This window comes from Trachypithecus francoisi, unplaced genomic scaffold (genome assembly GCF_009764315.1).
Source record: "Trachypithecus francoisi isolate TF-2019V2 unplaced genomic scaffold, Tfra_2.0 Lachesis_group0, whole genome shotgun sequence".
Taxonomy (NCBI): Eukaryota; Metazoa; Chordata; class Mammalia; order Primates; family Cercopithecidae; genus Trachypithecus; species Trachypithecus francoisi.
In genome coordinates, this window is record NW_022681453.1 from 87,542,434 (window position 1) to 87,607,494 (window position 65,061).

At 42.5% G+C, this 65,061-nt stretch overlaps 2 protein-coding genes and 1 long non-coding RNA gene across 3 annotated transcripts; 2 read left to right on the forward strand and 1 right to left on the reverse strand.

The window, feature by feature from the left end:
* Window positions 1–4,093: 4,093 nt before the first annotated feature.
* Window positions 4,094–9,880, forward strand: RPL24 (ribosomal protein L24). Its single transcript, XM_033211420.1, has 6 exons — window positions 4,094–4,249; window positions 4,364–4,439; window positions 4,998–5,108; window positions 8,071–8,207; window positions 8,478–8,541; window positions 9,756–9,880. Exons 1-6 carry the CDS (start codon window positions 4,245–4,247, stop codon window positions 9,834–9,836), a joined length of 474 nt encoding a protein of 157 aa, XP_033067311.1. The 5' UTR covers window positions 4,094–4,244; the 3' UTR covers window positions 9,837–9,880.
* LOC117083586 lies at window positions 4,608–13,554 on the reverse strand. The gene is made up of 2 exons (XR_004437132.1): window positions 13,421–13,554; window positions 4,608–6,007 (listed from the first exon to the last, which is right to left on the reverse strand). It is a non-coding gene; the product is annotated as an uncharacterized LOC117083586 (long non-coding RNA).
* On the forward strand, window positions 12,126–43,894 carry ZBTB11 (zinc finger and BTB domain containing 11). Its single transcript, XM_033211419.1, has 11 exons — window positions 12,126–14,088; window positions 18,499–18,734; window positions 19,354–19,585; window positions 27,189–28,033; window positions 28,278–28,454; window positions 32,530–32,775; window positions 37,094–37,238; window positions 38,525–38,642; window positions 40,410–40,568; window positions 40,678–40,853; window positions 41,657–43,894. Exons 1-11 carry the CDS (start codon window positions 13,779–13,781, stop codon window positions 42,172–42,174), a joined length of 3,162 nt encoding a protein of 1,053 aa, XP_033067310.1. The 5' UTR covers window positions 12,126–13,778; the 3' UTR covers window positions 42,175–43,894.
* Window positions 43,895–65,061: the final 21,167 nt, after the last annotated feature.

A 65,061-nucleotide genomic window follows, 5' to 3' on the forward strand; every position in this document is an offset into this window, starting at 1 on the left:
AGAAGTATAAAGAGGCTTCACCATTTAGCCCAACACAGAACACTCCAACAAACAATAATTGTTCCATAGCTCCTGGCAGGGTTGACTGAGGTTTATTGATTGATTGCAGTGGCACAATCATAGCTCACTTCAGCCTCAAACTCCTGTGCTCAAGCAATCCTCCCGCCTCGGCCTCCCAAAGTGCTGGAATTACAGGCATAAGCCAGCACACATGGCCTGACTGAGGTTTAGTTGGATCTATAACCTATGCGACTTCTTTCTCTGCCTAACACTGTTTTCTCCCCCTTCCTTTCACAAGACTTGATCTGCAACAAGTATCTTGAACCCCAAAGTCAGTCTCAGTAATTGTTTCCAGAGAAGCCAGCTTGTGACAGTAGGTGATATTATCCCACATATTATGTCACCATAAGTTCATTACTACTAAAATATATCCTTGGCTGGGCATGGTGGCTCATGCTTGTAGTCCCAGCACTTTGGAAGACTGAGGTAGGCTGCTTGCTTGAGTCCAGTTCAAGACCTGCCTGGGCAACATGGTGAAACCCCATCTCCACTAAAAATACAAAAAATTAGCTGGCCATGGTGGCAGACGCCTACAGTACCAGCTATTCACGGGGCTGAGATGGGATGATCACTTAAGCCCAGGAGGTAGAGACTGCAGTGAACCCTGATCGTGCCACTGCACTTCAGCCTGGGAGCCAAAGTGAGACCCTATCTCAAAAAAATAAAAAATAAAATAAAATAAATCATATTACAAACACTCTTCTGAACATGTTTAACTTCCCACTACACAGTTGTACCTTAATATCCCTATCAGCAGCTTGAACCCAGCCTTTTCAAAATTAACCCTTTCAGGCTGGGCGCAGCGGTTCATGCCTGTAATCCCAGCACTTTGGGAGGCCGAGGCAGGTGGATCACCTGAGGTCAGGAGTTCGAGACCAGCCTGACCAACATAGAAAAACCCCATTTCTACTAAAAATACAAAATTAGCTGGGCATGGTAGAGCATGCCTGTAATCCCAGCTACTTGGGAGGCTGAGGCAGGAGAATCACTTAAACCCAGGAGGCAGAAATTGTGGTGAGCCAAGATCACACCATTGCACTCCAGCCTGGGCAACAGGTCTCAAAAAAAAAAAAAAAAAAATTAACCCTTTCGCTGACAAACCTACTTCTTTCCTCTTATCTATCCTTCTCTTGACAAATGATACCACCGTTCACCAAGTCCTCATTGTCAATTTTTCCTTACCTCCTATATTACCTATTTCTATGTTAACAAATTACTCCCCAAAACATAGCTTAAAACAACAAATGTTTATAATCTAACAGTTTCTATGGGTTAGGAATTCAAGAGTGGTTTAGATGAGTGGAACTTGGAAGAGCAAGGAACAGGTTCTCCCTTAGATCCTTGATCCTGAGAGCACATAGATACCTTGATTTCAGCCTAGGGATACTAAGTTTGAACTTACTGCCTCCAAAACTGTGAGAAAAAATGTATCTGTGTTGTTACCAAGTCCATAGTAATTTGTTACAGCAACTACAGGAAACTAATATATCAGGGAAATATGTACAAATGGGTGAAGAAACTGTGAAGGGAAGCACACACTGTTCTTAGAGGGACAGAGGCTGAAAAGGGCACCAAGTTTGGTTCAGTATTGCTCCATAAATGAATACAAAGAGAACAGAGTGTAGCTAAACCTTTTGCCTATGATAAAAGAGAAAGCATGGATCAAGTCAGCAATAATTTATGTATAATGTCAGAAGCTCTACTTTATGACACTGTATAATATAAATTCATTTAGGCGTCTCTCTCTGCAAAATTTCTCCCTATTCTAAGAGCATTTTGAGCACAATTTGTTTGTTATGGGAGTGTGTTACAAGGAACCCTGGCATACCAACTCAAGAAGGCCTTCCAGTAAAGAGTAAAATACAGCCCAAATCCCTAAGGCCCAGTTTCCTGCATTTCTTCCACACAACCAGTCAGGCCAAACGTAATTTCAAAGAACAATAAAACAAAATCTTTCTAAAATATTGGGAAGGGACTATAAATTCTGAGGTTCTGTGGAGCAAAAAGGACTGCATTCCTTCAGATGGATCTTAGTTCCACCGGCTACCTAAACTCAGCTGTGCCTTGGATCTTGTAGAAGCCAGGACTATTTCTGAAAGATGTTTTGTTTTGGGGTTTTTTGTTGTTGTTGTTGTTTGTTTGTTTCGAGACGGAGTCTCGCTCTGTCGCCCGGGCTGGAATGCAGTGGTGTGATCTTGGCTCACTGCAACCTCTGCTTCCGGGGTTCAAGCGATTCTCCTGACTCACCAAAGTGCTGGGATTACAGGCGTGAGTCGCTGTGCCCGACCTCCTTTTTTTTTTTTTTTTGAGATGGAGTTTTGCTCTTCTTGCCCAGGCTGGCGTGCAGTGGCGCGATTTTGGCTAAATGCAACCTCCGCCTCCCCGGTTCAAGTGATTCTCCTGCCTCAGCCTCCCAAGGAGCTGGGATTACAGGCACACACCAACACGCCCGGCTAATTTTTGTATTTTTAGTAGAGACGGGGTTTCACCATTTTGGCCAGGCTGGTCTGGAACTCCTGACCCCAGCTAATCCACTCACCTCGGTCTCCCAAAGTACCGGGATTACAGGCATGAGTCGCCGCATCTGGCCACCTAACTCATTCTTAATACTGGTTCCAGGCGGGGCGCGGTGGCTCACGCCTGTAATCCTAGCACTTTGGGAGACCCAGGCGGGTGGATCAGCTGAGGTCAAGAGTTCAGACCAGCCTGGCCAACATGGTGAAATCCCATCTCTACTAAAAATACAAAAATTAGCCGAGCATGGTGGTGGGTGCCTGTAATCCCAGCTACTCGGGAGGCTGAGGCAGGAGAATCGTTTGAACCCGGGGGACGGAGTTTGCAGTGAGCCGAGACCGCGCCACTTCACTCCAGCCTGGGTCAAAGAGCGACACTCCGTCTCAAGGAAAAAAAAAAAAAAAAAAAGACTGGCTCCAACACAATTGTACAGTTTGCGTAACATTAGTCAGCCAACTTGTTAGACATTCCAAATCTCTTCAACCAGCTATCTTACAAAACCTTTTTAGCGTGACTTGCATACATAGACAGCAGAAATCAATCATTACATTTGTTTCCTAGTCATATACTGCAGCCTCCCACAGAATTCAAGAATTGCCTCTGGCCACTCCTTGTCATAGGATGAAATACGTAACAGATTGAGCTCTTGGCCTCCAAGCGGGGCTCCACCGACCCACTCAGCTTCACTAGGCACCAGCTGCGAATTGTAGTTCTTAGGCGGGTACTTAATAGGAATTCTGGAAACTGAATGAGCTCATGTTTGCAAAGCCTTTGGCGTAATTCCCGGCACAGAGAAAGCGCTCAATGAATGTTAATTATAATTATTGCAAAGCGCCAACGTGCACTGTTTGATTCGCACAGCCTGGGAAACGATTGGGTTGTCATTACTTTCTTAAAGTATTCAAATGGTTAAACTATTAATTTGTTTGGTTGAGGAAATGGGCCAACAGGGAAGGCAAAATGTGACTTGTTTTACCTGCGGGACATTCGTCTTTGGGTCTCTTTATGATAAAAAAGAGGACACCTTTCTCTTCAGTTCACATTCCCTGCAGCCGGAAGATGGCTCTAGAATACTTGGCAGTAAGACAGAATAGGCCGGGCGCGGTGGCTCACGCCTGTAATCGCAGCACTTTGGGAGGCCGAAGAGGGGGATCACCTGAGGTCAGGAGTTCGAGACCAGCCTGACCAACACGGAGAAACCACGTCTCTACTAAAAATACAAAATTAGCCGGGCGTGGTGGCACACGCCAATCCCAGCTACTAGGGAGGCTGGGGCAGGAGAATCGCTTGAACCTGGGAGGCGGAGGTTGCGGTAAGCCGAGATCGCGCCATTGCACTCCAGCCTGGGCAATAAGAGCGAAACTCCGTCTCAAAAAAAAAAGAGCTAGAATGACTCAGAAACCAACTGTCTGACTGCCTTTTTGGCAGGCCCTCTGGGCCCGAGAATCCTCCAGCAGCCTCTGGAGGAATTCCGCCAGAGGAAGTCAGTTGTCACGGAAAACGAGATCGTCTGCCTCGCGATGATTACGTCATCAAGGAGCGCCGGGAACAGCGAAGGATATTGGGGGAGGAGATTTCCGGCCCCCAGCCCCTCCACGACCTTATAAGGTCTCTTCCCATGATTCTCTCTTTCTCTTCGCCATCTCTTTTCTTCCCCTGAATCCGTCGCCATGAAGTAAGCACGACCCGTGGTTCCCAATCCGCTTACATCTTCGGGCAGAACGCCTCTCTGTCGTCCCTGGCATGGCTGTAGACACCCTCCCTGATGGACTTTCACTTTTTGTTGCAGGGTGGAGCTGTGCAGTTTTAGCGGGTACAAGATCTACCCCGGACACGGGAGGCGCTACGCCAGGACCGACGGGAAGGTAAAAAGCCGCGTCGGGTTAACCTAGCTTTTTGTACTCCGAGAAGGAAAGGCTGGTCTAATTCGGTTTGGACGGGTTCATTCCCCACATCACCATTGACCTCTGGAATGCTTCGTGGACGCTCTGTGGACTGGTCGTTAGGACCAGACATCTCTTAAGTGAACCAGCGTTGATTACTTACTGTGAGCCAAGTCGGACATCCGGAGGGGTTTATGTAACTGATGTTCCTGTGTAAGGGAAATAACTGAGGTACCGAGATAATTGGTAGTTTCCCTTGGAATCCCGGGATAGACAAAAGCAGAATGCTTCCTAGAAGGATGCACCACCCTGTCCTTTGCTATGAGTTTAGATTTCCTGCTCTCGAGAAAAGATTAAACGCAAGGACCTTCATAGTGTCACACAGTTACCTGCCAGTTACGTGACAGCCTTTTGGTTCTTGTGGGCTTCAGTTTTGTAAAATAAGCCAGAACTAGCATATTGATCTTCTAAAGATTACAAGCTCATTCAGCCTCTTGTACTTTGTATAAATAGGTAATTCCTTTGAATTTGTCACTCCAGGTTTTCCAGTTTCTTAATGCAAAATGCGAGTCGGCGTTCCTTTCCAAGAGGAATCCTCGGCAGATAAACTGGACTGTCCTCTACAGAAGGAAGCACAAAAAGGGACAGTCGGTAAGTGGAATACGCCTTGATATTGGGAGCTATCTCTTAAGTTGTCTGAGCTCTCTGAACGTTGGTTTTCTGCTGTAAAATTAAATCAGACTGTATGCGAAAGAGTTCTTAAACTGTAAAGCATCAGCGAAATGAAAAAGATATTATAAACTGTCTCTATACTTCTTAGGCTAGCAGCAACACCTAGTTGAAATTTTAAAGTCACATAAATTACATTAAGCACATTTGGGTTATAGGGCAGGGTGGAAAGGTTTAGTTTTCCAGTGGGAGGAAATTGAGAACTTACCATAATTTGGTTTTGATTGCAGTATTTACAGGATTAGTCCTAACGTAGCCATCAGTGGACTGTGAACCAGTCTACCATACTGGTTCATTCTCAAGACAGTGGTTTTTCTGGTCCTTGTTAAGTGTCCTTTTAGCTGGGTTATACATGAGAAAAAGTTTGAGTGCCATGGTAGGACTAGTATTTAGTAGGCTTGGGAATACTTAGCACCTTCTGTATGAAGGACTTTTCTAGGTATTGTGAGAAATAAATGCCATCAGACATAAAATATGTTGAAAGTTCAGAGGAAGGAGAAACTTAAAAGTGGATATGACACATCTGTTAGGGTGACTATTAAAAAGCAGGAATTACAGGTGTTGATGAGGATGGGGATAAATTGGAACCTTTGTGCACTGCTAAATACGTAGCAGCTGTGAAAAACCATTTGGTGTTTTCTCAAAAGGGTAAACAATTATCCCAGCAGTTCGACTTCTAAGTTATATCCCAAAACAGTTGAAAGCAGGGACTCATAACTTGTACATCAATGTCATAGCAAATCCGGGCTTGGTGGCAGCAGCTGTACTCTAGCTGCTCCCGAGGCCAAGGTGGGAGGATTGTTTGAGGCAACATAGGAGACCTTTAAAAAAAAAAAAAAAAAGTTATTTAGATGGATAATGGTGATAACTACACAGCGCTATGAATGTACATAAGGCCACTATACTTTTTTATTGAGACAGGTTCTCTGTTGCCCAGGCTGGAGAGCAGTGGCAGGATCACAGCTCACTCCACCTCAACCGGGGCTTAAGTGATCCTCCCACCTCAGCCTACCCAGTGGTTCACAGGCACATGCCACCATGGCCCAGCTATTTTTTAAATATATTTTGAGGAGACAGAAATCTTGGCGATGTTGCCCAGTTTTGTCTCAAATTCTTGGGCTCAAGTAATCCTCCTGCCTTGGCCGCCAAAAGTACTGGCATTACAGGTGCGAGCCATCCTGCACGGCTAAATTATACATTAAGAAGTTAAAATGAGGCCGGCATGGTGGCTGACATGCCTGTAATCCCAGCACTTTGGGAGGCCGAGATGGGCGGATCACGAGGTCAGGAGTTTTAAGACCAGCCTGGCCCACAGAGTGAAACCCCATCTCTACTAAAAATACCAAAAAAAATTAGCCGGGTTTGGTGGCAGGTGCCTGTAGTCCCAGCTACTTGGGAGGCTGAGGCAGGAGAATAGTTTGAACCTGGGAGGCAGAGGTTGCAGTGAGCTGGGATCGCACCACTGCACTCCAGCCTGGGTGATGAAGTGAGGCTCCATCTCAAAAAAAAAGTTAAAATGGGCCTAATGCAGTGCCTCACGCCTGTAATTCCAGCACTTTGGGAGGCCCAGGCAAGAGGATCCCTTGAGCCTGAGCCCAGGAGTTTGAAACAAACCTGGGCAGCGTAGTAGCAAAAACCCCAGTTTCTATTTAAAAAGATAGAAAACAGGCCAGGGATGGTAGCTTACGCCTGTAATTCTAGCACTTGGGGAGGCTAAGGCAAGAGGATCCCTTGAGCTTGAGCCCAGGAGTTTGAAACCAACCTGGGCAACATAGTAGCGAAGACCCAGTTTCTATTTTAAAAAATAGAAAACAGGCCGGGATGGTGGCTCACGCCTGTAATTCTAGCACTTGGGGAGGCCAAGGCGGACGGATTGCCTGAGCTCAGGAGGTCAAGACCAGCCTGGGCAACATGGTGAAACCCGGTTTCTACTAAAAATAAAAAAATTAGCCAGGCGTGGTGGCAGGTGCCTGTGATCTCAGCTACTTGGGAGGCTGAGGCAGAACCCCAGAGGTGGAGGCTGCTGTGAGCCAAGATAATGCCACTGCACTCCAGCTTGGGCAACAGAGCAAGGCTTGGTCTTAAAAAAAAAAAATAGGAAAACCAAAAAAAGGTTAAAATTGTCAACTTTACATTTTTACCACAATAAGAAAAATGTTTATGTGTTGGTTTGAGACAAAAATATTAAACAGGTAAATACTGCCATTTACTGTAGAAAAACTGCCATTTTACTGTAGAAATAAGATTTCATCTTTCTAAAAAGTTTAAAATTAGGATGTCTGTAAACCACCAATGTGCTTTATTTTTGTTAAAAGTTTTTAAGGTAATTTTGCATTTCTGTGCCTTAATAAACAACTTTTCAAATATACTTTGTTCTTGGACTTAAAGGTGCACTGCAAGATCTTTTTCTCATAAATACTGTAGTACAGATTTCCAATATAGAACGTACAGAAAATGTTAGATTCCACAATGCCTTCTTAGACATATCCTACCTAACATTTGGTGGCTCTCCTAACTTGAGTATTTCTCCTAGTGACAGTCCTTTGAGTTAAAACAGCTGAATTTGATAATTTTTTTCAATAAGTAAATTATTAAAAGTATAAACAGTCTTCATTTATACTATACAGTTCATGGAATAACCATTTTCCTTAGAGTTCAATTTTTTGTGTGTCTCTTTAAGGTAAAAAATGGCTAGGATTTGTAATAGAGAGCTTAATCCATAAGTGGAAAACATGTTTTATTTTCAAATAATTGTATGAATTATTTTTTGTTGAATATGAATATTAAAAGACTTCATTTGCCCTGTCTCAAAAGACTTAATTTTTCCTCCCTCTAAATTCTTGAAGGAAGGTTCCTTAGCGTGCCCCTCATCTTTGTTTTGCAGGAAGAAATTCAAAAGAAAAGAACCCGCCGTGCAGTCAAATTCCAGAGGGCCATTACTGGTGCATCTCTTGCTGATATAATGGCCAAGAGGAATCAGAAACCTGAAGTTAGAAAGGCTCAACGAGAACAAGCTATCAGGTGAGGAATGCTTTCATTATGAGCGTTTCACCTATTGGGATGGATTTTAGGTTTGGGTCTTCAGTAATTAAAGTTACCATATAGTGTAATATATTTTAAGCTGATTTGGTGGTTAATGAAAATTATTCACAAACTCTTTGGATTTAGCCTACAAATAAATGCAGGTGGGGAAGGAAGGAATATGGTCATTGTACTTGTCCAGTACAGTCTAATAATAAGTTGTACCACTAAGGAGTAAAGTGCTTTTGCCTTGTTATTTTTACCCCACAGGGCTGCTAAGGAAGCAAAAAAGGCTAAGCAAGCATCTAAAAAGACTGCAATGGCTGCTGCTAAGGTAATTATGGAGTTTCTTGACTTTCTTGAACAATACAACAGGAAAATTTTTTTCTTTTTTTTTTTTCCCTCTCTCTCTTTTTTTTGAGACGGAGTCTTGCTCTGTTGCCCAGGATATGGAGTGCAGTGGCATGATCTGATCTCAGCTCACTGCAGCCTCTGCCTCCTGGGTTCAAGCAATACTCCTGCCTCAGCCTCCCGAGTAGCTGGGAGTACAGGTGCACGCCATCACACCTGGCTAATTTTTTTTTTTTTTTTAGTAGAGACAGGGTTTCACCATGTTGGACAGGCTGGTCTTGAACTCTTGACGTCAGGTGATCTGCCCACTTCACCCTCCCAAAGTGCTGGGATTATAAGTGTGCGCCACTGCGCCCAGCTGGAAAATTTATTTTCAATCTAAATTGTGATAATGAAAGTTTCACCGTTTTAAGGTATTGATTGCAAGGCTCAATTGGAAATGATGTTGGTAACCAATTAATTGGTTCAGGTCTCCAGAGGCCTGGTCCTCTCCATAAGCCAAAGTATCTGTTACTGTTAGGAATTGGGAAAAATAAAGGTTGGCTTTTGTTTTTTTTTCCCTTCAACACAGGGTCTCACTCTGTAGCCCAGCTGGAGTGCAGTGGCACAGTCACGGCTTACTGCAGCGTCAACCTCCCGGGCTCAAGTGATCCTCCTGACTCAGCCCCCTAAGTAGCTGGGACTACAGGCAAGCGCTACTTATACACGCCCAACTAATATGTATTTTAGTTGAGATGGTTTCGCCATGTTGCCCAGGCTGGCCTCAAACTCCTGAGCTCAAGCGATCCACCTGCTTTAGCGCCCCAAAGTGTGGGGATGAGCCCCTGCACCCTGCCTGGTTTTGAAAGTTACTATGGTTATCTACATTGATAACATTGAGAAAAGTTGAGTAAACACTGTACTGTTACTGAGAACTTTTCTGTGAGGTTCTGTTAGGATGCGTTTCAGGATCCTACACTGCACTTGGTTGTGTCTTCTTACTTTCCTCCAATCTGTGATGGTATCTTAGTCTTTGTCTTTTCATTGTAAAGATGGCTTTAAATATTTAAGGGGAGTCACATTAAAAGATTGTCATTAGGAATGCAATTAAATTACTAAGAAAGTTATCTAAGCTACATAAACAATCTGGATGTGAGAGATGGGTAATAATAGGGTAACAAAAGGTTTGTGGAGTAATATCACGTTACCTTTTTACAGGCACCTACAAAGGCAGCACCTAAGCAAAAGATTGTGAAGCCTGTGAAAGTTTCAGCTCCCCGGGTTGGTGGAAAACGCTAAACTGGCAGATTCGATTTTTAAATAAAGATTGGATTATAACTCTAGGTTGTGCTGGATTTTTTTTTTCTTGTAACAGGCATGTTGGACTTTACATGGTCATAGGTGAACTAGTAAAGAATGTAAGACATAGGTATTTTATTAAAAAGTCTATTGCTCAGGAATAATGCATCCTATGAAGTAAGTCTCTTCCTTGGAGAGAGGTTAAGCAAAATGATGTAAGAAGATGGGTATGGTCAGATGCTACCTTTGCTTGGCTGGGGTGTATAGGGCACATTACAAAAACTTCATTGCCTTAACTCTGGTTACAATGCTGTAAGTATTAGGATGTTGCTGGTGCAGGGGCTCACGCCTGTAATCCCAGCATTTGTAAGACCAAAGCCAGGTGATCACTTGAGCTCAGGAGTTAAAGACCAGCCTGAGTGACATGGCAAAACCCCATCTCTACAAAAACATACAAAAGTGAGCCAGGTATGGTGGAGAGTGCATGTAGTTCCAACTGGGAAGCAGGGAGTGTGGAAAGTGGAAGGATCACTTGAGCCAGGGTGGTCAAGGCTGCAGTGAGCTGAAATCGTGCCACTATACTCTAGCCTGGGTGACAACAAGAGCCTGTATCAAAAAACCAAAATATGTACTTTAAAAATGATTCTCTTGTTAAACTACCTTTTCCCATGATAGACAAATTTAGTTTATATTGGTTTGCTTATAGTCATTGTTATCTCGCCTACCATTTGCTGATAGCTGAGTTGAAGGTGCTAAAAACTATCAGCTATATTAATCTGCTATTGCTTTCAGAAAGTAATGTCTAAATGAAAAGCACTGCTGCTTGAATAAAGAGTATCCTTAGCTAAATTCCCAGAGTAGTTTGTTGAACAGGGGGCTTGCCAGAGCCGTGTTAAATTACAAAAATGTCTGAATAAGCTGATATTCAAGAGATTTATTTACTTATTTTGAGATGGAGTCTCTCCTGTTGCCCAGGCTGGAGTGCAATGGCATGATCTCAGCTCACCGCAACCTCCGTCTCCTGGGTTCAAGCGATTCTCCTGCCTCAGCCTCCTGAGTAGCTGGGATTACAGGCACGTGCCACCATGCCTGGCTAATTCTATTTTTAGTAGAGACGGGGTTTCTTCATATTGGTCAGGCTGGTCTCGGACTCCTGACCTCAGGTGATCCTCCTGCCTCAGCTTCCCAGAGTGCTGGGATTACAGGTGTGCGCCACCACGCACAGCCCGAGATTTACATATTTAAGATGTGATAAAATAGTAATCACAGCTTACATGTGAATAATAGGCTTCTACAGAAAGTAGGTCATTTTTACCTGCCAACCTGTGCCAACTTGCAAGGATACAACAGTGGACAAATCAGTCCTCTTTAGGGAAACATGATTTTACACATATACTAGGTGAGGGTATATAGTGAATGTCAATGTTTTCCTCCATCCCTATCCTATCCAAGGTGATAGAACTTTTGTTTTTCTAGTGCATGTTAGCATTCAGACGTCCAAGTGTTACGGGTAAAATGAGTAAGTCCTTTTGAGAACCCGAAAATGTAAACTAAAATCAATATAAGAAATGTAAAATACAGGCTTTTGCTCATAAAAGCAAAATGTTAAGATTTTGCATGGTTAAGAGTCTTTTTTTGTAATAATGTTATGTTTTATTTAGGGAAATACTGGGAATATAAAGTCATACCCAACTTGAATGTAAAGCTATGCTTGCTAATATTTGGAGAATAAAATGGCCCCTTAAAGTACTGCTTTTCTGGGCTAAATGTTGGCTTTTAATGAAGTGGAGCTGCCCATTCTCATTACCCTTGAGTCTTAGGTAACCTGGGACCCAGAAGAAGCTAGAAAATAAACACTACCTGTTCTCACTATAGCAAGTTTAGCTTTTTATTCAGGAAGGCAACTTGGCCACTGGGAAAGCATTTTATTAAAACGTTTGTTTCTATTGGCTGAAGGGATAATGCCTGCATCAGCAGACTTCTCAGTGCTTACAGGTGGTGGTTTGGCAAAAAAGAGGGATTTTTTTTAACTCTTCTACATCCTATCTGTATTGTTTACAGATTTGAATGTATTCACTTAATAAATTTAATATCAATTAACTTAAAATGTTTATTTTTTTTGAGACGGAGTCTCCCTCTGTTACCCAGGCTGGAATGTAGTGGCACAATCTCGGCTCATTACAACCTCCACTTCCCGGGTTCAAGCGATTCTCCTGCCTCAGCCTCCCCAGTAGCTGGCACCACAGATGTGTGCCACCATACCCAGCTAATTTTCGTATTTTTAGTAGAGACAGGGTTTCACCATGTTGGCCAAGGATGGTCTCCATCTCCTGACCTCGTGATCGGCCCGCCTCGGCCTCCCAAAGTGCTGGGATTACAGGCGTGAGTCACCACGCCGGACCAAAATATTTAAAGACAGTCAATATGACAGGAGACTAGGGCTGGCCCAACACGTAGACCAGCTTCCTGGGTGCACAGAGGGTGCATTTGGTCTTCTGCTCTCACTGCCCCACCCCATGGGGGAAGAGGTGCATCTCCATTTTTAAATTCCTCCTTTGAGCTATAGTGGCAAACTCAGCAACTAAGTAGGTCCCAGGTCTGGTAGTTCCTTTTTCTTTCGGGACTTGATGGCTCATGTCCCTGCACCTGGAATCTTTTTCAAGGATGTCCAGGCCATCTGGGAATTGCTGCGTGTACACACACACAAAACACGCCCCTAACACCAGAGGTTGGGTGTATCATTCTGTTTTCGAGCCTACTGTATTCACCTGTCTGCCCGTCAGCTACTTCTACAAGGGTCAAAGGGCCTCACCCAGAGACTACAGACCCCCTGGTGGAGAAGTGTACTGGCCATTTCTGCAGCTGGAGCCCTCGGCCTAAAATGTTCTGGCTTTAACAAAGAGGCGACAGTGTCCAACCCCAGTCCCCGAGGAGAGATGTCAGCCCTGGGCTCCTGTGAGCGCTGCAGATTCGTTTCAGAGAAGAGTGACCGGGGTCGCTGCTCCGGGAATACCAGCTAAATATCTGAATTAGCATCCTCAGCACGCACTGGGAGACGCAGTTCAAGTCTGCTCCCCTTCTCGTGTCCTTATATATATTTGGTGCAAAATGGAGAACATTTTCCCCTACGTTTGTGTAAAAATATATGTAAATAAAGCTTTATAATAGTGTTACTGACGCCCTTTTCCACTCGCAATAAGATTGACTATATATGCTGATCATTCCAGAAAAATCTCGACTGTTCCTTGAGTACTCTGGAGCTAGCAGGTGCACTGAAAATGTTACAACTGTTAACTGAAATCTAAATGTCCATATGAATGGGCTATCTCTGGTCCCCTGTCCAGAGACTAATATTTTTCCAAAAGCCTGAAAATATGCTTTTATGATATCGGGAGTCTCAAGGTAAACGTTAAAAACGGACTCCTTTACCCCTTCGGATGTCTCCGATAAACTCACAACTGTCCACCAGCTCCCCCTTCACGTGGCTCCTTAGAAAGCGTGGAAAAGGGAAAAATGAAAAGAGAAACTGCCAGGACTTAAGATGTCTGCTTTAAAAATCCTTCGAGTTGCAATGAAGGGCCTACCCGCTTCCAAAATGTCCACCCGCAGTCCTGACGTCACTGGATCGGCTCCATCAAGCCAGAAAACGAGAGTGCGCTCCAATCAGGGCTCAGTCCCCGCCCTTGGCTTGCGTCACTTCCGGTGGTGCAGCAGCCATTTTGTCAGTCGCCAGAGGATCCCGCGCGCTGGGGAAGTGCAGTTCCCCCTGGTTACCAACTCGTCCCCTTTTCCTTCGGACTAAGGGAGCCGTCGAAGAGTGCTCGCCAAAGGCGCAGCCGTTTCTCCCTACAGTGCCGCCGCTCCTGCTGCAGCCGCCCGTAGGTAGTGGGCCGTTTTTCTCACCTGTCCCTGACAGGCGCCCTCAGGGAGCCGCGGTCCGCGATGTCAAGCGAGGAGAGCTACCGGGCCATTCTACGTTACCTGACGAACGAGCGCGAGCCGTACGCGCCGGGCACCGAAGGCAATGTCAAGCGTAAAATCCGAAAAGCTGCCGCCTGCTACGTGGTGCGCGGCGGGACTCTGTATTACCAGCGGCGGCAGCGACACCGCAAGACCTTTGCGGAGCTGGAGGTGGTGCTGCAGCCGGAGCGACGCCGGGACCTCATCGAAGCGGCGCACCTGGGTCCCGGCGGCACTCACCACACCCGGCATCAGACCTGGCACTACCTGTCCAAGACGTACTGGTGGCGAGGTGAGACCTGGCCCGCGGTAAGGGGGCGGGCTGACGACTCGTTGTCTGGGCAAGGCTCGCTGGCTAGGCCTGTTTGCGCACCCACGGGTCGGAGGGTCTCGGACGCCTTTGGGCGTCGGAGCTGCTGCCAGGCGGAGCCGAGAGGGTGGGGGACGCGAAAGGAGCCGCACTTCCCACAGGAAGGAGGCCGGCGAAGCTGGGGGCGGGTCCTGGCCCAGGGTGGGACCAAGGGGGCTTCCCCGGAGGCCGGGCCTGCCGCGGGGAGGGGCCGGACGCCTGGGCTGCGCCAGGTCCGCCTCCTTGGGCGGCCCGTGGAGGCTGAGGTCCCGGCCCTTCGGAGGTGGCGTTTGGCCCGCGGCAGTGAAGGCTGCGGGGTGCACGTTTTCAACTCGGCTGACGTTTAGAGGGAGGGACGAGTCACCCGAGGCCGGGTCTCCCGTTTCTTTAGTGCTACGCTTGGGTTTTGGCGAGCAGTTATGAGCTTCTCTGGACACATTCGGTAGTGTTCCTCAAATTTCGCCGCTGCCGCGTAAATAAGGCATAATGCATTTACTTGCAGAAGTGATAAAGCGTGATTGGGAAATCGCCTTGAGCGTTTTTTTAAGAACAAGAATTAAGTGTAAAAGATATCAGATACTCTTTTTTTGGTTGGTTGGTTGGTTGGTTGGTTTTGCGGTGGGGGGAGGTTGGTTGGTTGAGTGGACACGGGTTGCCACGTTCCCCAGGTTGGTCTCCATCTGGCCTCAAACGATCCTCCCGCGTCGGCCTCCCAAAGTGTTGGGATTTCAGGCATGAGCCACGGCGCCCAGCTTGATATTCGTAACTCTGAATGTTTTAATAATCTTTCCCCTAATAACGTGAAAAACGCGTTTGGAATTGTGTATCAATGTATATACGCAGAAAAGATACGATTACTGTGACTTTTTGATTGTCAAAAAATAGAGCTCTAAAGTTACTTGACTCTTTGGGAACCTGTTGTAGGGGAGGAGAGCAAGTGTCCTTGGCTTCTCAACCATCTTCCCTCTCCACAGTTGATGAATATTCAAACTGTCAGAATTAGTAACAGTTTACAGTCCCATTTAAGAAAGTTTTTTAGGAACAGTTCTGTCACTCTCCATATGGCTACGGAAAAGTTAATTCATAAGTCTTGGTTACTTCGTCTGTGAATAAGGAAATTACTGAATAGTTTCTAAATTATTTTCGATTTATAAACGTCAAGTTTATTCGTTTACGAACTACTGGATAATCAAATTCTTCCATTTATTTTCCATTTTAAACCAATATCTGAATTAAATTCCTATAAGGACAGACAAACGCGAAGAGTAAATTTGAGGTAATGAAGTAATCACTGCATTTTGTTTGGATGGGTTTGGGTAGACATTTGTTGAACAAATGTCTCACACTGAATACTTCAGGATTTGTTAAAGATGATCATTTTAACTATAGGTAATACTGCAAGCTTGTATATGCAGGATATAGTCGTTAGCGCTTGGCATTTATTTAACCTTCATAAAACCTTAATACTTAACTCCCGGAGAGAGAGTGTAGGGGGGCTTCTTGCTGCAGTGACACGATAACAGCTCACTGTAGCCTTGACTTCCTAGGCTCAGATGATCCTCCCGTTTCAGCCTCTATCTGTTTTACAGATGAAAAAACTAAAAGCACTAGGATGTGAAATAACACAACAAAAGTCACACAGCTGACCTTTATGATCTTACACTTTTCTTAACCCAGTGTTATGTGGTATTTTGTGTTCAGAATTTTCTTTTTCTAAGTTGATTATCTGTGAGTGATTCCAATCCCGTTTTTTGTTGTTGTTGTTGTTTTTATTTTTAGTGTGCGGTGTCTTAAAAGACAAAAACCTGAGACGATGTTTTATTTATTTATTGAGAGAGAGTCACTCTCTCGCCCAGGCTGGAGTGCAGTGGCGCGATCTCGGCTCACTGCAAACTCCGCCTCCCAGGTTCAAGCGATTCTCCAAAGTAGCTGGGATTACAGGTACATGCCACCACGCCCAGTAGCTGGGATTACAGGTGCCCGCCACCACGCCCGGCTAATTTTTCTATTTTTAGTAGTGACGGGGTTTCACCATGTTGTCCAGACTGGACTCGAACTCCTGACCTCAGGTGATCTGCTCACCTCGGCCTCCCAAAGTGCTGGGATTATAGGTGTAAGCCATAGCGCCTGGCCAGTACAACCTCTTTTGGTCTCTAAATCTTCACTCATATAACTGCTTTTTGGAGGAAACATATTTAATTCGAACCCATTGTTCCTTTCTTCCTTTTTTCTTTTTTCTTTTTTTTTTTTTTTGAGACAGTCTTGTTCTGTCACCCAGGCTGGAGCGCAGTGGCGTGATCTCGGCTCACTGCAGCCTTCGCCTCCCAGGCTCATGTGATTCTGGTGCCTCAGCCTCCGCAGTCGCTGGGGCTACAGGGGCGCGCCACCACACCTAGCTAATTTTTGTATTTTTAGTAGAGACGGGGTTTTGCTATGTTGGCCACGCTTGTTGTCTGGAGCTTCTTATCTCAAATGATCCGCCCACCTCAGCCTCTCGAGCGTGAGCCACGCCCCAAGCCCCATTGTTTCTTTATGTTCTACAAAAACAAAAAGTCTCTGTGAACCAATAAATTTGGCAAATTCCTAGGTTAAACAGGTTTCCTCGCCTTAGAAGTCAGAGGTTCTAATATGACAATGTCGATTGTATATAGCTAAAATTTTTCTGAATTTATGACTTCAATGTATACTTATAATCAGTGTGGGACATAATACAATTTGGAAAATATTGCTTGAATACTATATGAAGATTGAAAGTGTAAGGAACTTGGTGGCTGGGCAAGATGGCTCATGCCGGTAATCCCAGCACTGTAGGAGGCCAAGTCGGGCAGATCACTTAAGATCAGGAGTTCGAGACCAGCCTGGCCAAAATAGTGAAACCCCATCTCTACTAAAAATACAAAAAATTAGCCGAGTGTGATGGCGGAGTCCTGTAATCCCAGCTACTCGGGAGGCTGAGGCAGGAGAGTCACTTGAACCCGGGAGGTGGAGGTTGCAGTGAGCTGAGATTCCCACCATTGCACTCCAGCCTGGGCGACAGAGAGAGACTCCATCTCAAAAAAAAAAAAAATGTATAAGGAGCTTTGTATAATTCGGCATTTTAAAACACTTCTCAGGAATATAGTGTATACCTATATCATTTTAGCTAATAACCTTTTCATTTGTACCTCTTTGAAGATTTGAGGGTAATTTTCTGCCCTAGGTGTGGACAAGCATGTCTTGTATAAGTAGAATAATATACAGAAAATCCCATGACTTCTGGAGGCCTAGCTCTGCCATTTTACTAGATGTGACTTTGGACAAGTTACGTTCCTCTTAGGGCTTTAGTTTCCTCTTGTATAGAATGGAAATGAATTGTCTGTCTTACAAGGATGATAGTGGGGTGTGTGTATATGTGTATATATATATAAACTTTATTCCTGCCCCATCACCCCTGCCCCAGCATGCCGGGAGCTAGAAGTTGAAATTCAAAACCATCTTTTGTGAGTGCTTGTATACAGTCAGCTTTTGTTAGGTTGCATATGCTATTGTTTCACACAACCCTAAAATCTCATAGCTTTAAAAAAAAAAAGATTTAAACTTTCATTACAAGTTTTGGTTGTAGTCCTGTTCCAGGCTACAGATTGATTTCAGCTTTTTTCATCTGAAATTCAGGTTTAAGAGCAACATCCCTCTGGGACATGCTGTTCCTTGTGAGAGGGGACAAAGATCAGAGAACTGGTGCAAAATACTCAGTACCTCTTAAGGTTCTGTTCAGATATGGTACACATCATGTGTGCAAATCAAATCATATGGTCAAGCCTAATGTCACTGGGGTGGAGAAGTATTAGCTTGAGCCATATTAAATTGTTAATTTGTTTGGTTTTGTTTTGAGACAGAGCCTTGCTCTGTCGCCCAGTCTAGAGTGCAGTGGCACATTCTCAGTTCACTGCAACCTCTGCCTCACGGGTTATAAGTGAGTCTCCTGCCTCAGCCTCCGGAGGAGCTGGGATTACAGGTGTGCACCATCACGCCCTAAATTGTTAATTTGCATAGGTCAGAAACAGGTGAATATTGGCAGTTTCATGTAGTTCCTCTTGCATGAAAACATTGCAACTCACATGAAAATGAGTGGAGCTATATAGTCATCTTATGATTGGAGAAACACATAACTGGGAATAAACAAAAAAAATTACCTCAGCAGGAGAACATCATTTCTAACCTTATATTTTTTGGAAAAAAGTATATTTTACATTCTAATAAACTCTACATATTTTATGGGATATATACTGAAACATGTTAATGTACACAGACTAATATATTCTAGTGTTTTCAGTTAACAGTATTAAATTTGACTTGTTAATATTTTCATTGTAGGTATATTGAAGCAAGTCAAAGATTACATTAAGCAGTGTAGCAAATGCCAGGAGAAACTAGATCGATCCCGTCCAATATCAGATGTTTCAGAAATGTTGGAAGAATTGGGACTAGACCTTGAATCTGGAGAAGAAAGTAATGAATCAGAAGATGACCTGAGCAACTTTACTTCATCTCCAACTACAGCCTCCAGGCCTTCAAAAAAGAAGCCAGTATCCAAACATGAACTTGTGTTTGTAAGTGGTATTCTCCAGTCAGCTTTAAGATTTGTAACTAGTGTACTAATATTTGCAGCTTTGGTGACTTATTTTTCTCGAACCACTAAGACTGCTTATTGAATAAGACAAAATGGCAATGTACTGTGTTATATAAGCTGAACTGCCTCTTCATTTACCATAAATGTTCCTGTTATTTTTTCAGAATGAACTTACTAATAATTACCTGTTGGTTTGCTGTTAATTATCCTCCCTCCCTTCTTTTGTGATGATATATTGGTGCAAGTAGACAGATTTACGTTTCTGGAAGCAGTCTCTGGGTTTATGCCCCAAGGTAAAATTAATCTGGCAAGGTCTTTGTTTTTCACCTGCATCAGTTGCATACATCATCACATTTCTGATCAGTAAGAAGAGGCAGCCAGAAGGGAGATAAGGGTTTTCATTAGACCAGGTAGAATGAACATGGCAGAAAATAGAATAGGACAACATATCTTTTTATTTAAATACATAGGTAACAAAGAAAATATCAAATTATTCATACCTGGTAAAAGGTAATATGTAATGTGTCTTGTTTTAAAGTTTGTTAAGGATAAAAAATACAGGTGATATATTACTCCTGCTCTCAAACTTATTTTGACAGGTTGACACCAAAGGAGTGGTAAAACGTTCTTCTCCAAAACATTGTCAGGCTGTCTTAAAACAGCTGAACGAACAGAGACTTTCCAACCAGTTCTGTGATGTTACTTTGTTAATTGAAGGAGAAGAGTACAAAGCGCATAAATCTGTTTTGTCAGCAAATAGCGAGTATTTTCGAGATCTTTTTATTGAGAAAGGAGCTGTTTCCAGTCATGAGGCTGTGGTGGATCTTTCTGGTAAGGGTTTTCTATTACTCTTGTTTTTTGCTTGTAATGACATTCTAGAAGAGGGGGATATGTGTGTCTTCCACACAGACTTTATGCCAAAGTAAGAGAAGCCCATTTACAGCAGTAGACTAAGCTGAACTGAAAAGGTTCTTTTTAGCAAGATTTCTGTGGTAGAGTTATGGAAAAGGGTGTCATTTCCTTTCACTACCTCTTAAGTGAGACAGTTATAGCAGAAGAAGAATTTCTGGGATTTAAACTGTTAAAAACAGTTTGAGCTAAATCCATAAGTGCAACAAAATTATTACATTAAATGAATATGTTATTTAAAAATTGATTGTTTAAGCTAGGTGTGGTGGTGCATGCCTGTAGTCTCACCTACTCGGGAGGCTGGGATGTGAGGCTCGCTTAAGGTCAGGAGCTCCAGACTGTAGTGTCATTGTACCTGTGAATAGCCACTGCTCTGCAGACTGGGCAATGTAACAAGACCCTGCCTCTAAAAATAAAAAGTAAATAAAAATTGACTGTTTATGTCTTATTTTGTGGGACATGTAATCGTATTTTGTAAGTCTTTTGGTTTTTAAAGATTAATCATTAGAGTTTAAGTTCAATAATCAAATTATCAATATAGAAAAGTTAAAATTCCAGGTTTTTTGTTTATATCATATTGTTGTTGTAAATAAATTGTTTGACTTTCTTTTGGCTTTACTAAAATTTATATATTGGCTTATGAGTCAACAAATGAAAATTTAGGAAGAATTAAAATAAGTAGCATTATTTATACATTTTCTCATAATATAAAACTTGCTTTTGAATTACTTACATCAGTAACTTTTGAATTACTTACATCACTTTGAAGTATTTTTTCCTTTTTGAAACAAAAAAGTGTCTTTATCCAGGTATGTAAATTCTTAATTATTTAACCACTGATCCTTTTATGCTTTTTTCTTTCTGGTCTTATCTCTTCTGGGAAGATACATTTTCTCTTAGCAGTAGCTTTATGGTTAGAGAAAGCAATAATAACAGCCAGACGCAGTGGCTCATGCCTGTAATCCCAGCACTTTGGGAGACTGAGGCAGGCGGATCACCTGAGGTCATGGGTTTGAGACCAGCCTGAACAACATGGAGAAACTCCGTCTCTACTAAAAATACAAAATTAGTTGGGCATGGTGGCACATGTCTGTAATCCCAGCTACTCGGGAGACTGAGGCAGGAGAATTGCTTGAACCCGGGAGGTGGAGGTTGCAGTGAGCTGAGATCATGCCATTGCACTCCAGCCTGGGCAACAAGAGCAAAACTCCATCCCCCCACAAAAAAAGAAAACACTAACAACTTTCTCTATATAAATAAATATTTATTAAACATCCACTGCATACAAAGAACTAGCCTAGGCTCAGGGGGTGTACATATGAGTAAAAACTTTTTGTAGCTTATAGTTGGCATTACATTCTAGATTTGTGGTATTTGGTTTTTTTTCTGTGTTTGGTGACTCAAAGGAGAAAATACGTCTTACACTGAGCCATCTGAATATAAAAACCCATCACAGGTTATTCTTTTGATATGTTTGCTTTGGAATTTTTTCCTATATTTCATGCATCTGGAAGCATAGTGTTGCTCTTTTCTGGTTTCTCAGCAATTTATAGCAAATGAAATGTCTGCCTGAAAAAAACTACAGCACAGCATCCTAATATTCCAACATAATACATCATTTAATCTTCATTCCGTATGCATATTTTTGTATATTGTTCAGCAAATATTATGTGAGCCAATCATAGGTGAAATAGACATTATTTTACAAATATGTTTGATTTAAATATTAAGTAGATAAGGCCTGGGCATAGTGGCTCACGCAGGTAATCCCAGCGCTTTTCAAAGCTGAGGCAGGTGGATTGCTTGAGCTCAGAAGTTCGAGACCATCCTGGGCAACATGGTGAGACCCTGTGACTACCAAAATTTACAGAAATTAGCCAGGCATGGTGTCACATGCCTGTAGTCCCCGCTACTTGGGAGGCTGAGGTAGGAGGATCACTTGACCCCAGAAAGCAGAGGTTGCAGTGAGCCGAGACTGCTCCACTGCGCTCCAGCCTGGGCAACAGAGCCAGACCCTGTCTTAACAGCAAAATGTTTTTATCTTAAGTGGGTCATTTACGGTATCTTAGTCTGCCATACTCCTGGATGTTGAAGTGCCCCCCATAATTTTTCCTTCTGCTATAATTGTCCATTTCATTTGAGAGAGAGGAGATTTTTATAAAGTTTTTAAATTGTAAAAAAAAAAAAAAACAAAATGTACCCTCTTCATGATTTTTCCTTTTTATTTATTTTTAGATAGTCCCTGAAACAGAATAGGTTCAGAGAGGCTCCCTCCTTTTATTGTTAGTTGACATGTAATAATTGTACATATTTATGGTGTGCAAAATGATATTTTGGTACATGTATACAATTAGTAATGATCAAATGAGGGTAATTAGGATATACCTATCACCTCAAACATTTAGCTTTCTTTGTTGAAAACATTCAAAATTCTTTCATCCTTTTTTTTTTTTTAGACAGAGTCATTCTGTCACCCTAGGCTAGAGTGCAGTGGTGCAGTCATGGGCTCAAGTAATTCTTGGGCTCAAGCAATTTTCTTGCTTCAGCCTCCCGTGTAGTTGGGGCCACAGGTGCACACCATCTCGTCCAACTAATTTTTCGATTTGTTTGTTTATAGAGATGGAGTCTCACTTTGTTGCCCAGGCTGGCCTTGAACTCCTGGACTCCTCCTGCCTCAGCCTCTCAAGGCACTGAGATTACAGGGGGTGAGCCACCATGCCAGGCTTCTTGTACCTTTTTTAACATATACCATAAACTGTTGTTAACTATATACCCTGCAGTGCTATAGAACACTAGAAGATGTTCCTTCTATCTAGCTGTGATTTTGTATCTATTAACCAGCCTCCTCCTACACTCCCCTCCTCTCTCCCTGCCCATCTTCTTATAACCATAACTCTTCTCTCTACTTGTATAATCTAAGGATTTTTTTAGCTCCCCCATATGAGTGAGGACATTTGGTATTTATCTTTCTGTCCTTATTTTACTTAGCACAGTGTTCTCCAGGTTTATCATGTTGCTGCAAATGACAGAATTTCATTCTTTTTTACGGCTGAATAATATTCCATTGTGTATATTTACGACATTTTTTTCCATTCATCTGTTGATGAACATGTAGGTTGATTTCATTTCTTGGCCATTGTGAGTAGTGCTGCAATAAACATGGGGTGCAGGTATCTCTTTGATATAATTTCTTTTCTTTGGGTAGGTACCCAGTAGTGGGATTGCTGGATCATATGATAGTTATATTTTTAGTTTTTTGAGGCACTTCCATACTGTTTTTCATCCTGGTGTACTAATTTAGATGTTTACCAACAATGTATAAGAGTTCCATAACGATTATTATTATTATTACTATTATTACTTTTTTTTTTTTTTTTGAGATGGCATTTCACTCTTGTTGCCCAGGCTGGAGTGCAATGGTGCAGTCTCGGCTTATTGCATCCTCCGCCTCCTGGGTTCAAGCAATTCTCCTGCCTTAGCCTCCCAAGTAGCTGGGATTACAGGTACCCACCACCACGCTCGGCTAATTTTTGTATTTTTAGTAGAGATGAGATTTCACCATGGGCCAGGCTGGTCTCGAACTCGTGATCCCAGGTGGTCCACCCACCTCAGCCTCACAATGTGCTGGGATTACAGGCGTGAGCCACCACGCCCGGCTGTTACTATTTTTTGAGACAGTCTTGCTCTGTCGCCCAGGTTGGAGTGCAGTGTGCACCATCTCGGTTCACTGCAACCTCCATCCACCTTCTGGATTCAAGTAATTCTCCTGCCTTAGCCTCCTGAGTAGCTGGGATTACAGGTGTACGCAACAATGCCTGACTAATTTTTGTAATTTTAGTAGAGACGGTGTTTTGCTGTGTTGCTAAGGCTGGTCTCGAACTCCTGACCTCAAGCAGTCTGCCCGCCTGAGCCTCCCAAAGTGCTGGGATTACAGGCGTGAGCCACTGCACCCGGCCATAATGATTTTTTAAGTGTACACTTCAGTAGTATTAACTATATTCACATTGTCCTGTAATAGATCTCGACAATCTTTTTATTTTGCAAAATTGTCCATTTCATTTGATTAAAATGTTCTGCGGGGAATGTGTGTGTAAAAAAGATTGGAGGTGGCCAGGTGCGGTGGCTCATGCCTGTAATCCCAGCACTTTGGGAGGCCGAGGCAGGTGGATTACAAGGTCAAGAGATCGAGACCATCCTGGCTAACATGGTGAAACCCCGTCTCTACTAAAAATACAAAAAATTAGCCAGGCGTGGTGGTGGGCGCCTGTAGTGCCAGCTAACTCGGGAGGCTGGGGGAGGAGAATCCCTTGATCCCAGGAGGCGAAGGTTGCAGTGGGCTGAGATTGCACCACTGCACTCCAGCCTGGTGACAGAGTAAGACTCCATCTTAAAAAAAAAAAAAAAAAAAAAGATTGGAGGTAAACATGGAATACCAAAATTATTTGCCTGTTCTCTTTTGATGGTAGGATTGTAAGTGATTTTTTTTTTTTTTGAGACAGCGTGTTGCTCTCCACCCAGGCTGGAGTGCAGTGGCATAATCTCAGCTCACTGCAGCCTTGACCTCCTGGGCTCAAGCGATTCTCCCACTTCAGCCTCCCGAGTAACTGGAACTACAGGTGCGCATCACCATGCCTGGCTAATTTCTTTTGTAATTTTTGTAGAGACAGGGTTTCACCATGTTGCCCAAGCTGGTTTTGAACTCCTGATCTCAGGCAATGTCTCTGCATGCCCTCCCAAAGCTCTGGGACTACAGGTGTGAGTCATTGCACCCAGCCTATAAGTGATTTTTTTGTTTTGTTTTAGTTTCTTTTTCTTTTATGGTATTTAAAATAAACCTATGACCAGTATCTTTGTAAAAACGGTATTAGCTATTTAAAATGCTATTTGGAGCAATGCTAATGTTTTCATGGAAAATTTTTCTTATGAATTTAAACTTAGAAATTTAAAGGGTAGGCCAGGCACGGTGGCTCATGCCTGTAATCCCAGCACTTTGGGAGGCCAAGGTGATTGGATCGCTTGAGGCCAGGAGTTTGAGACCAGACTGCCCAACATGGCAAGACCATGTCTCTACTGAAAATTCAAAAGTTAGCTGGGCATGGTGACACACACCTGTAATCCTAGCTACTCGGGAGGCTGAGGCACGAGAATTGCTTGAACCCAGGAGGTGGATGTTGCAGTGAGCTGAGATCTCACCACTGCACTACAGCCTGGGCGACAGAGCAGGACTCTGTCTCAAGAAAAAAAGAAATTTAAAGGGTATTGGGTACATTATTTTGTTAGTATGTGATTGTTTTAAAGGAATTTAATGATTTACCTTAAACTTGGTCTCATAATTTGTAGCAGCATTAATATGGTTTCAGCCTATTTAAGAATTAGCTTCCCGGCCGGGTGCAGTGGCTTACGCCTGTAATCCCAGCACTTTGGGAGGCTGAGGTGGGTGGATCACCTGAGGTCAGGAGTTCGAGACCAGCCTGACCAACATGGAGAAATCCCATCTCTACTAAAAATACAAAATTAGCTGGGTGTGGTGGTGGGCGCCTATAATCCCAGCTACTCGAGAGGCGGAGGCAGGAGAACTGCATGAACCTGGGCGGCGGAGGTTGCAGTGAGCCAAGATTGTGCCATTGCACTCCAGCCTGGGCATCAAGAGCGAAACTCCATCTCAAAAAGAAAAGAATTAGCTTTCCCAGGAATGGCTGAATTCACCATAATGATAATGTTGATGTGGAGTCCCCTCAGGTTTCAGCCTGAGTCCTAACATCTCACAGTTTAAGACTTCTCTCTGTATGCTTGTTCATCCTTCGTAGGTTCTTTTGCATAAAGTACCACACTTTACATACCTTGAGTCAGAACTGAAAATTACAGCAAATATGACTCTCAATTGTATATTTAAAAATCTCTAAGATAAATTATTGTATGAGAAAAGCAAAGTGCAGAAAAGTATGTGTAATATGACACCTAGTGTGAGAAGGCGGAATTAGAATATTTGCCTCCGTCTGGGTATGGTGGCTCACATCTGTAATCCAAGGACTTTGAGATGCCAAGGCAGGAGTAGCCCTTCAGGCCAGGAGGTTAAGATCAGCCAAGACAACATGGGGAGACCTCCATCTCCACAAAATATGAAAATAACCAGGTGCATGCCTGCCCTGCTACTCAGGTGGCTGAAGCAGGAGGACTGCTTGAGCCTGGGAGGTCCAGGTTACAGTGAGCCATGATGAATCCACTGCACTTCAGCCTGACACAGCAAGGGCCTGTCTCAAAGTACCTAAATGAAAAAATAAGGCGAGGTGCGGTGGCTCACGCCTGTAATCCCAGCACTTTTGGAAGGCCGAGGCAGGCGGATCACAAGGTCAGGAGATCGAGATCATCCTGGCCAATATGGTGAAACCCCATCTCTACTAAAAATACAAAAATTAGCTGGGCATGGTGGCTCGTGCCTGTAGTCCCAGCTACTCAGGAGGCTTAGATTAGAGAATTGCTTGAACCTGAGAGTCGGGAGGTTGCAGTGAGCCAAGATTTCGCCACTGTACTCCATCCTGGCCACAGAGCAAGACTCCGTCTCAAAAAATAAATAAATACATAAATACATAAAAATATTGACGTGGCTGTATAACAAAATTCTGGAGAGCTATACAAATTCTTAATCATTCTGGATATGGACATAGAATTATCACTGTGTAATCTTTTTTCTGATTTTTGATTCATATGAATATTAAGAATTAAAAATGGCTTTTGAAAGTGAATCATTGAGAAATTTAGAAAAGAAACTGACTTTGTTTTCCCACAGAAGAATGTAATACCTCACGTATATAGTAATTATTTCATTCCTTAGACCTGGTATATGCAAACTGCAGCCCAAGGACCACTCTTCCCTTCCTTCCCTTTTTGTAAAGAAGGTTGTATTGGAACACAGCCACGTCCATTGGTGTACATCTGCTTTCCAGCTTCAGTGGCAAAACTGAGCTGTTTTAGCAGACATCTCATGGCCTGCAATATTTATTGTCTTACTCTTAACAGACAAATGTTGCTGACCTCTCCCTTAGGTATTGTTTTTTTACTTTTAGTCATAGAATACTTTGTTCAATAACATTTTTATATGGACCACTATTACTTGGAAGTACAGGTATATTTACTGAAGTGAGATTAGGGGACATGTTGGTTGAACCCTGCCACTCACCTGCCTTCCTCTTTTTTTTAACCCTCCATCCTCCAGCAGCTGTTTCTTGAGGGGAATTTGAGGAATCCCCAGGGTTCTAAGGAGTACGGTTTGAAAATGACTGCCTTATAGCAACTCTTGAGGTAGTAAGTCTGATACTGTTTTCTGTGTTAGGTACTGAGACTAAGCTCATACAAATGAGTTAGTCCAGGTTTAATAAGAAACCAGAACAAAATGCAAATCCAGGGATGATTAGTTGCAGAACAAATGGTCATATTTGCCTTTGAATTATATTTTATATTGTCATAATTCTGTTTTGTTTCATTGGTAATTGACTTTTTTGTCTTTACCTTCTTTATATTCATACAGGTTTTTGTAAGGCCAGCTTCCTTCCTTTACTGGAATTTGCCTATACTTCTGTACTAAGTTTTGACTTCTGTAGCATGGCTGATGTAGCCATCTTAGCTCGTCATCTTTTCATGTCAGAAGTCTTAGAGATTTGTGAAAGTGTACATAAGCTAATGGAAGAGAAGCAGCTAACAGTATATAAGAAGGGTGAAGTACAAACAGTTGCATCCACCCAGGACTTACCAGTACAGAATGGAGGTACAGCACCTCCTGTGGCTAGCAATGAGGGAACCACAACAACTTTATCTACTGAACTTGGGGATTGTGAAATTGTACTGCTGGTAAATGGAGAATTGCCAGAAGCTGAGCAGAATGGAGAGTTAGGACGACAGCCTGAGCCCCAGGTTTCTTCAGAGGCTGAAGCTGCCCTGTCATCTGTAGGATGTATAGCTGATTCCCATCCTGAAATGAAGTCTGTTGATTTAATAACAAAAAACAACCAGACAAAACTGGAAACTTCAAGCAACAGAGAAAATAACACAGTTTCTAATATACACCCTAAACTTTCAAAAGAGAATGTAATTAGTAGTTCACCAGAGGATAGTGGTGTGGGATATGATATATCAGCTGAGGATATCTGTGCCGAAGACATTCCAAAACGTAGGCAGAATGTTGACCAACCTTCAAAAGATCAGGAAAATGTAGTGGCATCAACAGCAAAGACAGACTTTGGCCCTGATGATGATACTTACAGAAGCAGGCTTCGACAACGTTCTGTTAATGAAGGGGCATATATTCGACTACACAAGGGAATGGAGAAAAAGCTGCAGAAACGGAAAGCCATTCCCAAGTCAGCAGTTCAACAGGTATGATGTAAGAAGGGTTGGCCTTTGTAGTTTTAGCTTTAGGTTGAAAGCATTGTATTGATGAACTTATGGCTATAGTGAAAATTATTTGGGAGGTGAGACAGGTACAAGGTAGCAACTTAATGTTTTAAATGCCAGTAGTAATAATGTGAATTTGAAATCTTTTTGTTAGAAATTTACAACATGTCTTTCAAAATTAAAATTGAGTGGATTTACTTAGATTGTGATTTCTATCCCTTATTAGGTGGCTCAGAAGTTAGTTCAAAGAGGAAAGAAGATGAAACAGCCAAAAAGAGATGCTAAAGAGAACACTGAAGAAGCATCTCATAAATGTGGAGAATGTGGAATGGTTTTTCAGAGACGATACGCCCTTATAATGCACAAACTGAAACATGAAAGAGCTAGAGATTACAAATGTCCGGTAAGTATTTGGAAAGCTAATTGAAGATAACTCTAATCCATAATATATAGAATCCAACTTACTGCTTGGTTATCTTTTCACTTGTATTCTATGTCTTTTATGACTGTAAGAGTCATCTTTTGATTTAAACGTGCATGTCATTTACTTGCCTCCCCAAAATATTCAGTGATTTATCTCTGCTTCCTCCCAATACCATAGAAGTAAGACAACAGTGAAAAGATCATTTTAAAAATGTAACTCATAAAAAGACAGAACAGGAAATCTTGAAACAACTAAATTCTGGATACAAATAAATAGATGGAGTAACTTATTCAGCAGATTTGAAAGTGTTCACTTCAAGGTTTTCAGTGGGGAAAGCTAAGAATCAACCCAAATTGAATTGTAGAACCACCAAAATGTCTCAGGAATTAGTAGTGCTAGCTACCTTGAAAATAGAGCAATTAACTCACTACCCCTGTCCCCTTAGCCAAAGATCCATCTTCTACTCCCTGGAAAGGATAAAACCATAACTATGGTTTTATGTACTATGTACAGTGAAGCTAAGTGTACTGTACTCAAAACAGGGAGGAGTAAAAGCATACTGAATGTTAAGTTGTTTTTTTTTGGAAACGGAGTCTTGTTCTGTCAACCAGGCTAGAGTGCAGTGGCGCAATCTTGGCTCACTGCATCCTCCACCTCCCAGGTTCAGGCGATTCTCCTGCCTCAGCCTCCTGAGTAGCTGGGACTACAGGCATGAGCCACCATGCCTGGCTAATTTTGTGTTTTTAGTAGAGACAGGGTTTCACCATGTTGGCCAGGCCAGTCTCAGACTCCTGAGCTACCGCGCCTGGCCCAACTTCTTTCTTTTCTCAAGTCCCAGGGTATAGGTATCTACACCCTTAACCATAAAGCAAAAAGATTTCTCAGAGATGAAAAGTCTGAAGCCCAACAGCAAAAGACAACTACTGACTAAAGCTCATGGTTGACAACAGTCCCCTCCCCATTTACATGGAAATTCCAGTGAATTTTTTAATGTCTTATTCTGAAATATGAACAGATATTAGGGATTATTGGCTCATGACAAAAGATTTCAAGAAAAACAACTTTGGCTGGGCGCAGTAGCTTGTACCTATAATTCTAACATTTTGGGAGGCCAAGGCAGGCAGATTGCTTGAGCTCAAATTTCAAGACCAGCCTGGGCAACATGGTGAAACCCTCGTCTCTACAAAAATACAAAAATTAACTGGGCATGGTGGCACACACCTGTAGTCCCAGCTACTTGTGGGGGGCTGAGGCAGGAGGATGGCTTGAACCCAGGAGGTCAAGGCTACAGGAAGCCAAGATTGCCCCACAAAGTGAGACCCTGTCTCTAAAAAGAGGAAAGAAAAAAAAAAAAAGACAACTTTGAGTAATGGTAAGACTAGCAAGAAAAGAAAACTAAAAAGAAAAGAACTTGAGAACGTATGATTTATGTAAGAGATAAATGAAAAAATTAAGTTTACAAAACAGCCAGGTACTATGGTTTTTGTTTTTGTTTTTCTTGAGACGGAGTTTCGTTCTTGTTGCCCAGGTTGGAGTGCAATGGCACGATCTCTGCTTCCCAGATTGAAGCAGTTCTCCTGCCTCAGCCTCCCGAGTAGCTGAGATTACAGTCATACACCACCATACCCGACTAATTTTGTATCTTTAGTAGAGATAGAGTTTCTCCATGTTGGTCAGGCTGATCTCGAACTCCTGATCTCAGGTGATCTGCCTGCCTCAGCCTCCCAAAGTGCTGGGAGTACAGGCGTGAGCCTCTGCGCCCAGCGGTACTATGTTTTTAAAAGGACACATTGAGGCTGAGCGTGGTGGCCTATACCTGTAATCCGAACACTTTGGGAGGCAGAGATGGGAGAATCACTTGAGCCCAAGAGTTCAAGACCAGGCTATATAGCGAGACCCTCTCTGTACAAAAAAAAAATTTTTTTTAAATAAAAGGTCATATTGACTGGTCCGAAGTTAGTGAGTTATCTCGATTGTTCACAGTTACAGATCAAACTCCTTGTTCTACTCTACCCCCTTCTCACTTCTGCACTTGACTAGTGTAAAAAAAAAAAAAAGCCTAAAAAATTATTAATATGAACGGTACATTAAATTAACTAAAGAGTTTTTTAGGAATAAAATATATACCATATAAAAAATCTCACAAAAGTTGGAAAATATAACTGATGAAATCTCCCAGAAAATAGAGCAAAAAGAAAAGTTAGAAATTGGGAGTGAAAGAAAATAATATTATTGGTCTAAGATATTCAGTATACAAGTATTATTTGCAAACAGATCATGGAAAAAAATATAAAGAAAAATTTCAGAACTTAAGGATATAGAAGTTTCTGTGTTAAAGGAGTACACTGAATGCCCAGAACAGTGAATGAAAATAAAACTGTATTAAAGTACATTATAAAATTTCAGAATCAGTGGACAAAAATAAAATTAGTTAGTTGCCAGAGGGAAAACAATAACATTGTCAGTCTCATAAAAAGGATAAGGATCAGAATGGCTTTAGGTTTTTCAACAACAGCAACAGAAACTAGAAGACAAAGCCACCATGTGTTTAAAATCTAAAGAGAAATGATTTCTGACTTAAATTCTTATAGCCAATCAGTCAAACTTTTAATTATAATGGTAGAATAAGAATATTTTCAGACATGCCAGGTCTCAAAATTATTACCTCCCAAATTTTCTCAGGAAGCTGTTGACAGACAGTTTCACTAAAATGAGCAAGATAGGTTAAATGGAAAACATGGCATCCAGTTCAACAGAGTCCGAGGGATTCATCAAGACAATAGTGAAGGGAGATCCCAGGATGAAGCTATGTATCAGGTATAGGGAACAATTAGCCCAGGATATAATTTTTTTTTTTTTTTTTTTTTTTTTGAGGTAGGATCTTGCTCTGTAGCCCAGGCTGGAGTGCAGTGGCACTATCACAGCTCACTGAAACCTCCACAGCCCGGGCTCAAATGATCCTCCTGTCTTAGCCTCCCAAATAGCTGGGACCACAGGCATGCACCACCATTCTTGGCTTTTTGTATTTTTTTTGTAGAGACAGGGTTTTACCATGTTGCCTAGGCTGGTCTTAAACTCCTGGACTCAAGTGATCTACCCTCTTTAGCCTCCCAAATGCTGGGGTTACAGGCGTAAGCCACCACAACCAGCCGAGGACATAATGATTTGACAGAGATTTCCAAAAAGGTGATGGGTTTTAAATCTCCTCCCAGTGCAGTTGGGGGCAGAGTTTGGCAAATTAGTAAGTGCAAAGAGAAATAAGAAGTAAGAAAGGAAAAAGAATTACAGTGTACTGTATGTGGCCCAGTGGTAATAATATTTACATCCTAAAAATGTAAGCCTTGAAATTGGTCTACTCAAGAATATGATATAGGTATATTGATAAAGAGGGGTAATGGAAATCATTTACATATCTAAGTAGAGAGTAGAGGAGTGAAAATGCAAATCAACTTCCATTATGTGTGTTCATAGAGTTACAAAGAGAAGCACCAAGAGAGAGTCATACAAGCACAGCTGCACTTAAAAACAAAGTCAGAGATAACTCTAGAAGCAAAATATGGTGGAGATGGTTGGCCAGGAGACCAGTTTTACTTGTTGTTTTAAAAAAACAAGTTTTCCACAGGTTAAGCATATATAACTTTGATTTTAAAAAGAACAAAATTTTCTTGAATCTTCAACTATGAGATAAAATCCAAGGGCCATCAATCACAGCCTTACCTTTCTATTTCCAGCCCCTACTTCTGTTCCACCTGACAACTATTAGTACTCATGCTGATGATAATATTCTTCTGGCTTCGTTTTACCATTCCTGAAAGACCCGTTTCAAGCCCAACCTTGTTGATATAAATCTTGTGCTATTGTTAGACTTTAGCCTCTTCTGAATAGGAATTGAGTCTTATCCCTTTTATCTTTACAATCTAGTGCCTATTTTTTTTACATAGTATATGTGTTTATTGATTTATATAATTGTAACAAAAAGTTCAAATATGAGTTGAGCTTCAGTTAACATTTTGTAATGGAAATACATTTAGAGAGAATTTTATTTTTCTTTTAGTTGTGTAAAAAACAGTTTCAATACAGTGCCTCTTTGCGAGCACATCTTATTCGTCATACCAGAAAAGATGGACCCTCTTCATCCTCGTCCAATTCCGCATCTAATGAAGCGTCGGGAACGTCATCTGAGAAGGGCAGAACCAAGCGGGAATTTATATGTTCCATATGTGGAAGAACATTACCTAAATTATATTCTCTCCGAATACATATGTTGAAGCACACAGGTGTAAAGCCACATGCATGCCAGGTAAAGCTATAACGTTTATTTTGCTATTTAAAAAACATTAGAACTTAACTATGGGTGCCAAAGAGACTGGTGGGATATGTATTCTCAAGTCACTCTCATATTTGTAAAATGTCAGGGAAATTTATGACTTCTTTATTGCCTAGACCAAAGGTGATTCCCTATTGTGTTTTTTAATTTGCTCTCTGAAGTTGTAATTTGAATCTGTTTAAGACATTTGTGAAAACTTAACTAGGGTCCAGAGGATGTATAGGGTGAAAAATAACCAATTTATCATCCCCATCATTCCTTAACCTTCAACTAGACCAACCCAGACTGGGAAGGAACCCATGGCTTAAACAAATCTCTGTGGTCCGTAAAAGTTCTGCCTAAGCTGTGTTCCTTTCTAGAGCTAAGGATTGAGAGTACCTAAATGCCAAAATACTACTCAAGGGCGATGAATCTTGTGATTAGCCAGCTTTGGGCTGTTTGGAATGGTGAAAAATTTCTAGTCGCACTTGTAGCCTTATATATATGATTCACTTTGGGGTTTTTTGTCTCTTTTGAGACAAGGTCTTGTTCTGTCTCTCAGGCTGGAATGTAGTGGCATGATCACGGGTCACTGCAGCCTCCCTCTCTCAGAGGCTTAAACCATCCTCCCACCTTAGCCTCCCAAGTAGGTGGGACTACAGGTGTGCACCACCATGCGTGGCTAATTTTTTTATATTTTGTGGAGATGGGGCCTAACTATGTTGCCCAGGCTGGCCTCAAACTCGTGGGCTCAAGTAGTCTTCATTCCTCAGGCTCACAAAGTACTGGAATTACAGGCGTGAGCCACTATGCCAGGCCTGACTCAGTATTTTTATTAAAAAACAGTTTGGGCCGGGCGCGGTGGCTCAAGCCTGTAATCCCAGCACTTTGGGAGGCCGAGACGGGCGGATCACGAGGTCAGGAGATCGAGACCATCCTGGCTAACACGGTGAAACCCCGTCTCTACTAAAAATACGAAAACTAGCCGGGCGAGATGGCGGGCGCCTGTAGTCCCAGCTACTCGGGAGGCTGAGGCAGGAGAATGGCGTAAACCTGGGAGGCGGAGCCTGCAGTGAGCTGAGATCCGGCCACTGCACTCCAGTCCGGGCAACAGAGCGAGACTCCGCCTCAAAAAAAAAAAAAAAAAAAAAAAACAGTTTGGAACCAATGGGATTTTTTTCTTTTTTCTTTCTGTATTTTAATAGTTTTTGGGGAACAGGTGGTGTTTGTTTACTTGGATAAGTTTTTTGGTGGTGTTTTCTGAAACTTTGGTGTACCCATTACTTGAACAGTATACACTATACTCAGGGTGTAGTCTTTTATGCCTCACCCCCAACTCACCCTTTCCCCCAAGTCCCCAGAGTACATTGTATCATTCATAGCTTAGCTCCCAATTATGAGTGAGAACATAATGATGTTTGGTTTTCCATTCCTGAGTTACTTCATTTGTAGTAGTGGTCTCCAATCATTTGAACCTGGGAGGTGGTGGTTGCAGTGAGCCGAGGTGGTGCCACTGCACTCCAGCCTGGACAACAAGAGCAAAATTCCATCTCAAAAAAATGAATTAATTGGCCGGGTACAGTGGCTCATGCCTGTAATCCCAGCACTTTGGGAGACTGAGGCAGGTGGATCACAAGGTCAGGAGATTGAGACCATCCTGGCCAACATGGTGAAACCCCGTCTCTACTAAAAATACAAAAAATTAGCCAGGCATAGTGGAACACACCTGTAATCCCAGCTACTCGGGAGGCTGAGGCAGGAGAATCGCTGGAACCCGGGAGGCAGAGTTTGCAGTGAGCCGAGATCACACCACTGCACTCTAGCGTGGGCGACAGAATGAGACTCCATCTCAAAAAAAAAAAAGTAGGCCGGGCGCGGTGGCTCAAGCCTGTAATCCCAGCACTTTGGGAGGCCGAGACGGGCGGATCACGAGGTCAGGAGATCGAGACCATCCTGGCTAATACGGTGAAACCCTGTCTCTACTTAAAAATACAAAAAACTAGCCGGGCGACGAGGCGGGCGCCTGTAGTCCCAGCTACTCGGGAGGCTGAGGCAGGAGAATGGTGTAAACCCTGGAGGCGGAGCTTGCAGTGAGCTGAGATCCGGCCACTGCACTCCAGCCTGGGTGGCAGAGCAAGACTCCGTCTCAAAAAAAAAAGTAATTTTAAAAAGAGTAGTGGTCTCCAATTCCATCCAGGTTGCTGCAAATGCCATTGTTTTGTTCATTTTTATGACTGAGTAGTATTCCATGGTATATATATACACATTTTCTTTATCTGCTCATTGATTTACGGGCATTTGTGCTGGTTTCATATTTTTGCAACTGTGAATTGTGCTGTTGTAAACATGCATGTGCAAGTATCTCTTTCAATGAGATTTTTTAAAGACAGGGTCTTTCTTGTTTTATTACCCAGACGGGAGTACAGTGGCGTTATCTTAACTCACAGTAAACTCGAACTCCTGGTTTCAAGCAATCCTGCATCAGCCAGCCAAGTAGCTAGGACTTCAGGTGCATGCCACCACACCCACCTAATTTTTTTTTTTTTTTTTAATTTTTATAGAGACAAGGGTCTTGCTATATTGCCCAGGCTGCTCTTGAACTCCTGGTCTCAGGCTGTTCTCCCACCTGGGCCTCCCAAAGTGCTGGGATTATAGGCATAAGTCACTGTGCCTGGCCTCCAGTGAGGTTTTTTTATATTTCTCTCTTTTATACCTTTTTATTATTTTAGAAGAGAGTGGGCTGAACCCACATGTACCCTTCACCCAACCTCAGTAGTTACCAGCTCGTGGTACATGTGTTTTATGTATACTATTACTCACTATGCTACTCCCACCCCCACCCCCACCCCGCCAGGTTTGTTTGTTTTGGTTTGGTTTTTTTTTGGAGGTAGGGTCTCACTCTGTCCCCCAGGCTAGAGTGTAGTGGCGCGATCTTGGCTCACTGCAACCTCCACCTCCCGGGTTCAAGCCATTCTCCTGCCTCAGCCTCCCGAGTAGCTGCAACTACACCCGCACGCCACCACGCCCAGCTAATTTTTTGTATTTTAGTAAAGATGGGGTTTCACCATGTTGCCCAGGCTGGTCTTGAATCCCTGAGCTCAGGCAATCCAACCACCTCAGTCTCCCAAAGTGTTAGGGTTACAGGCATGAGTCACCGTGCCCGGCTCCACCAGTTATTTTGAAGCCAAGTCCTAAGGATCACTTTATTTGTAAATTTATGTATTTTTTTTGTTTTTTGTTTTTGAGAAAGATTCTTGCTCTGTCACCAAGGCTAGAGTGCAGTAGCGCGATCTTGGCTCACTGCAACCTCCGCCTCCTGGGTTCAAGAGATTCTCCTACCTCAGCCTCCTGAGTAGTTGGGATTACAGACGCCTGCCAGCACACCTGGCTAATTTTTGTTTTTTTTTTTTTTTTTAGTAGAGACAGGGTTTCACCATGTTGACCAGGCTGGTCACGAACTCCTGACCTCAAATGATCCACCTGTCTCGGCCTCCCCAAGTGCTGGGATTACAGGCGTGAACCACCACACCCGGCCATAAATTTAAATACCAAGTATGAGTTGGGCCTCTTGTCTTTCCATGTGGCACTACTCAGAATGTGTGGTCTGTGGACGATAAGTAGAGAAATAGAGAGTAAGCATGTAGAAACTGTCATAGCAATTTGGCATTGTCACATCATTTTTAACAAAAATTTTTGTGTTTAACAAAAATTTCTCCCAGTGGATTGTGGAAAAGGAAAAAGATAATTAGTTCGTCATCACAGTTTGAAAAGCACTCTACGATAAGTAGAGAAATAGAGAGTAAGCATGTAGAAACTGTCATAGCAATTTGGCATTGTCACATCATTTTTAACAAAAATTTTTGTGTTTAACAAAAATTTCTCCCAGTGGATTGTGGAAAAGGAAAAAGATAATTAGTTCTTCATCACAGTTCGAAAAGCACAGTTGAAAAAGCACCAACATAGTTGGTGTAGCAGGAAATGGTATATTGTTCTTGATTAAGCTTCCATGTCTCTTAATATAAGGTATACTATTTACTAGTCTCAAGGATAGCATGAGGTTTGTCTGATTTTTACTATTTTGAGAGTCTCTGGTAATCACATGGATTTAAAATAACAATGTATGTTGAATACTGAATCAGAAGAGGGGCCAACTTTCAAGTTGGTTTCAACTTTCACTTTGTCATTATGTTTATTGTAAGTTAAATAATTTAAATATTTATTTAAAATAATATATTCATTTTCTCTGTCCTCGTTCTTCAGAAACAATCTCCCTTTTTGTTTTCTTGACTTAATCACCCCTGTTCTATCTTAGGTCTGTGGAAAGACTTTTATCTATAAGCATGGTCTAAAATTACATCAGAGTCTTCATCAATCCCAAAAGCAGTTCCAGTGTGAACTATGTGTTAAGTCTTTTGTTACCAAACGGAGTCTTCAAGAACATATGAGTATTCACACAGGTAATGAGAAATTTATATTGACATAGTTACATTTCATAATAATGTATGCTTTAATTATACCAGAAATTGCATTCATAAACTTATAGTCGTGTGTGCTCAATTTTGTATTGAGATAGTATTTAAAATTAAAAGCATAGGCTGGGCACCGTGGCTCACGCCTGTAATCCCAGCACTTTGGGAGGCCGAGGCAGGCGGATCACGAGGTCAGGAGATCAAGACCATCCTGGCTAACACAGTGAAACCCCGTCTCGACTAAAAATACAAAATATTAGCCGGGCGTGGTGGCAGGCTCCTGTAGTCCCAGCTACTCGGGAGGCTGAGGCAGGAAAATGGTGTGAACCCAGGAGGCGGAGCTTGCAGTGAGCTGAGATTGCGCCACGGCACTCCAGCCTGGGAGACAGAACGAGACTCCGTCACAAAAAAAATTAATTAATTAATTTTAAAAAGCGTTTTCTTAGATCTGGTTTTACAGTTATGTTTGTATATAGAATATTCATTGTTTCCCTCAGTGTAGAAAAATGTATACTAAGTATTAAAATCATGCGTAATTTAAATCCAGGCATAAAGAAGTGATCATGCTTTTAAAAAGTTAAATGGTAGGCAGACATAATTGTCAACATAGTAGTTGGCTTATATTTTTTATCCATACATACTTATTTTTAGATGTTTTAAAGCAAAAATGTGGGAATAGTCAATGAAGGGTAGATACCTGCTGCAACTTGTATTCTATTACTGTTACAATCCGTAGATCATACAACTGTATCACATTCTTTGGATCGTACCTTCTGATAGTACTATAGTTGTTGAGAGGAAATGGGGATTTTGACATGGTTTATTGTTATTCTTAGATGTCTGCCAAATGTTACAGCTTCCATGTCCCTTTGGTAAAATAACTTCTGAAATAACATAAAGAATTCTGCTAAAGGCCAGGCATGGTGGCTCACACCTGTAATCCCAGCATGTTGGGAGGCTAAGGCGGGCAGATCACGAGGTCATGACATCGAGACGATCCTGGCTAACACGGTGAAATCCGTCTCTACTAAAAATACAAAAAATTAGCAGGGTGTGGTGGCACGTGCCTGTAGTCCCAGCTGCTCGGGAAGCTGAGGCAGGAGAATGGCGTGAACCCGGGAGGCGGAGTTTGTGATGAGCCGAGATCACGCCACTGCACTCCACCCAGCCTGGGCAACAGAGTGAGATGCCATCTCAAAAAAAAAAAAAAAAGAATTTTGTTAAAAGAGGACTGATTGCTGGATATGTGACAGGGTTTTGATTTTTTCTAATAGGAGAGTCCAAGTACCTTTGCTCAGTTTGTGGAAAGTCTTTTCATAGGGGCTCTGGACTCAGCAAGCACTTCAAGAAACACCAACCAAAGCCTGAGGTTCGAGGCTATCATTGTACTCAGTAAGTATTCAGTATGTGAGGCATTCAATTAATTTAATCATGTTTTTTTTTAGTTTTCAAAAAAATATTTGAAGATAATATTAAACTGTAACTTCAGTTTACTCTTGATTTTAATGTCCTTTTTTTCTTGCCTAAGGGTTACTGTTTTTAACATCTTTGAAATGTAAGTCATTTACCATACAAATCACTCATTTAAAGTGATTTAAGATTTTCAAATGTACTACCTGGAAGTGGGGGTGTGGGAAAGAAGAGTCTCACTGCCAGCCAGTTTCTTTTCCCCGGTCCTCTTCATTTTCCAGAGCCTCCTAAAATCTCTGTTATGATTGAGGTAAAATTCATATAACATAAATTAGTCGGGCCAGGCACAACAGCTCAAGCCTGTAATCCCAGCACTTTGGGAGGCCAAGGCGGGCAGATCATCTGAAGTCAGAAGTTTGAGAGCAGCCTGGCCAATGTGGCAAAACCCCATCTCTACTAAGAATATAAAAATCAGCCTGTCATGGTGGTTCACACCTGTAGTCCCAGCTACTTGGGAGGCTGAGGCAGGAGAATCACTTGAACCCAGGAGGTAGGAGGTTGCAGTGAGCCAAGATCGCACCACTGCACTCCATCCTGGGCGACAGAGTGAAACCCCACCTCAAAAAAAGAAAAGAAAAAGAAAAAAAGTCATTTTAGGGTGGGCGCAGTAACTCATGTTCTGTAATTCCAACACTTCGGGAAACAGGTGGGAGGATTGCTTAAGGCCAGGAGTTCAAAACTAGTCTGGGCAGGCAGCATAGCAAGATCCTGTCTCTTAGGGGAAAAAAAAGCCAGAAGTTCTCTCTTTTGCTTTTTTTTTTTAACTTTTTGGTTCAGGGGTACATCAGAAAGCTCTCTTAACAGAGATTCAACAATTTTTTTTCTTTGTTAAACATTTATCTGGTCACTGTAAGCTTTTAGTTTTCAGAGTTCCTGGTAAGGTTGATTCTAACAGTTTGCCAGTTTATCCTCTGCTTTTGTGGAGAGATGGGTTTTTGGAGCTTTCTACTTGACATATTTGTTGATGTTACTCTAATTAGTCTTATTCTGCAACAAAGATAGTTTGTTATCAATACATTTTTAGTTATAAGTGAAAGTACACTCAACCCGAACAGGTTTGAATTAAATATAAAGTCTAGGAGTCTGGGTGGTTTAATGTAAACTGGATTCAAATTCATTAGCACTTGGTTTCTCTGAGGCACCCTATGGACAAGACAATGGCAGTGGTTTCAGTCTCACATCCTCTCAGATTCCAAATTGTCAAACTTCTTTTCTGGTAGTTCATCAAAGCCCTGAGGATTACTCCAGTTACATCAAGTTAAGTCAGTCATCCCTGAGTCAATCACTATGGCCAAAGGAATGCTTTGTTGTGGTTAACTTAGGCCCAAGTCATTTGCTCTATCCCTAGGGTCAAAGGTAAAGCCTCCCCTCAACACATAGACTAAGAGAGAGAGGGTTGAATAGGGATCTCAAAGTGGGGTCACTTAGGAGAGAGAGAGAGAATAGTAAATTTCCTCTGTAATAACCTTTGGGAACTATGCACTATTCTTTCTAAAAGATTTCTAGTAGCCTTAAGATGAAAAGAACCTAAAACTCTGTAGCCTTTATGCAAGATTGGAAAATTAGGGAATTCTTTTAAGTTGAGATCATCTTTAGGAGTTCTAAAAAACTAAAAATAATTACTGCATTCTTGGAAACTTGTTTTAAAGGAATGAGATTATCCATTTGGGTAACTGAACTTTATTGCAGATGTGAAAAAAGTTTCTTTGAAGCTAGAGATCTTCGCCAGCACATGAACAAACATCTTGGTGTGAAGCCATTCCAGTGCCAATTTTGTGATAAGTGCTATAGTTGGAAGAAGGATTGGTATTCCCATGTGAAGTCTCATTCTGTCACTGAGCCTTATAGGTGGGTAAATTTGAGAAGGAGCTGAACTTAATTGATACATGCATGTACTCTGATTATTATGACTGCTGCTTCTTTGGACAAAATAATTTGGTCTTTTCCCCTATTTTAGGTGTAATATATGTGGCAAAGAATTTTATGAAAAAGCTTTGTTCAGAAGGCATGTAAAGAAAGCTACCCATGGGAAAAAAGGAAGAGCAAAGCAAAACCTGGAACGGGTGTGTGAAAAATGTGGAAGAAAATTCACTCAGCTAAGAGAGTATAGGAGACACATGAACAACCATGAAGGTAACTATACTTGGTATAGTTATCCTTATAGAATAAAAGCCAATCCAGTAGTGATTCTCCCTTTACCAGCTCTTTCACCTTCCTTGGTAAAGGATTAATTTTATATCTTTATTCAAATGACAGAGGTGATCTTGAACCTGAGTACCTAATTATTGTGTATATATAAATAGATTCCTTTTTTAGTGAACTTAATTCTGTATCCACATTGTTATGCTGAACTAAGCTATTTGAAACCTCTGCTTTGAAGGAGTAAAGGAATAAATGAGATTATGCACAGAACCTAAAATTTGTCTCAGTCACATCTGTCCATAGGAAGATCTTTAGAGAAATCTTGTTTATTCTTTTTTTTTTTTTGGAGACAGAGTCTTGCTCTGTCACTCAGGTTGGAGTGCAGTGACGCGATCCTGGCTCACTGCAACCTCTGCCTCCCAGGTTCAAGTGATTGTCCTGCCTCAGCCTCTGGGACTACAGGCACCCGCCACCACGCCAGGCTAATTTTTGTATTTTTAGTAGAGATGGGGTTTCACCATGTTGGTCAGGCTGGTCTCGAACTGCTGACCTCAGGTGATCCACCTGCCTCGGCCTCCCAAAGTGCTGGGATTACAGGCGTGAGCCACCACGCCCAGCCCAGAATCTTGTTTATTCCAAGGAAAGCCATTGAGTCCTAAATAAAAGATTGCCACAGTCAAGATAGAAAGGCTTATGAGCTACTGTACCTTTTAATAAAAGGAAGTTTGGTAGGCAGTTTAAGTATATTTTGGTGCTTGCACCTCACTACCCATGCTTTTTTTTCTTTTTTTTAGGAGTTAAGCCATTTGAGTGCTTAACATGTGGAGTAGCTTGGGCTGATGCCCGATCTCTAAAACGCCACGTCAGAACACATACTGGTGAACGGCCCTATGTCTGTCCTGTATGTAGCGAAGCCTACATAGATGCTCGAACACTCCGTAAACATATGACAAAATTCCACAGAGACTATGTGCCTTGCAAAATTATGCTGGAAAAAGACACCCTTCAGTTTCATAACCAAGGAACTCAAGTGGCACATGCTGTTAGCATCTTAACAGCAGACATGCAGGAACAAGAAAGCAGTGGTCCTCAAGAACTTGAGACTGTGGTAGTGACGGGAGAAACTATGGAAGCTCTGGAAGCTGTTGCAGCTACTGAAGAGTATCCATCGGTATCTACACTTTCTGACCAAAGTATTATGCAAGTGGTTAATTATGTATTGGCACAACAGCAAGGACAGAAGCTATCTGAAGTTGCAGAAGCTATTCAAACTGTTAAAGTAGAGGTAGCACATATTTCAGAAGGAGAATGAGTATGTTAATGAAGATAAAAAGAAGTGACATCTCTTGTACACTGAACTCACAGAACATTTGTTTACAATTCTATGTGACTGACTGCTTGGAGTTTACATATCAAAGCTCTGGGCTGTTTGGTAACATAACATTTCCAAACATTTTGTCTGGCCAATGGGTTCTATAGAAAAGTCCATTTAGTGTAAAGAAATTGAAAACAAATCTATTAGGTTGGTGCAGTTACTTTTGCACCAACCTAATATTTGATGGCAGTGGTTTATCATGATATACCTTTTATGAATTAATGTTTATAAATGACTGTACTGAATTTAAAACTGTACAGTTTCATTTGCATTTTGACATTACTTTATTATACATTTTGCATTTAAAAGACTGCGCCAGTTGGCTTTTTTTCTGTTTTATTCTCAAAATACAGAGATTCTGTGATTTATTTGCCCTGTTTATGGATTTAAAAAAATTCTAATATAAAGCATTTCAATAGGATGCATAGGTATATTACGTTTTTTAAATGCTTTAGATCTGTGATTCTTGACTTACTATTTATTTTATCCCCTTTTAAGTCAGGGATTCTTTATTCTGTTTTAAAGCACTTAATGAGTTATATGTTGTAATCAAGTTTGCACAATATATTTATATGAGGAACCCATAAATGAATAGCTAATTTTAAAAATGCCATTAAAATGCATGAAATGCTTATTAAAACCTTACTATACTATTTCTTCAAGGCAAGCAAATTGACCATGAAAAAAGAACAAGAGTTATTTAACACTGTTGATGGGAAAATTCTCCTTGATAACATACGACAATTAATGGAAAAAAAAAATTCTCATTATTTGTAAAGAATGAACAAGTTAATGAACAAACAAGCTAGGTTTGGTATGTTTTCAGCTTTTGTTATCATGTTTAATTGTTTAATTTGGTTGAAAAACTGCAGTTGAGAAATCGGATAGCAATATAGATATTCACAGCGTCTCTGTGGATACCATGTAATTGTCAGGTAATTTCAGAATATTGAAAATTATTCAGTGCAGCCCTCATAGTATAATACTTGAAGAAATTGATTACAGTTCCACCAAATTGTTGAAGATAAATTATTTTTAAAGGTTACAAAAACGGAGTTATATTAATTCATTTGTTTGATTTTTAAATCCCACCTCCTCAAGCTATCCAATTTTCTGATTTTGAAAATAACCATGAGAGATGCCACATTTCTCTCTGGGAAACTACCACTCAAAGTATAATTGTTAAAAATTAAGCTTTTACATATTAGAAGCTGTTATAAAGTATAAAATTAAGATATAAGCAGATCATATGTAAATCATTCCTAAAGCACAAGAAAAGAATGTGCCTTGATGTACATATATTATTAAGATGCCTCTCCCAGTTTACTTTAAAAATGGCTTTAAGGATAAAGAATAAATGTGATAGCTATGCATGCATTATATATTTGCATTTGCAAATTTCCCATTGTTTTAACAGCTGTGTGGCTGACTTTCAGTTTTAAGAAGTGAATTGACATACAGCCCATAACTTTATAATGGCTGCTCATTTATCTTATCTTTCAGTTAGTGAAAAAGCATTTCAACCTGACTAAAATTTGGAATTGTGTCTTTTATGTTCCATCCTCTGTTACTAGATTTAGTTTAAAAATGGTATATGACCATTAATGTATGTCATAAACATGTAAATAAAAGATGTTGAATCTTGTTTAAAAGCATGGACTTTGGAGTGGAGCTTGTTACTATTTTCAGTTCATAAATCAGTTGTTACTTGATGTGGTATTTTTTTTTTAAAGAGAAAGGAAAAAAACACTAAAAAATAACAATTGGAGGAACACTTAATATTAAAACTTACTCTTAAATATAATTGATAGGGACAAGAGGCAAGGAAATAATGGGTAGAAGAGGGCAGTTCCCCAGCAAAAGCCTGGAAACCCATGGTCCTAAATGGGAACAGGCATTCCTGTTTCCATGTCCAAATGTTGCCTTTTGGTCCACCACGCCCCCCTATCCTGTACCCATATAAACCCTAAACCCCAGGCTCCATGAGCAGAAGAGTGGTGTGGCAGAGAAGGAGAGAAGAGAGGAGCATCTAAATGCCCAGAGGAGTTCAGCTGGGGACCGCGGCAGAGGAGATCAGCCGTGGGACAGCTAAACTCCAGGAGAAGATCTTCCCACTCCATCCCCTTTCCAGCTCCCCATCCATCCCGCTGAGAGTCATCTTTATCCGACAATAAAATCCCCCGCATCTACCATCCTTCAGTTTGTCCATGTGACCTGATTCTTCCTGGATGCTGGACAAGAACCCAGGTACTAAGAGGGCACCGAGCTAGTTAACACTTAACGCCATCTGTAGACAGCAGAGCTAAAGGAGCACTGTAACAAAGCCCCACTGTTACCCCACTGGGGCTTTGGCAGTTGAAACCACCCCCACCAGGTGCTACTGTGGGGCCAGAGCCCAAAAGTGCTCAATCTGGCTCCGGCACTTGCCCGTCTGTGTGCTTCCCCTCCTGTAAGGGGTTTGGCTGAACAGATGAGCCACGCCCCTGTCGCATGTCCTGCGAGGATATCAGAGAACTCTTCTGTTTTGCAATCTTGTCACAGGATTATTGTGCCATCAACCATCAACTTGAAATAATTTAAATTTGTAAATTATATAAATTCCATGTAGAAACAAATGTTAAGAAGGTTCCAAAACTTCAACGCAGTTTTAATGTTACCAAGAGGGCATTGTTAATTTATAACAATTCCTTTTTAGAAACATAAAGCATATTGCTGTCATGAGATGACTTCCAAAAACTAGGGGTGTCTCCTGATCAAATATGGAGGCCTTAAGCACTTTTGGCTACTTGGTACTGCTGCTGAACAATTTGAATCACTGCTGTTACTCCCTGAAATGCATGTATTGTCAATAGAAATGAAGTAATGCTCTAATAGGTTTTAATATGTTCCTTTTACTACCAAGCCAATCGGGGTTTGCATAATTGCACAAGCTACTTAAACTGTTGGATTTAGAGCTAATGCAAACCTTCAGGCTTTTTTTCTCCCCCCTGTTGTTTTCATAGCATTGGTATAAACTAGTGTGGGCATGATGTTTTTTTTGTTTGTTGTTTGAAACAGGGTCTCTGTTGCCCAGGCCAGAGTGCAGTGGTGCAAACACGGCTGTCTACAGCCTTGACCTCCTGGGCTCAAGCAGTGCTGCCTCAGCCTCCCAGGTAGTGGGGACCACAGGTGTGCACCACCATGCCCAGCTAGATAATTTCTTTATTTTTTGTAGAGATGGAGTGTTGCCATGTTGCCTAGGCTGGTCTCAAACTCCTAGGCTCAACTGATCCTCCCACCTAAGCCTTCCAGAGTGCTGGAAGCCACTACGCTGGGCCAGTGATGCTTTCCGGGCCAATGATGCTTTCTGTTCCTGATTCTTTCTTTTAAATCTCATCTTTTTGGAGGTTCCTAACAGGGGTTTTACATTCAATGCTTGGCACATATGCAGTACAAGTTAGCCTTTGCTTCCCCGATCCTATAAATTTATCAGAACTAGTTGTTGAAATGTGTGGAGCAAAGATACATAATTTCTTTAATCACTTAAAATACACCATACTTATTTTGTAGTCTATTATTTGAAGATTTCATTTTTGTTTTTTTTGTTTTTGTTTTTGGCTAGTCAAGTGAAGCAGTGGGAATGGAGAAGGAACAAAGAAATCTGTAACTGGTTGTGACCAATTAGTTACAAATACCACTGCAATTTTACCAGCCGTCTGAAGTTTTGAAGTTTAATACTACTGTTACTAGATTTTTTGTGGGTGGGGGTTGGACAGGGTCTCACTCCCATCGCCCGGGCTGGAGTGCAGTGGCACTATCATTGTTCACTGCAGCCTCGACTTCTGGGCTCAGGTGATCCTCCCACCTCAACCCCCAGACTAGCTGGGACCACAGGTGTATGCTACCACATCCAGCTCATTTTTTGTATTTCTAGTAGAGATGGGGTTTCACCATGTTATGGAGGCTGGTCTGGAACTCCTTGCTCAAGTGATCCACCCACCTCAGCCTCCCAAAGTGTTGGGATTACAGGTGTGAGCCACTGTGCCCAGCCCTTCAAGTAGTTTTATATTTGGGAGTATGAGTTCAACTCCTATAGGGCCTGCTATGGTTGAAATGTTTGTATCTTACAGAATTCATGTTGAAATTTAATCCCTAATGCAGCAGTATTGAGGTGTGGCTTTGGGGGGTGATTGAGTCATGAGGGCCTTTGCCCTCATGAATATATTAGTGCCTTGTAAAAGGGCTGGAAGCTACTAGCTTTTGCCTTATGGCCTTGTGCCATGTGAGAACACAGCAACAAGGCTCCATTTTGGAAGCAGAGAGCAGCTGTCGCCAAACACGGAGCCTAGCGGAGCCTTGATCTTGAACTTCCCAGCCTCCAGAACTGTGACAAAATAAATGTATGTTATTTATAAATTATGCAGTTTATGGTATTTTGTTATAGCAGCCCAAATGGACTAATGACCTTATTTTAGGGAATCTTACGCCACCTACCTAGGTTGAAGATAGTTCCTTCCAGATCAGTTTGTTTTCTTCTGCTAGGTTCTTGCAGGAGTATCAGTGACTAGGTACTATATTTCCATCAACTTCTCAGCCTATTGTTTCCCAGGTGAATAATTGTAAATTTGAACTCTAAACCAGTATTAGAACAAGCCTATTTGGTAGCACATCTTCAGGGTGCCATGGCTCATGCCTGTAATCCCAGCACTTTGGGAGGCTGAGGTGGGCGGATCACCTGAAGTCAGGAGTTCGAGACCAGCCTGGCTAACATGAAGCCCTGTCTCTACTAAAAATACAAAATTAGCCGGGCGTGGTGGTGCACGCCTATAATCGCAGGTACTCAGGAGGCTGAGGCAGGAAAATGGCTTAAACCTGGGAGGCAGAGGTTGCAGTGAGACGAGATAATACCATTGCACTCCAGCCTAGGCAACAAGGGCGAAACTGTGTCTGAAAAAAAAAAAAAAAACTCTTCAGGGGACGCTTTTGGCCCACCTGAAGCTCGACATGAGACAATATCCTTCTCTCTCTGGGGTGGTGCATGGATTTTTTTCTGATTTGTGTTTCTGCTGAAAGTAAAGCTCTTCATAGGGCCCAGCTTTGTGTAGAGCTGTCAGTTTCTATTCTTGTGTACCCAAATCCTGATCTCTTGTCACCGTTTGGCTGTCCAAAGCCAATCCCTTTGAGACTGGCAATCTCATCTACTAGAGGCTACTGCAGTTTCAACTCAGTTTCATATTTGTAGTCCTAGGACATTCCCTTTCTTACAAAGTAAATACTTTGACTTTCAAAGGATGTTACAGCGGAAATTTTCAGGTGTCTTAGTCTGCCAAATACTGAAAACAATGTCGTGTTGTTTTTAAAAATATTTTTACCCTCTAGTTACTCTCTTCTTTCTTCTTGGGGTGTCGTATTTTAGCAGTCTTCCTTCACATTGAACATATTTTGGCAGCGTTTTACCCTCAGTACCTTTGTCTTTCTCTCCATCTTCTCCCTTCCTGATAACCTATGACAGTCCCTTGACCTGATTTTTAACTTTTTATTCAATTATCTATTGAATTCTTTATTTCAAAAATTATATCTTTATGCTAGAATGTCCACGTTTCTTCATAGATGCTTATTTCTGCTTCCCATTTCCATTCAGCTTACTTTGCTGATTTTATTCATATGTTCATTTAAAATTCTTATTGAGCCGGGTGCAGTGGCGCACGCCTGTAATCCCAGCACTTTGGGAGGCTGAGGTGGGCGGATCACTTGAGGTCAGGAGGAGTTCGAGACCAGTCTGGCCAACATGGCAAAACCCCGTCTCTACTAAAAATACAAAAAAAATAGCCGGTGGTGATGGTGGGTGCCTATAATCCCAGCTACTAGGGAGGTTGAGGCAGGAAAATTGCTTGAACCCAGAAAGCAGAGGTTGCACTGTGTTGAGATTGTGCTACTGCACTCTAGGCTGGGCTACAGAGCGAGACTCTGTCTCAAAAAAAAAAAAAAATTGGCTGAGCATGGTAGCACGTGCCTATAATCCCAGCTACTGGGGAGGCTGAGGCAGGAGAATCGCTTGAACCAAGGAGGCGGAGGTTGCAGTGAGCCAAGATCGCGCCACTGACTGCACTCTAGCCTGGGCAACAGAGGGAGAGTCTGTTTCAAAAAAAAAAAAAGAATGTGTCTGTTCTATGTGCTGTGCTAAAAAATTATTAATTTGAATATATCACAAGTTATACTCGGATTTTACTGGAAAGTAGTCCCGATCCGGACCCCAAGAGAGGGTCCTTTGACCTCGCGCAAGATTTCGAATTCAGAGCGAGTCCATAGAGTAAAGTGAAAGCAAGTTTATTAAGAAAATAAAGGAATAGGCCGGGCGCGGTGGCTCAAGCCTGTAATCCCAGCACTTTGGGAGGCCGAGACGGGCGGATCACGAGGTCAGGAGATCGAGATCATCCCGGCTAACACGGTGAAACCCCGTCTCTACTAAAAAATACAAAAATCTAGCCGGGCGACGTGGCGGGCGCCTGTAGTCCCAGCTACTCGGGAGGCTGAGGCAGGAGAATGGCGTAAACCCGGGAGGCGGAGCTTGCAGTGAGCTGAGATCCGGCCACAGCACTCCAGCCTGGGCGACAGAGCGAGACTCTGTCTCAAAAAAAAAAAAAAAAAAAAAAAAAAGAAAATAAAGGAATAGGGCCGGGCGCGGTGGCTCAGGCCTGTAACCCCAGCACTTTGGGAGGCCGAGGCAGGCGAATCACGCAGGAGATCCAGACCAGCCTGGCCAATATGGTGAGACCCTGTCTCTACTAAAAATACAAAAATTTGCTGGGCATGGTGGCACGTGCCTGTAATCCCAGCTACTTGGGAGGCTGAGGCAGGAGAATCACTTGAACCTGGGAGGTGGAGGTTGCAGTGAGCCCAGACCTTGCCACAGCACTCCAGCCTGGGCAACAGAACGAGACTCCCTCTCAAAAAAGAAACAAGAAAATAAAGGAATAAAAGAATGACTCTGCCATAGGCAGAGCAGCGGCATGGGCTGCTCCACTGAGTATACTTATAGCTATTTCTTGATTATATGCTAAACAAGGGGTAGATTATTCATGAGTTTTTCAGGAAAGAGGTGGGCAATTCCCAGAACAGAGTTCCTCCACTTTTTAGACCACATAGGGTAACTTCCTGACATTGTCGTGGCATTTGTAAACCGTCATGGCACCAGTGGGAGTGTCTTTTAGCATAACACATTGTAATTAGTGTATAATGAGCAGTGAGGATGATCAGAGGTCACTTTCATCGCCATCTTGGTTTTGGTGTGTTTTAGCCGGCCTCTTCACCACATCCTGTTTTATCAGCAAGGTTTTTATGACCTATATCTTGTGCTAAACTTCCATCTCATCCCGTGACTAAGAATGCTTAATCTCCTGGGAATGCAGCCCAGTAGGTCTCAGCCTTATTTTACCCAGCCCCTATTCAAGATGGAGTCACTCTGGTTCTAACGCTTCTGACACCATTGATGGGCATTTGGGTTATTTCTAGCTTTGGGCTGTCATGAAGAATGCTGTAAACAACATTTTTACCCTTGTCATGTCTGTTGGTATAAATGTGTATGCATTTCTGTTGGGTACATAAGTAAGAGTGGAATTTCTGAGTCATTTGGATTTGTGACTGTGAAATTGCTTTGGCAAACGTTATATCAGTGAGAAAATTATGGTAGTCTGGGAGATCTGATTTAGCCAACTTCCCTCTTGTCTTTAGCCTTCAAGCTGTCCTAATTATTCCTGGGTTTAAGATAGTTGAAATGATAATCACCCTTTCCCTAAACAATTGCCTTTGTAAGGCTGAGAGACCACCAAGTTAGGAGGATAGATGAGCCTGAATTCTGCTAAGGTGTGGACAAAAGTGAATGCCAGCCATTATTCCAGAGGTCACAAGATACGCAACTTCCTCAGTTACTCCTGAAGAGAACATCTCTATGTAGAACCTGAGATTGGCCTTTCGAGATATCTTTTCAGGTTTTTTGCATGTCTTACCTGAATGACTTCACCTGGACCCACCAACCATCCTGTGGCCCCAGCCAGAAGTGACTCCGAGCAAGAGGACAACTTCAACTCCCTGTGATTTCATCTCTGAACTAACAAATCAGCAGCAAGCACCCATAGCTTAGAAACCGCTACCCCTTTCCCCAAACTGCCTTTGAAAAATCTCTAATCTGTGAGCCTTCAAGGAGATTGATTGAAGTAGTAACTCTGTCTCCCAGGTGGTGGCATGACTGGCCTTATATCAATTAAACTCTTTACTACAAGGCAATGAATTTATTTTGTTTTTGCAGTACACAGAAAGAACCAGTCAGATGGTTACAAATGTTCAACTTTTGTAAGATAATATGTTCAGGCTGGGTATATCCCAGCACTTTGGGAGGCCGAGGCAGGCAGATCACCTGAGGTCAGGAGTTCAAGACTAGCCTGACCAACATAGTGAAACCTCGTCTCTACTAAAAATACAAAAATTAGCCAGATGTGGTGGCACATGCCTGTAATCTCAGCTACTCGGGAGGCTGAGGTGGGAGAATTGCTTGAACCCGGAAAGTGTAGGTTGCCATGAGCCGAGATCTTGCCACTGGACTCCAGCCTGGGTGACAGAAGAAGAGTCCGTCTCAAAAAAAGAAAAAAAAAAAAACCTAAGACTAGGTAATTTGTTGTAAAAAGAGGTTTATTTGGCTCATAATTCCAAAGGCTGTACAGAAAGCATGGCTGGGGAGACCTCAGGAAACTTACAATCATGGTGGAAGTCAAAGGAGAAGTAGTCACGTCTTACATGGCCAGAGCAAGAGGAAGAGAGAGAGTGGGGAGGTGTCACACTTTTAAACAACCAGATCTTGTGAGAGCTCTGTCAGGAGAATAGTACCAAAGGAGTAAATCCACCCCCATACTCCAATCACCTCCCACCAGGCCCCACCTCCAACATTGGGGAATACAATTTGACATGAGATTTGGGGGGAGACACAGACCCAAACCATATCAGCCATTCAGATATCCTTTTTGTGAAGTAATTATTTCTTAATATCATACCCAACTTCCAATGGGATTTTGTATCTTTTTCTCTTTCTGAATGCAAACTCTTTGTCATTTATGCTTTGCAAACTCCGTCTGCCACTTCAGAGCTTGACTTTTCATTCTCTTAATGGGATCTTTTCATGAATGTCCTTAACTTTAATGTCACCCAATTTATAAATCTGTCTTTTAGAGATTTTCCCTGTCAGAAGGTCATTACATTTCCTTATCTTGTACATATCCTTTAATCTTGTAAAAATTTTATGGGCTGGGTGCGGTGGCTCACACCTGTAATCCCAGCACTCTGGGAGGCCAACGTGGGTGGATCACAAGGTCAGGAGTTTGAGACCAGCCTGGCCAACATAGTGAAACCCCATCTCTACTAAAAATTAGCCAGGCATGGTGGCATACACCTGTAGTCGCAGCTACTTGGGAGGCTGAGGCAGGAGAAGCGCTTGAATCCGGGAGGCGGAGGTTGTAGTGAGTTGAGATCATACCACTGCATTCCAGCGTGGGCAACAGAGTGAGACTCCACCTCAAAAACAAAAAACAAAAAAAAAATTTATGTCAGGCACAGTAGCTCATGCCTGTAATCCCAGCACTTTGGGAGGCCAAGGCAGGCAGATCACTTGAGGTCAGGCGTTTTAAGACCAGCCTGGCCAACATTGTGAAACCCCATCTCTATTAAAAATGCAAAAATTAGCCATACGTGGTGGCGGGCGCCTGTAATCCCAGCTACTCAGGAGGCTGAGGCAGGAGAATTGCTTGAACCTGGGAGGTGGAGGTTGCAGTGAGCTGAGGTCATACCACTGTACTCTAGCCTGGGTGACAGAGCGAGACTGTCTCAAAAAAATTAAAAGTAAAAATAAATATACATTTTATGATTTTACCTTTTTGTTTTTGAGATGGGCTCTTGCTCTGTCACCCAGGATGAAGTGCAGTAGCTTAGTCATAGCTCACTGCAGCCTTGAACTTCTGGATTCGAAGGATCCTCTCACTTCAGCCTTCTGAGTTGCTGGGGACTACAGGTACCCCCAATGCTGGCTTATTTTTATTTTTATTTTTATTTCTTTTTGCCACAGAGATGGGAATCTCTTTTTGTTGTCTAGGCTGGTCTTGAGCTCCTAATTTCAAGCTATCCTCCCACCTCAGCCTCCGAAAGTGTGGTATTACAGGTGTGAGCCACTGCATCTGGCCTTACTTTTTATATTTAGATCTATAATCCATCTTGAATAGAGCTAGAGGCCAAGCTTCTTTTTTAAAGTACAGATTCCCAATTGTGCACACGTATTTAAAAATGTACTGACATTTCACCACTGTTCAGCAATGTCATCTTTGTCATGAATCTAGGGTACATGCATATGTGGGTTTCATTCCAGACTCTCTATTTCGGTTCTTTGCTCTATTTTTGTATCCTTGCACCAATAACACATTGTCTTAATTAATGCAGGTTTATGATAATTTTGACATCTGGTAGAGTAAGTCCTCCCACATTGTTCTTATTGCAGTTTGTCTTGGGTATTCTTTCCATGTGAATTTTAGAATCACATTATTAATTTCTCTTTTTTTTTTTTTTTTTTTGAGATGGAGTTTCACTCTTTTCGCCCAGGCTGGAGTGTGATGGTGGGATCCCGGCTCCCTGCAATCTCTGCCTCCCGGGTTCAAGCGATTCTCCTGCCTTAGCCTCCTGAGTAGCTGAGTTTACAAGCACCCACCACCATACCCACCTAATTTTTGTATTTTTAGTAGCGACGGGGTTTCAACATGTTGTCTAGTCTGGTCTCAAACTCCTGACCTCAGGTGATCCGCCGACCTCGGCCTCCCAAAGTGCTGGGATTACAGGCGTGAGCCACCGCACCTGGCCTACTTTGTCAATTTTCATAGCAAATGCTTGGTTTTGACTGGAATTGCATTGACACTATAAATCAATTTGGGGAGAATTGATATTGTCGATGAAAAGAGTCAAACTCTGTAAAATATTTGAAAAGATTTATTCTGAGCCAGATATGAGTGCCCATGGCCAGTGACACAGCCCTAGGAGGTCCTGAGACCACGTGCCCAAGGTGGTCGGGGTGCAGCTTGGTTTTGTACATTTTTGGGGAGGCATGAGGCATCAATCAAATACATTCAAGAAATACATTGGTTTGGTCCAGAAGACAGGACAACACAAAGCAGAGGCTTCCAGGCTATACATGAATTTAAACTTTCTGGCTGACAATTGGTTGAGTTTGTGTAAAGACCTGGGATTCATAGAAAGGGAATGTTCAATTAAGACAAAAATTGTGGAGATCAAAGTTCTTTTAAAGTCTTACAGTGGCTGCCCTTAGAGACAATAGATGACAAATGTTTCCTATTTAGATCTTATTTAGGCCGGGCGTGGTGGCTCAAGCCTGTAATCCCAGCACTTTGGGAGGCCGAGACGGGCGGATCACGAGGTCAGGAGATCGAGACCATCCTGGCTAAGACGGTGAAACCTCGTCTCTACTAAAAAATACAAAAAACTAGCCGGGCGAAGTGGCGGGCGCCTGTTAGTCCCAGCTACTCGGAGGCTGAGGCAGGAGAATGGCGTGAACCCGGGAGGCGGAGCTTGCAGTGAGCTGAGATCCGGCCACTGCACTCCAGCCCCGGCGACAGAGCGAAACTCCGTCTCAAAAAAAAAAAAAAAAAGATCTTATTTAATCTCTTTAGGATTGGGAGGGTCTGGAAGAAAAAGATCTAGCTATATTAATAGAGATTCTTTACAGATGCAAATTTTCCCCCACAAAGAAGAGTTTTGTAGGGCCATTTCAAAACATGGCAGAGAATCATGTTTTGGAGTACATTTTGATTTTCTTCCTTGTCTCGTAATGTTCTGCCAGAGTCAGGTTGGAAAGTAAATCATGATATTTAGGGTTAAATAAAACCCATCTGATGAGAATTTGCTTTGTAGGGCATGACTCCCCAGACCCCTCAGACAGGAACATGGGCAATATAAAAAATTAGAGTTTTGTCCTCAATATCTTCATAACACTGAATTTTTGTGTATAGTGTTTTATGTGACTATTGTATATTTCTTCACTTATTTAGGTTATTTTTAATTTGTCTTATAGTGTTTTATAGTCTGCATGTGTACATTTTTTGATTTATTTTTAGTTAAATTTTTAGGTAATTGTGAGTTGTATTGTTGTGGCTCAGAAAATAAGGCCGGGCGCGGTGGCTCACGCCTGTAATCCCAGCACTTTGGGAGGCTGGGGCGGGGCGGGGGGGGGGGTGGATCACCTGAGGTCAGGAGTTCGAGACCAGCCTGGCCAACATGGCGAAACCCTGTCTCTACTAAAAATAAAAAAAAAATAGCTGGGTGTGGCAGCACGTGCTTGTAGTTCCAACTACTTAGGAGGCTGAGGCAGGAGAATCGTTTGAACCAGGAGGTAGAGGTTGCAGTGAGCTGAGATCATGCCACTGCACTCCAGCCTGGATGACAAAGTGAGACTCTGTCTCAAAAAATAATAATAATATGCCCCAAAATACAGTGCTTTGGGCGTGCTGAGTGCTTTGAACTAAAGGAGAACCAAGGTCTCTTTGACCTTCTCCAGCTCCCCTGTCCTTCCTCCTCTTTACCTCCCTAAGCACAGGGAGGGGCTTTCTCTGAAGTTTCCTTATCTGACTATGGGAATTTCCTCCAGAAGAAATGCAACTGTCGTGAGCACCACCCTCACACCCCAAATAATCTCATGCATAGGGAAAATTAACTCACAGAAAGACTAACGGTCAACACCACCTATTCTGAGAACTGCTACCTAAGAGACATTACCTGTATAATAAAACAGTCTTTATTCACCGTGCTTTTCCTCCCCTCAACATCCCATAACCTGTCAGTACTTCTCCCCAGAAACCCCAAGCCCCTATTTCTATTTTCTCTCTCTCTCTCTTTTTTCTTTCTTTTGAGACAGAGTGTCACAGTCTCCCAGGCTGGAGTGCAGTGGCACAATCTCGGCTCACTGCAACCTCCACTTCCTGGGTTCAAGCAAGTCTCCTGCCTCAGCCTCACTAGTAACTGGGATTACAGGTGCCTGCCACCAGCCCCAGTTAATTTTTTTTGTAGTTTTGTAGAGACGGGGTTTCACCGTGTTGTCCAGGCTGGTCTCGAACTCCTGACCTCAAGTAATCCACCTACCTCGGCGTCCCCAAGTGTTGGGATTATGGGCATGAGCCCCCACACCTGGCCCCCAAGCCCCTATTTCTTCCTGTAGGTCATGACACTAGAACAACTTAAGTCATCTGGTCCTTCTTTATGTTTCATGATTTGTGGGACTCCTGTACACATGCATGTAATAAATTTGCATGCCACGGCCAAGCGTGGTGGCTCATGCCTATAATCCCAGCCCTTTGGGAGACTGAGGTGGGTAGATTATGAGGTCAGGAGATCGAGACCATCCTGGCTAACACGGTGAAACCCTGTCTCTACTAAAAATACAAAAATGAGCCGGGCGTGGTGGCAGGTGCCTGTAGTCCCAGCTACTCGGAAGGCTGAGCCAGGAGAATCACTTGAACCCGGGAGGCAGAGGTTGCAGTGAGCCGAGATTGCGCCACTGCGCTCCAGCCTGGGCGACAGAGCGAGATTCCATCTCAATAAAAATAAATAAAATAAATAAATAAATAAATAAATGTGCATGCCACTTGTCCAATGGCAGTGGATCATCAGAACTTATTAACATTAGTGCCACTAAAGCTGGTATACAGACTCGCCACTGTTAAATTTGACTGGCTTTTAAAAACTTGTATACCTTTTCTCCTGCTAATTTGTCTCTGTCAGTGTATTTCACAGACTCAAATTACTATTATTATTGTTATTATTATTTTGAGACAGAGTCTCATTCTGTTCCCAGGCTGGAGTGCAGTGGAGCCATCTTGCTCACTGCAGCCTTCGTCTCCCAGATTCAAGAGATTCTTGTGCCTCAGCCTCCCAAGTAGCTGGAATTACAGGTGTGTGCCACCACACCTAGCTAATTTTTGTATTTTTAGTAGATGGGGTTTCAGCATGTTGGCCAGGCTGCTCTTGAACTCCTGACCTCAGGTAATCTGCCTGCCTAGGCCTCCCACAGTGCTGGGATTACAGGCATGAGCCACTGCGCCTGGCCAGACTCAAATATTGAAACTTTAGACAGTAGAGGGAAAGTTGAAAACTTCCCTAAGGTTTGTCTTTTAAATTTTATTTTTCAATTATCAATTTATATATATACATGTCAAGACAAAACAATTTAGTATATGAAGAGAACTTTCTTCATCTATTAAGAGAAGTCTGGGCTGGCTGTGGTAGCTCACGCCTGTACTCTCAGCGCTTTGGGAGGCTGAGGCAAGAAAATTGCTTGAGCCCAGGAGTTCAAGACCAGCCTGGACAGCAAAGGGAGACCCCATCCCTATATTTAAAAAAAAAAATAGCCAGGCATGGTGGGACACAGCTGTAGTTCCAGCTACTTAGTGGGCTGAGATGGGAAAACTGCTTGAACCCGTGAGGTTGAGGCTGCAGTGGGCCGTGATTGTGCCCACTCCACTCCAACCTGGGTGACAGATTGAGAACATTCTTTTTTTTTTTTTATTGTCAGCCAAGATTTTTTTTTTTTCTGCAAACCTTTTTAAGTGGTGAAATGTTTAACATTTTCTCTGAGATGAGAAATAATACCTTTTATACAACAACCTTTTTAAATTATCTTATTAATTCAAATTGCTTGAATTGTTTACATATCCAATTGTATCATCTGCAAATAATGAAATTTTATATCTCCTACTCCTGGTCTAGCTTGCCATCTTGCTCTGTATAGGATTTTGCAGTACAATATTAAATAGATATGGTAATTGTCATTTTTTCTTTTTTCCAATTTCAGAGTGAAAATTTTCAACATTTTGCCACTTAGAATGTTTTGCTGTAGATTTTTGTAGACATCTTTTGTCACATGAAAAAAGTCTCTAAGCTTTCTGAGAGGATATTTTAAAATTATAAGTGTAGGCAGGTGCAGTGGCTCAGGCCTATAATACCAACATTTTGGGAGGCCGAGGCGGGCAGATGGCTTGAGCCCAGGAGTTCAAGACTAGTCTGGGCAACATAGTAAGACCCTGTCTCTACAAAAAAAAAAAAAAGTATATGCTAAAGTTTATCATAAATTTATCAAGGCTGTGCGCAGTGGCTTGTGCCTGCAATCCTAGCAATTTGGGAGGCCTAGATGGGAGGACTGTTTCAGCCCAGGAGTTCAAGACCAGCTTGGCCAATACAGTGAGACCCTGTCTCTACAAAAAATTTAAAAATTAGGCCAGGCATGGTGGCTCATGCCTGTAATCCCATCAGTTTGGGAGGCTAAGGCGGGCAGATTGCTTGAGCTCAGGAGTTCAAGACCAGCCTGGGAAACATGGCAGAACTCCATCTCTACAAAAATACAAAAAAACTAGCTGGGTATGTTGGCTTCCAGATTTAAATGATAAAATAAATTTTATCATCTCATTGTATTAATGTGATGAATTTAATAGATATTTTGACTATCACACAAGTTATCTTCTTTTCCAGAACAGTCCTAAATCTATTAGGCAGGAAACAATTGCCTCAGCCTCCCGAGTAGCTGGGATTACAGGCATGCGTCACCATGCCTAGCTAATTTTTTTGTATTTTAAGTAGACATGGGGTTTCATCATGTTGGCCAGGATGCTCTCAATCTCCTGACCTCGTGATCCACCGCTTTGGCCTCCCAAAGTGCCGAGATTACAGGCATGAGCCACCGCACCCGGCTTATACCAGTTTTTTAAAAAAGGAGAAAAGGGGCCAGGCGCGGTGGCTCATTCCTGTAATCCCAGCACTTTGGGAGGCCGAGGCTGGTGGATCACAAGGTCAGGAGTTCAAGAAAAGCCTGGCCAAGATGGTGAAACCCCATCTCTACTAAAAAATGCAAAAATTAGCCGGGTGTGGTGGCGGGTGCCTGTAATCTGAGCTACTTGGGAGGCTGAGGCAGGAGAATCACTTGAACCCGGGATGCACAGGTTTCAGTGAACTGATATCGTGCCACTGCACTCCAGCTTGGGTGACAGAGCAAGACTCTGTCTCAAAAAATAAAATAAAATAAAATAGGAGAAAAGAAGTTTGAGCTAGTGTACAGCATGTTTCTTATATATATTATAGTACTATTAGCTAAGTCCTCGCATTTGATTTATGTTTTATTCTTGTAATAAAATCTGATAAGGTTGTGGTTAGGTTGTGAAAAATAGGATATCAAAAGCCAGCTTTCTTGCTGTCAGAGTAAGGAGTTATAGAAAGGAGAATGATGAACTGGAATTGGAGGCATTGATATAAACTAGTAGTTGTCAATATATAGATATATAGACATATTTAGATGTGTATGTACACAAATGTACATATAGTCCCAGTCTACTCAGACAGCCTGGGAGCAATGACCTCCTTCATCAGTGATTGCAACCTAGCATCCATAGCTATGGCCAGATGTGTCCCTCTGAAATGTGTATGTTGAAATCCTAACCCCCAAGGTGATTGAATCAGGAAGTTGGGCCTTTGGGAAGTGATTATGTCATGAGGATGGAGCCCTCATGAATGGGATTAGTGCCCTTATACTTCATTTACCCCTTCTACTACGTGAGGACACAGCAAGAAGACCCCATCTGGGAGCCAGGAGGTGGGCTTCACTGGATGATGAACCTGTTGGTACTTTAATCTTGGACTTCTTTTTTTGTTTTGTTTTGTTTTTTTTGAGACGGCATCTAGTTCTGCCACCAGGCTGGAGTGCAGTGGTGCGATCTTGGCTCACTGCAACCTCCGCCTCCTGGGTTCAAGCGCTTTTCCTGCTTCAGCCTCCTGAGTAGCTGGGACTACAGTCATGTGCCACCATGCCCAGCTAATTTTTGTATTTTTAGTAGAGATGGGGTTTCACCATGTTGGCCAGGATGGTCTCCATCTCCTGACCTCATGACCTGCCCACCTCGGCCTCCCAAAGTGCTGGGATGACAGCGTGAGCCACCGTGCCTGGCCGAACTTCTTACCCTCTGGAATTTGTCAGAAATAAATGTGCTGTTTATAAGCCACCTGGTTTATGATATTTTGTTATATTGTTACCCACAAAGTCGGTTCCCCCATAAAATGAGGTCTTTCCCTGTTCAGTGCCACAAGGCCAATATGCAAAACCAAAAGTGAGAGTCAAGCAGTGCAGGCTTTATTCAATGGCCGCACAATTGAGAAACGGGAGTTTGGCTCACAAATCAACTTCTTGACTAGTGAGGGATGAGGGGGTTAAAATACAAGGTTTCTCGCCTTGGCATGCAATCGCTCATGTATGTAATCCTGGCACTTTGGGAGGTGGAGGCAGGAGGTTCTCTTGAGGCCAGAAGTTCAAGAACAGCCTGGGAACATAGTGAGGCCCTGTGTCTACAAAAATTTAAAAATTAGCTGGGCACATTGGCACATGCCTCTAATCCCAGCTACATGGGAGGTTGAGGCAGGAGGATGACTTGACCACAGGAGTTCAAGGCTGCCTTGAGCTGTGATTGAGCTACCACGCTCCAGCAGAGGAATATTCATATATTTTCTGGAAATGAGCAGTGAACTCCTCAGAACTGGAGCCCTGCCTTCCTTTTTGTCCTTTTATGGCTTCTGGTCATTCTCATGGCCAGTGTCATTGTCACGGTCAGTGTCATTTAGCATGGAAATGAGATTTAACAAAGCCTGAGGGTTTCTTGTTTTTTTTTTTCTATGGAGTTTCACTCTTGTTGCCCTGACTGGGGCGCAATGGTACAATCTCTGCTTACTGCAACCTCTGCCTCCCGGGTTCAAGAGATTCTCCTACCTCCTCCCGGGTTCAAGAGATTCTCCGAGTAGCTGGGATTACAGGCGCCTGCCACCACACCCGTCTAATTTTTTGTATTTTTACTAGAGACAGGGTTTTACCATGATGGCCAGTCTGGTCTCAAACTCCTGACTAGCTGAGGTCTTTTTGAAATCGTTTGGTCAGCTATCTTGGTTTGAACCAGTCTCAGCTGGTCTGGTAACAAAGTGAACTTTTTAACACAGACGTCCTGTTTCTTAAAGATAAGCAGAGTTAGGGTGGGGTAGAAATTCAGCTATTTCAAGTAGGCATGACACCAGGTAACAATAGCCACCCAAACAGACTAAGACAACTAAGACAGGGGTCTCTGTTTGGGGATTCACTAGACATACTCACAGGACTCAGTAAATAGTCATACTCTTCTCATATGATAAGTAACTTGGCAAAAAAAGGTCACACTCATGTCTGCGATTTATTTTATTATTTTATTTTATTTTATTATTTTATTTGAGATGGAGTTTCCTTCTTGTTGCCTAGGCTGGAGTGCAATGGCCATCTTGGCTCACTGCAACCCCTGCCTCCCAGGTTCAAGTGATTCTCCTGCCTCAGCCTCCTGAGTAGCTGGGATTACAGGCGCCCACCACCACACCCAGATAATTTTTGTATTTTTTTTAGTTTTGCCATGTTGGCCAGGCTGGTCTTGAACTTCTGACCTCAGGTGATCCACCTGCCTGGGACTCCCAAAGTGCTGGGATTACAGGCATGAGCCACCGTACCCGACCTATGTCTGTGATTTATTACAGAAAGGATATGCAACAAAATCAGTTAAGGGAGAAGGTGCGTGGAACAAAGTCTGGGGGAAACAAGCACAAGTTTCCAAGAACTGTACCACAGTGGAATTATTCTTAATTCCTCCGGCAATGAATTGTGATGAGACATGCAAAGAGTGACTTACCAGGGAGGCCCATTAGAGAACCAACACCCAAGGCTTTTACTGGCACAGGTCATGTAGGCATCCTCTGCCTAGCACATTCCAAAAATCCGGACTCCCAGAAGGAAACTAGGGGTTCGGCATAAACCACAAATAGTTTGTTCTGAGATGGAGTCTCACGCTGTTGCCCAGCCTGGAGTGCAGTGGCATAGTCTTGGCTCACTGCAACCTCCACCTCCCGGGTTCAAGTGATTCTCCTGCCTCCTGAACAGCTAGGACTACAGAAATACACCACCATGCCAGGCTAATTTTTGTATTTTTTTTAGTAGAGATGGAGTTTCACCATGTTGGCCAGGCTGGTCTTGAACTCCTGACCTAAAGTGATCTGCCTGCTTTGGCCTCCCAAAGGGCTGGGATTACAGGCATAAGCCACTACACCCAGCCATAAACCACATTATTTATATAAGAAATTTCGGCACAGTGAGTCTCACTTAATGTTTAGGAAAGGTTTTATATCAGTGTAGGGAATTGTTTACTAGTCATGTTCCCAGACGTCAACCAAGGGCCCACTTTGCATAGAAGTCTTTGTAAGGATAGAAATCTCAGAACTATGTTGTCTTTTTTCTGCACATCCACTTATCTAAATACATTGACAATTTGATAAAGAATGGGCTATTTACATAGTTTTCCTGTAAAATACTTCTTAATTACAAATAAGAAAAGAGAACCTCATGGTGGAGAAACCTGACAGACATCACCTTAATCAACTAATCAGAATAAGCATCGTGCTGAGACCAGCTCGGTGGGGGAGACCCTAACCCAATGACACTAGAGGAATTAAAGACACACACACAGAAATATAGAGGTGTGAAGTGGGAAATCAGGGGTCTCACAGCCTTCAGAGCTGAGAGCCCCGAACAGAGATTTACCCATGTATTTATTAACAGCAAACCAGTCATTAGTATTGTTTCTATAGATACTATTAACTAAAAGTATCCCTTATGGGAAATGCAGGGATGGGCCAAATGAAAGAATAGGTTGAGCTACTTAACTGCAGCAGGAGCATGTCCCTAAGGCACAGATCACTCATGCTATTGTTTGTGGCTTAAGAATGCCTTTGGCAGGGGGCGGTGGCTCACGCCTGTAATCCCAGCACTTTGGGAGGCTCAGGCGGGTGGATCACAAAGTCAGGAGATGAGACCATCCTGGATAACACAGTGAAACCCCGTCTTCACTAAAAAAAAAAAAAAATGATGATGCATGCCTGTAGTCCCAGCTACTCAGGAGGCTGAGGCAGGAGAATGGTGTGAATCCGGGAGGTGGAGCTTGCAGTGAGCTGAGATCACACCACTGCATTCCAGCCTGGGCGACAGAGCAAGACTCCGTCTCAAAAAAAAAAAAAAAAAAAGGGAATGCCTTTAAGTGGTTTTCCACCCTGGGTGGGCCAGGTTTTTCTTGCCCTCATTCCCGTAAACCCACAACCTTCCACCTTGGGCATTAGGGCCATTATGAACATGTTACAGTACTGCAGAGATTTTGTTTATGGCCAGTTTTGGGGCCAGTTTATGGTCAGATTTTGGGAGACCTGCTCCCAACATGTCCCCCTTCTCTGATTTGCAAATCGATAAAAGCAAAGGCAGTTTCGTCACGGTGAGCTACTTCTCGCAGGAGTCAGGATCCACATCTTCAGGCCATACAAAGACAAACTAAAGGAGGAGACCACCCCTCATATTGTCTTATGCCCAATTTCTGCCTCCAAAGAAATAAGAAGTAAAAACTAAAAGGCAGAAATGAAATCCACAGGCAGACAGCCCGGCGCCACACCCTGGGCCTGGTAGTTAAAGATCGACCCCTGACCTAATTGGTTCTGTTATCTATAGATTACGGACATTGTATAGGAATGCACTGTGAAAATCCCTATCTTGTTTTGTTCCGATCTAATTACTGGTGCATGCAGCCCCCAGTCACGTACCCCCTGCTTTCTCAATCAATCACAACCCTCTCACACGCACCCCCTTGAGCTGTGAGCCCTTAAAAGGGACAGGAATTGCTCACTGGGGGAGCTCGGCTCTTGAGACAGGAGTCTTGCCAATGCTCCCAGACGAATAAACCCCTTCCTTCTTTAACTTGGTGTCTGAAGAGTTTTGTCTGTGGCTCATCCTGCTACAAAACAACACAGATTAAAAGCACAATCATGATTGAAATACAGAGCTTCCAAGTGTTTTTATCCATTCTAATGGGTTACTAGCTGCTAATCTGTCTGCAACTCCTTTAAGCACGCCAGTTCCTGGCATTAAGGTCAGGTGTGCCTGGGATGTTTTAAATATTTGTTCTTTTAATTTTAAATCCTTATGCTAAGCGTCGAGAGCGGGCCATACCATTTGAGGTTGAGGTGCCACTATACCACCATGGTTCCAGATAATAGGAACTTTTGCCGTACTTCTTATCATTTCTACCATCTGACCGTTTTGTTCAGATCATCTGAACATAGTGTGACTGTGGCACAGAGACTGAGAGGTGCAATGCAAGCTAAACATCCCCTTAGGGGACCAATTAATAATGATTCCACAGGAATCATTGTGCAGCACCTCTGCCTCTTCTGCAATGCAATCTTCCTGAACAAGTATGTTCATTTTTTTCTAACTGGGTCCAATCCTGTTTGCAAATAGGTTTTTGAGGGTGGTATGCCTCAATTATAGGAGCAGATTTATTATGGTAAATACTGAGATCAGACAGCATGTGTAACTATGTCATAGAGTGATTACATCCAGGCATTATTGCCAGCCAAGATTGATAAATATGCCCAATAAGTACAATTGTTCTCTGTGTCAGCCCTTGTTGAAGGAATCCTCATGGCAGTGGTGATAACCGCTATCACAGCTACCGTTCAATTACTCATTGTGACTGGTTGTCCTGCTTTCCTCAGGTTTTCTTCCACCAACTGTGACAGCTTCTTGATCTGTCCCCAGGTGGGTGACTGTGTCCGACGGGGGTTGTTCATGACAGTTGGGGTCTTCCTTAGTGTCAGTCTCGACATGGCTGCAACCTGGGAGGTCCGACTCGGGATCCTCCTGGAGTCTCTTCTTCAGCATCTGGCTCATGATAAGGTTTCAGGTGTCTTGATGGTATCCAAATCAGCTGTTGATTTGATTTTTGCCTGGACAAACACTAGCATAACCTCTACCCTAAGTTATTATTTAATAGCTTTAGCTTCTTTCTGGGTAATGCAGCATCTGTGTTTGAGACCAGAGGCATTAACATGGGTTAAATTGTGAAAGTGTCTAGCATTAGATATTGTAGCAACTAGGCAATCAGCCATTTGATTCCCTGCAGTCAAAGGTCCTGGAAGAGGTGTATGAGCCCTAATGTGAGTGATGCAAAAAGGGTGCATTCTACTCCTAACTGCTGTTTGCAATTGGGTAAATAAAGTCATCAGTTGTTCATCTGTATGAAATCATAACTGAGCATTTTAAATTAACTATGTGGAATGAGCCACGTATGAAATCACATTAAAAGGCATATCAAAAGCAGTCAATACCTTAATTACAGTCACAAGCTCTGCTTTTGAGTTGAAGTATAGGGCGTCTGGAAAACTTTACTTTTTGATCCAGAAGAAGAAGCTTTACCATTACTAAACCCATCTGTAAAACCAAGAAAACACTTAGCAGGCTGCGGTTGTTTACTGCAGGAACTGTAAATGCAAACCATTCACAGTCTTGCTCAGCTAAAGGGATAGTAAAGAAACAGCCTTTTAAATCTATGACTATTAAAGGCCCATTTTTTGGAACTATAGCAGGAGAAGGCAAACCTGGTTGTAAACCTCCCATAGGTTGTATAACTGAATTGATAGCTCTTAAGTCAGTTAACATTCTCCATTTACCTGATTTTTTTCTTAATTACAAAAACTGGAGAATTCCAAGGGGAAAATGTTGGAGCTATGTGCTCATTTTCTAATTATTCAGTAATTAATTTCTCCAAAGCCTCCAGTTTCTCTTTACTTAGCGGCCATTGTTCTATCCAAGTTGGCTTATCTGTTAACCATTTTAAAGGTGTAGGTTCTGGAGGCTTAACAATGACTGCCATCAAAAATTATTTC

Coding starts and splice junctions, on each gene's coding strand:
- RPL24 (XM_033211420.1), top strand. Junction 5,109..8,070: donor AGCACAAAAAGGGACAGTCG/GTAAGTGGAATA, acceptor TTTGTTTTGCAG/GAAGAAATTCAAAAGAAAAG. Junction 8,208..8,477: donor CAACGAGAACAAGCTATCAG/GTGAGGAATGCT, acceptor TTTACCCCACAG/GGCTGCTAAGGAAGCAAAAA.
- ZBTB11 (XM_033211419.1), top strand. CDS start 13,779: ATGTCAAGCGAGGAGAGCTACCGGGCCATTCTACGTTACCTGACGAAC. Junction 18,735..19,353: donor CCAAACATGAACTTGTGTTT/GTAAGTGGTATT, acceptor TTATTTTGACAG/GTTGACACCAAAGGAGTGGT. Junction 40,854..41,656: donor ACACATGAACAACCATGAAG/GTAACTATACTT, acceptor TCTTTTTTTTAG/GAGTTAAGCCATTTGAGTGC.